Raw genomic sequence first — 72089 nt, forward strand, 5'->3', positions numbered from 1 at the left:
CGAAGACAAAATCCTACGCGATATTAGAAGCGACAAGGTTTATTGCGACTTGCCAGCCTTCAGATAAACGGGTAGTGTGCTCAGATTGACAGTCCGCACTTGACATGCTTTATAAAATTCAAACAAAAAGTGCGCACAGTGAAATGATCGGGAAAATTGCTAAGCTGACACAAGTTGCGGGAACTAGCCGTCACAATATAGCATTTCAGTGGGTTTCCAGTAACACCGGCTTACCTGGACATGAACGAGAGGACGAATTGGCGAAAACTGCACAGGAACTAGGAGAAGACAACATTCTACCCTGCAACAATGAAGACAGGAAAAGAAAAAAACTACGAAAATTCTCAGCAAGAAGATCATCTGCGGCATGGTTAGATGAAGAGTCCAATCGATCAGTTCAGTATATATGGGAAGATACTGCGAAGTGTGGCAGCGTTGTTTCCCCGTTTTCGCCTTGGTGTGGTATACACAAAACATTTTCTTTGTAAAATTCGTCGTGCAAGTTTCGCGTCATGTCTGTGGGGAGCGGTGGACGAGGACATAGCCTACGTGCTGTTAGAGTGCCCATTATGCTCTCAGCAAAGGCCAACGATGCGCTTTAAATTTTAGGGCTTTGGGAAATCACCCAGTGTAGCTTGGAGCAATACATGGACCTTGGCTGGTTAGGGCCTTGAAAAACAGCGTTCAGATGAGTAAAATAATTTTTATAAGTACAGAAAATTGCGCGAAATACTAGGGACGACTTAGTGCAGTTACTCGCCTTTGCCGTTAATTTTCGTTTTTTTAACTATTTAAGTGTTAGTGCCTGCACGCACTTAAGGTGTTCTATTTATATTTGATTATTGTTGTCTTTTTATTTTTATTAAAAACAGTTTATTTGCATATGAGTGATCTGGAGTAGCCGGAGGCGTACTGCTTCCAACCTCTCCGCACCCAATTTAACCCTATCTACCTACCTTGGGGTACGCCGTAAGAGCCCAGTGGTGAGCTTTGCTCAGCAGTGGACATAAATTGGTTGTTAACTATGATTATGGTAATAATGACGAATAAATTCTGTTTTTTTTTCTAGGAAAACGCAGGTTCTTCGGGCACCTGAACTCCGTCCTTCGTTCTTTCTAAAACCGCAGTGCTCACTGCTGCGCAGCTGCAGGCATAAGCTGCATAATAAGTTCGGTGTAGCAGTCGGCGGTTGTCGACAGAAGCCCAGAAAACAAATAAAATACAAACGAACAACAGTAGAACCAAAGAGACAAAAAAAAAAAAAGGCCCGCATCGAGTTTTACGCAGGATATCGCAAGGGACTACAGGGGAGACACGCCCGATAACACAGATAGGGCCTTTGGGTTCATGGATCACGATTAATTGATGTGCGTTTCCGGGACAACAAGCAGAGTTGGTGGGGCATATTCTTCTATTTCCTCGCATCTGTGCTCTTTTGTGATCCCCTCATCAGTGTCGAATAGAAGCTGCTTCCGCATAGAGGAAGCAAGCTCGAGACGTCTCGGCAAGGCCTCCTCTTTTACTGAAGGCAGATTTCCACCGACTGCACCCGTTCACACACACACACAATGAATGGCTGCATGCCTATGGATTGGTGAGTCGATTAATCAGCTCTAATCATGAAGACCGCGTCGAGCCCGGCTGCTACAAGGTTACTGTCGATGCTTGCAAGTGGTCTTGATTCCACGAAAGGAATATAGGGATTACCTATGCCAGATGACCCGCGGGAAGCTCCGTATAAGAGTTCACTGCATTCGTGTACTGTTGCTTTATAGCACACATGGATTCCAGCTTCGGTGGTATCTCTGCGTAATATCCGTCTGCTGCGACTAGGTCCTGCAAATTGCATGTCACTTCATGGGGAAAAATGGAAGCGAAAGAGTGTAAAGGAAAGAGCTAAAAGGAAAGGCAATGAAGTGAACCCGATGCGCATCCGGTTGGCTACGAGTGGAAGAGCCGTAAGGACATTAAATAAAGCAACGGTAGAATGGCTGGCACTACCTGTGCGCTCATGCGGTCGTGCGTATAGCGTTTACAAACAGTCAGTGAGGCCAGTCGATTTCATAATAAAATTCTAGCAATGCCCGCGTTGCTCTCTGAGCCTAAACTTGATAACGAAACGGCCTAAGAACCTTTTTATTTGAAGATTACCTTGAATCCAGCTGGCTTAACACAGTGCCGATCTGTAAATTTTCAACAATGAGATACCTATGCTCTATAAATTGTGTAGAGAATCGTGCAACCTTAGAAATTATTCAAGCACTTTTTTTTAGACCAGTGCACTTTAAGGTTACGCAAAGAGCGTCGCCAAGTTCTGCGGGCTCCTCTGTGCACACTTCACCAGACATCTATATCCGCTAAAAGCCAGCACATATAAAAGATGCTCCTTGAAAAGCATGAGATCGCATCTCTGAAATGTTGGCTCACTTCGGAAAAACAAAAAGAGCATAGTGGCAGGAGTGTGGCAACGACGGCTAACAGAGATGACTCATAAAGCTGTTCGGAGAATTTCCAGGAAGGCCCCAGAACGTTGCTCACGCTTCTCGCCATTCGTGTTGCGTAGCCAGAGGCTGAATACGACTGGTGTCCCTAAATTTTCGATGCACGCTTAGCAACGTACGCATCAGATCCACCTAGGGCGAGCATTTACATAATGTGATCCGTGTATGATCCTTGTATAGAGGCCAGATACGACGTCAGAGCACGCCTACCAGTAGGGAGAAGTTTTCCTCGCTTGGCTTTTGACATTCACTTATCTTTCCAGACGTCTTATATTTCCTTAGGCTTTATTTTTCTTGGTCCTTCTTTCATTATTCGTGCTCTCTATCTGCTTGCGAAAGGATTTAGTTCACATTTATTATGCAGTTGAGCCCCCTGTACAACACTGCGGTGTAGCCTGCTTGCAGCACCTTGCGCTAGCGGCTCAGATTCGTGCTTGGCATCGGGTAGTTCTCACGAAAAGGACGCTTGAGAGATGTCGCAGTGTAAAGAAACTGACTTAAGGGCCCTGTGCTCGGGAGAAAATAAACGTTGTGGCTATACTTTTAGACGGTACACGTACCTAGGAACCAAAGTTCAATTTTCTATTGAGGTACGAGATTGTAGAATGAACGAAAGTAAGCAAACGCTGTTGCCAGGTCCTAGGATCTCGCTTTAATGCCCATGGCCTAATCCAAACGAGAGTTGCATAACCTGCTTTTACCTTGCTTGTGATGCTTATCTTGTTATACTCCTTCCCCTTGGGAAAAAAGTTTTATTCCCAGTGTCAAAAGGAAAAGAGTGGGATAAGTTGTTGATGGCGCTTTAGCTGCTTCCTCTCTTTTGAAAAACGTGTAAAGGTGTAAGACCCGCTTGTCAGTAGACTAAGCAACTGTCCAGTATTTATGGTACACCTTGCATTTTGAAAGCATAACTCTTTCTTCGCTTCGTAGAAGCTGACAGAAATTCTAATTTCTCTGAAAGGCCTTAGTTAAAGAGGTTAAAGATGTTAAGAGATATGAGGGAACAGTATAAGCTAGATGTAAGTGCAATGCGAAAACTTTTATATTGTTTTCTTTCCTGTTATATTGCGGATGTCGCTTTGAAAATTGCCTTGGTTATTTTTTTCCCTCTATCTAGCGCTTGGAGGTTTATATGTCGGCGTATAACTTTCTGTTATAATTCTATTTTCTTTAACATATACTAGAATAATATCTGCTATTGTAGAATAAAATCGCGCGTCGTGTTATCTTATGTGACATTACTGCCTATGAGCTTGAAAGACCCCACCACATGAATATTGGCTGGAATTTAATAGACGAGGAGCAGGAACAGAGCGTACACAGAAAAATTTTCTTTGACTGAATAGTCTACTGAGTGAGTAATTCATTCAACAACCTATAAAGCAACCTTCTCGCTAAGAGAGACGCCATAATGAATGGGCAAGAAATTTCATTTGAGCACGGCAGCTCATTTAACTTGCACATTAATACAAGTGTTCGAATGCTTCAACATTTCCGTGAGAATGTCGCAGCTGCGGTGGAAAAATCAACATGGGACTTTGTACGGAGCAGCAGAACGTTACAAGGTTCTAGGAAACTCTACAGCCAGTGTGACATTTTATTTTGTTATCCTCTCGTAAAAACGTACGACAACTAGGTATAATCGCGAACTTATCGGGACACCAATGAGCTGAATCAAACAAATCTATTAACAGGTTTATTTTTCTGGAGGAGGGGAGAGGAAGGGAGTTTCTGCCATACTACTGGCGCTCGCATGGCTTCGAAAAAACAAAAAACAAAAGCAAGCAAACAAACAAACAAGCAAGTAAAGCTTTATATAAAAAAAAACTCATTATAGACTCGCATAGCATTGCAATAACAAGTCGAGAGGTAGAAGCAAAATAAGGAGGGGTGAGCAAAGAACAGATGAAACGCGGTGAGAAGCAAGCAAATGGAAAAGAGACGGTTTGGCTACAAAATGTTGTTTTGGCGCAAATGCTGCAACTATTTGTCAGATAACGGCTGCTGGGCGTTTTGTGAACGATTATTTGTAACGCGGAGGGTAAGCGGGATCATTCTGCGTGCGGAAGTAATTCTTCTGCGAAAGTAATTCTTAGAAATAAAGAAAATATCGTCTCCTCATTCCCTTTCTTATTTGTTCATTTTCCCATTACAAACCTTCATTTGAAACACACTGATGAGGGTTAAGGTGGTAAAATCGTACGGAATAGTCCAAGTGGCAGAGAAGCATGGAAGTCGTGGGAAGGCGTCAGCTATCCGGCGCCAATAGCTACACGCCAACGGTCGAACGCGTGACGTGATTCTAACTTATATCCGCCGGAAATGGACAAATAATGAAGGGCGCAGTAGTATCCCTCGTGGGAAATAATTGATTCATGCTTAACCAGCGTTTTCTGCATGTTATTATTATGAACAAAGACATTTCTACCTTATTCAACAGGTGAAGGATGAGAGGTGCAAAAAAGACAAGGGATGTTGGTGTTAACTTTTTCTAAGCTTCGCTTTTGATTGTCTCTTGCTTCTTTTGCTTAGTTAATAATAAATCACGGGAAATCTTTGCCCCTCCTCAAAAAAAAAAAAAAAAAAAACGAGATAAATTATGGCTCCCGGATGAAGAAGAAAAATGAAAAAGAAAAATAAAGCCAGCCAACCAGTTCCTTTTCGCACTGCTATGCAGATTAGAGGCAAATGTAGTACGCTGGAATGAGTTTAGTGAAATTAAATTGTGCTTCGCCGCTGATAACACGCAGAAGGAATTTTCTTACTAGTCAATGTAATGAGCCCCTAACATACCACTGTCGTCCCCATACCTTCCACCACTTTCATTATTCGGATTGTTAAAATTTTTTGATACTGGTTATGCTAAAAGTGTGGTGAACAGCTATTTACCGCTGATTGCAAATCTGGCTATGCGTCGGCTTTGCTGCTTCGTCTTTCTCAATTCTGCGCTTCCTATACTTCTAAATTTCATGCAGATCAGACAACGTCATTAAACACCAGATTAAAACAACATCGTTATTTCCAGGGCTCCATAAGCGGAGCTCACTTGCCAAAGCCACAATCTAAAATTTGGGCTTTGTTTCTACCATTTTAAAACCTTTATATCATTCTCTAAAAGCGGAAAAATGCCAGGGCCAACCACTGCGCCTATTTGCAGGTCAAGCCTAGCGAAAACTTCGACGATTTAGTCATACGGGCTGCCGTGTTGTAATTGATTTTTTTGTCGTTCCCAAACAAGCGCTACGCCAAGCTACTTGGAATGTAAAGTGCTTTCTTCTTTGTCTTGCCCTTAAATTAGAAATAACAATAAAGCGAAGGAAGCTATCAAAAGCATACCGTGCATTAAAAGCACGTAGTCAAGTCGAGACTGAATGACTACATTAGAAACCTATTAGAAACCTTTGCTAATGAATTTCGCTCGCACTCCCGCCATCTGAAAGAACTGCTGCAGCGTACAACCGCTCATTCCATTTTGCAAAAAAGATCGGTGTGGAATTTGGAAGCACGCTTTACTAGATTTTTTTTATTATTACTTGCTCTTCGCATCACAGCTTGCACTCCGACAAACTTTACCCCCCCCCCCCCCCTTTCTCCTTTACTCCTATTAGGCCGAAAAACCATCCAATAAATTAAAAAATTTAATCAATAAATGTTATTATGTATTTTGCTGTGCTGCGTATGAGCGGAGCCCGATTTTGAAGTCCCTGCTGCCTTTACTAGCGCGACTGGACTGCACTAGATTTATGAGCGCTTTCATGAAGCAACATGCGTGACACTCAGTGGGAGCCGATCGAGTGTGTAGCAACTGTGACACATAAAATATTCTCTCCTTGCGTTATGAAAGAGAAGATGGGGAACTGAGGGTTCTGATTACTTGTCTGTCACAACGCCTGCTATGATCTCGCAAAAGATTGGCAGTATTGTAAATAAATAAAATAAATAAAAATAATATTAAGCCAACACAGAGCGGAACCAAAGAAATCATAGGATAAATTATTTGTTTTAATTGAAATGTAAAATAAATAAATTAAGGGAAGCTGTAAGGCGATACCCGAACACATGCAACAGTTCATAGTACGCTGCGCAATATATACCGAGCTCTCACAGTACACCTAAACTGCAAAAGTAGGTACGGATACCACAGCTGGGAGTTACAGTGTAATGTCAATATTCTTTTCCTCCTCCCAAAGGATAGTCGGCGTTAAAGTGTTTCGAAAGTGTAATCACTAAAGTGATAATTTCGGAGCGAGCGACTTCGATTCGATTAAGTTTAAAAAAAAAAAAAAACTCCGGAAGGCTGGTAAATGAACCGAACTGATTGGAAAGTTACCTTGCCGTGTCGGAAAAGAAGATGGACCCGGCTGCTTGATACTTATTCCACGTGCTGCAGTCCCCCCCCCCCCCCCCCCCCGTCCCCCCACCCTCTTTCGTTTTGCCACGTAGGGAAAGGAAGAAATGTACATATTTGAGTAACAACGAAAGGGGGAGGGGGAGGCAGGAAGGAAACTTTATTTGTTGTAAGGAACTTATTGAGCACAGTGGTCACTGCTTCGGTGGTAAACAAGCTACAAACTTATCTTGCACAATCTGAAAGAAAGCTGCGCGAGCAGCTAAATAGTAAAAGCACGGTTTCACACAAGTACGGAAAGTTAAAAAAAAAAGACACACACAAAACTCAAATGGTGCAAGCCTCGCCGGAAGCAAAACTCCTGCAGTTCTTTCGTGGTGCTTTCGACTTTCGTTCACGGGAACGCAGGGCCGAAAAATTCGGCTAGCGGGGAAGGGTGCAGTCGAGAGAAGAAAATAATTTCGTGGCCACCCCGCTGCTTCACGAGATCGCATTGTGTGCAGTGAGTTGCTTAAAAAATAATTTCGAATAGCCTTCTCACTTATTATATCTTTTAGAAGCCGGGTGAAATGGAGTTCCCACGATATAAGGTGCCTCGAATGTCGACAGCATATTTCAGCACCACCCTTGAAATGCGCCGTTCCGGTCGCATCTTTTATAAGCAACCGCAACTCAGCTGGCCGCAGATTCTCATTCACTTTTTTTTCGCTGCTCGTACATTCCAGTTCTGATTGAGAGCGTGGGCTGCATCTTATGGTGCTGGCTCCTCCTCTCCGCTTGGGTTGATCGGCTCGCAACGTTTCCAACAATGCATGCACTTCTTGAAGTTCTATGCAACACACGTTTGTCATGAATGACGAAAGGGGATACTGGCGAAAGTAGATTGAGAAAAGTTGACGAACGCATGCACTACCTATTTAAACGGATGCTAGGTTTGTTTTTATTTTCATTATGAACAGAGTTGGCGTTAGGGAGTCGGAAAGTTAACTTTGATTAATCTTTTGTGACAAAGTGGTTTGTGTGTGTTCATGTATCATGTATCATCCGAAACCCGACGAAATTTCGTCATACAGTCCACTTCCATACACGTGAAGACTCGCTGCTGTGACAGTATTTCGAACATGGATTTGCGTTTTGTGGCTCTTCTGTTGGGGTTGTCCTCATCGACTACCTTCACAACACTTTAGTGGCACTTCCCCACCTCTTTGAGCAAATTAGCAGGTTAGGGGAGTTTTAAAGGAAGTACGCTAGTTGGAACATGCTCATAGGGACTTCTAGCGCTGCAAAGGTAGAAAGTTGAGGACTATACAAATTAAAAAGGACCCGGACCGACGACAGTGGATTCAGCTACCCACACCATTGCATTGACTTTACCTTTACGAGGATACAAAACCTGAGGAATTTTACTTCTGGCCTATCTGTTCGCCATCCATCATCTACTGTCTCCTCTCGGAGTTATGCAGTATAAGAGACAATGAAAAAGAAACAACTGGTGAGAGCTTTCTTTTTATATCGTTACGTGGTGCCCTGTGTTACACTTGGGACTCTACGATCTCTCCTCTTGAACATCACGAGGAAAGGAGACAGAGACCACCTAAGTTTGCGGAGACGAATATCGCAAGGCGGAGGTTACAGTGCGAAATCAAGCGCTGTCATGCATTCGCGTTAAGAACTCTTTATTAGGCGTACTTGTGCCTAGAAACACTAGGAAAAACCTAATTACAACGATAGCGACGAACACAAGATTATCGAAATCACAACGATAGCGGCTAGCGGCCGTGGATCATCGAAACTTATATCATGGGTCCGGTGCGTCGGTTATTTATACATGACTCACGGTGCATTTGCGAGTTATCACTGGCGCTCGTCTGGATTTGCCTTACTGGGCAGCTTAAGTCCGCTACAGTTTCATCATGCGTCCAGCTTGTTCCGAAGAATGGGGCGTTATGGAGGGACTCGTATGCTGAAGTGGTCCACTCTAGCACCAACTTCCCTTTGTGTTTCAAAATGTTCTGGATCCAGGCAGAAAGGGGAACTGATTTAAGTTTAGCGTCATAACAGCGGTCGAACGGCCGCCTAGATGCGATTGATTTACTCATAAAAATCACATTGGCAATTAAAAAAGAAAAGAAAACGAAAACTCCCATGGTCTGATATTCACAGCTCTTTCTTCAGTGATGGACTAACAGTCCACGATTCCGGGTCTAGATATTGATCTATAACAAAATTACAATGTCATTACAACTGTATACTTCTTTTTATGCATTTAAAGGTTTTATATTCGTATGTTGATACCTTCTACCTGCATATTTTATTTATAAGTGTCAAACGAATACAAATTTTATAGGATGCAGCATGCCATTAGTCTCAGATAAGCCGCATTTCTGCGCATTTTTGTTTGTACTTCTCACATAATGCAGCGTCATGTGAAATAACGTGAACTGAAGGGAATTAAACAAAGTTGTGTCAAAGCAACCCCGCAATGCCACGCCAGTGTCCAGCTGGAAACTATAAGACGTTCCTACAAAGGCTTCAAGAGACAACAGCTTCCTCCGGGGTCGATAGCAATGTTTGGTAGATTTCTTCACACATACCGCAGCTTCTAGCGCTTTTACTCACTTCTCGCATCAATTCTCTCTTTCATTCTACAGTCAGTCGCTGCCAATTACGCAGCGCTTTTGTCTGAATTTCAGAAGGTGGCAGTGAAAGAATGCTCGAAATTCCTTGAACCAATGAGTTTGAGTTGTTTTTCTTTTATATATTTCCAATCGACTCACTTCCGCGTTCTTCATGTTTGGAATGTCATTACCTCGTGCACCGAAGAGAAATAGATAAGTCCACTGCGCGCTGAGCTCTGGATGGTGCATAAATTCCGCTGCTTTTGGATCCGGAGGAAGATGTCTTTGTGCTCGCCAAGTATGCTTTGGCAAATGCGTCGTGTCTTTATCAAGCGTGTCTTAAAGGCACGTGCTTTTATACAGCACGTTGGGGGCCGTTTTATGTGCGAGACACTTGTTTTTGTTCAACGAGACGTCCCTTTGAATCGTGGCTTTTAAGAAAAGTTTGGCTGACATTGGCTCAGTGGTTATTTAGGCACAAGATATCTGAGCTTGAGATATTTTTAATATTGAGTTTAGGAGTCAGAGCCTTCCTTGAAGCTGTGAAGAAGACGATGAACGTTACTGCAGTGGAGCTAATTATATAGTGAAGGACATGCCGCTGTGGTGTTTCGAAGGGTATATTGTTGTACTCGTCTGTGCATTGTTTTGCTTTGGGTGGACACTCATGACAATGTAACAATCAACTCCGGGTAGGTGGGCTGACTGCATTTCATTCTAAGCATGCAAGGGTTGTTGCAACTTATCGGCTTTGTTTGGTCAGCGGACTTATCACTGCGTTATTTTGTGTTCAGTTTGTCTATATACTACGATAATAAAGTTCACAATTTTGCTGTTGCATAGTAAACCGAGGTGGTAAATTCATTGTTACGTATATTATAGGCTTTAAAAGTGCACTGACTAATGTGAAGTCACTGCTCATTGCAAGCAGTATATTGTTAGTCTCGTTATATGCACTGCGACTATGAAGAAAAATTAAACGTTAGCAGAGAGGAAGGCGTAAAAAAATTGACAAAGGAGAACGCAGGCTACAGCTTCTACATAAAAGCCTTCGGCAAGAACAAAAATGATATGTGCCACATTAGCGAAATATCCTAACATGTGTGGCCATTGTAGTCTCAGGCTTACTTCACACCTAGTTGAGCAAGCAATATGATTTAGATGTAAAATTTTGCAAGGCGATCATGAAAAAAATAATTGGTGATGAAGTTCCCAGAACGAGATTTGTCTGATTCAGCTTTGATCGGAGTTACTTTTGTGACTCATTTATCAAATTTTTTTTGTTCGACAAACTCGAAGAGAAAGAAAGTTTTCACTAGTGAATGATAACGTGCTATGGTTAGCGAGTCGTAGGCACTAAATAGATTCTATTCCGAACCAAATGACCGAGTCGTAAAACACCACTTACGAATGGAAGAGAATATAGGAAACGGTGGAGAATAAACAGCACAGAATACCGACTCTATGCAAGCATCACGGCGCAGTTGAGACCAGTTAAAAAAAAAAAGCAAATAAGAAAAAAATTATTTATACTTCACGTGGTAACCGATGGAGTCCGGAAATGAGTGGCCAAATAGGGCGGCAGCAATCACTGCCATCAAGGAATGAGTGAAAAGCGCGGCGGCACATTGAAGAGAGAGAGTCGTCTCAGCAGAAAATGGGAACAAGAGGAATACCACCGGAAGCCTACGTAGGCGTTGACGAAATGAAACCGAGAAGAAGAAACCGAGGCACACATTTGCACAGCGGACGATGGCGGAGCTCGAAAATTACTGACCGGACTCTCATTCCGAAAGCATCACATCAAAGTCTGGTGGGCGTGGAAGGAGAGAGGGCAGAGTTCTTGCTTCGGCCACGCGTTCGTGCTCTGTTTGCCGCGTAATGCGACGACTCCAGCTAAAGTAAATGACAACGAGATTCGGCAAGGACGTCTTATATGTGTATTCCTCGGCAAAACCGTGGAACCTACTACGTTCCCGCTGATAATGCTGGCCTATAGTTTCTACTGGTACTCCGACGAAGCTAGCCCAAATGATTACTTGTGCCTATACATTTCGTTGGCTGCCCAAATATTTCTGCGGTCGTCTGCCAGGAAACACAAATAACACTCATCCTATTTATACAATCTGCACAAAGGAGCACTGCTACCTCAACGGGGGAAACTTTATACCTACACGGCCTAATATTGCGGTAGCTTTCCCGATATTAATGACAATAATGACAACAATGAGCATACGAGGACGACGGTGGAACGTAGGCGACACCACTACGGGCTCACACGTTGTGGAGCCTTGAATGAATTCTGTGTTGGGGCAAATAGATTTTTTTCTAGCGGCTTCTCTCCACAATAAAATAAAATGATGATAACCATGATGATGATACCTGCTAAGCACACGTCCGAACCAGAATAAAGTAATATTTGACAGCTGTAGCGGTAAGGAACGCGAAAAAAAAAACGCGGTTGTAGAGCCGTACTTTGATTTTGCATAGATATGTACGGCACATGTTATTGCTCTCTGTTCCCGTTGAGCGCACCTTCACAGGTACAAGCGAATCTGCTTCGTCGTCTATCAGCTATTTCTTCTTTCTTCTGCGTTTGGTACGTCTGACAGAGAAATATGCTTTTCGCATCGTGCTCCGCCACGTATGTCCTGCTCATCTTCTTGCTTTCTTTGTAGGTGTTTAGGCTGCGTTTCGCAAGTGGATGAATTCACTTGCGCCGTGAAAGCAGCGGCATGCAAAAGTGGCAGCAGGGGAGCTTAGATATAGAGCATAGTTTTGCCGTTAGGCACCTAATAGTTATGCTAGAACACTGTGGAGCCGATTTAGTAATTGATTTTACCGCTTATCGAGCTTCGCCTTCAGTATGTTTGTTGGATCAGCATACATGTATCTTTTTTTTTACATTCGCTATCACGGGGGCACTTTAATCGATGTGGGACAAATGAGAAAGAGAGAGAGATTACGTTTTTCTCGGTGCAATATTCGGGGATAACGATGACCTTAGCATCTATGATTACTATGATTAAAAAATATGGCAGCGCTAAAGAGAGGCGGGAATGTGAGCTGAAATAGGTCACCGGTAGTCAAGCAGATTTCTGATGCCCTTTGTGCCGTTCGCCACCGTTACCTTATTCTTTTCACTACTCCTACTAGCTACGAAAGCCATGCCGTCTGACAAATAGCTCTGATATAGGTGGAATACAAAACACTCATATAATGACGACCAATGAGTTTGCTCGTCTTGAAGCACGTCTATTTCTTTCCGTCAATAAGGGCGTTTTTATTCAGTCTCAAGAATTAAGGCACGCAGGAAACATTAGCTGTCATGCGCAATGCTTCGTTCCGCAGATGAACGCACGTCGACTCAATCCGGTTTAGGAGTGTCTATTTAGGGATGTGGGGTACAGGGCAGGTATTTTGTAGCGATCCGTTAGGCTTTATTCTATGCTAGTCTTATCATCCACCGCTCACGGCTGGCTGATCCCGTTAATAACGTAAGCGGACCGTCGCTATGACCACTGACCAAGCGCGAAAAGCACGAAGAGGCATTAGCATCGAAAAGGCATCGCTACAAAAAACCGGCCCAGACAACCCAACCTCACGTGACGGTCTACTCTAAATGTGAAAAAGTCGCTTTGATATGATTGGACAAGAGGGTGGTATTTCCTGAGGCTAAAGCGCTGATAGGCTGCGGGCGCGGATCTGGGCCAGAATTCAAAAAGCTTTTCGTCCATAAGTGGTCTTTGCCATTGGACGGCAACCTCTTCTAATAATATGTCTAGCATCAGGATTGGCTAGGATTTGCTCTTACGAACAATTTTAGCGTAAGAACATTTTGTGAATACGAACCTTGTTCTTTCATGAAAGCTGTAAATCATTAACCATAAACCATAAATCATAAACATGAAAGCCATAAACGAACCTTTTTACTCTAGTGCTCGTTTTCTTTCTTGACTTTCTCAAGCTTTTGTCATTCTTCTTCACTCCTACATATCTTACTCATTGTTCTGTTTCATTTTAGGTGCAGCAATACTATTTTTTACTTTAGGAAAACCAATCTTTATGTATCAGCTGATAGGTGCGTCTGTTTCCGTCTCTTGCATTTTCTTTTGTCGTCAACAGTCATTCTTGTCTTCTTTTTCTCCTGAACTTCAAACTTCTCTATACTTGAGTACGCAGCCATCTTGTTGCACATGAGCTTGAAAAATTTCGAGTCAGGAAAGAAGCTGGGCATAAGACCTGGCGGGCACTATAAGTATGAACGTAGGTGAACATCCAGTATATACTCACCTCGCCGAGTATTCATAGGTCAACACAGTCACCACGCAGCTGTAGATACAAGGAACACTGCTTCACGCCGAAAGACGGTTCTGAGGCTCGGAGATTGAGACATGGTGTCAATCTCGGAGTTTGACGGTCAGTTTCGAGTTACGGGCTCAGAGGAGCCACCTGAGCAGCTCTCACTTATTTTACATCGCCCGCTATGCTTTGAGAGCGGTCACTTTGAGGTTACTGTGCTTTGGGAAGCCGATAACTGCTCTTTCTGGACGAGATAATGCCTGTCCAGAGCCACCATCATATTCCTGCTTTGCCCAGGAGCGCTACTGAGAATGACAACACATCTCAACACAATAATCGATAAAGGTCGTCGTAGCAAGCTCGAAGATATATGCTAACGACCAAACGCTGTCACTAGTTCCTTTCCGCGCAGGCCAGACGAAGGCCCATGCGATTTCTTTCACGTTTTTCACAGCCTGTCACAGGCGATTGCCAACAGAGCCGAAAACCCTCCATCGCGTCCAGCAGAATCTCGTGTTCTTCGGTTTCTACAGCGTGCGTCCACGTCTGATTACGTTCTGCAAGCCCAAGCAAAATAAACGGTGTTCCTAATCAAGGTGCTTACGAGCCTACATTGGACACTCTACTAGTCTAACTATCCTTTCAGTACTGGTGGATCTCAATCGGCTGTAATTATACCCGCATTTTATGCGAGGTTGATTCCAGTGCATAATCAGCCTGTGGTGCAATGTCAAATTACGCACAGTTGGCCACTTTCACGAGGAACGACCGGAATGGATGTATGCCGCCAGTGGCGCTGCTCCGTGGCTACAGTCGCAAGAACAAATGTGCTGTCGAAGCGGAGCAAAGGGACACCACTTAGTCAAGTCGATTAGGCCTCCTTTCTTGTTTGTTAGAACGACACGAATGCAATTACGTATTAATCAGCGCTTTTTCTGTGTATTGGGCAGGCTGTCGCAAGCCTGAAGAAAGATTGGCCCCACCATTAAGTGCCAAAGTAGAGGTGCTGTATAGCACATCCATTTATTTACACAGACGTAACTCCCCTACCCCTTCGTTTCGCTGGCTCGCGTACCCTCGATCATTAAGACGCTCGTTAGAGTAAGTTTTCTTTATTGTTGCCAACTACCATGCCCTCTCACCCTCCTGGTTTGCGTTTCCTAACACCAGGAGAAGGTTGTTTATGTGAACTTCATTCTTTGCCGCCACCCGCCATGAAAAGCTAATGTAATCCTTTCCAGATTAGCAGAAATTGTTGTTCGCAGAGTACTGATCAGGCACAAGTTTACCTGGCTCACCTCATTTATCAAACGAACGACGTTGTTATAAGTGCCAGAATGGCTCATAAAATGCTAAGTTGAGCCGAGTAATTACACGCAAGGGAAAAGCAGGACGTAGATATGCGACAACTGAATGAATGAATTCTGGGGTGTTACGCGCGACAACCACTATTTGATTATGAGGCACGCCGTAGTGGGGGACTCCGGATTAATTTTGACCACCAGGGAACCTTTAACGTGCCCGCAATGCACGGGACACTGGGCGTTCTTGCATGTCGCCCCAACGAAATGCGGCCGCCGCGGCCGCGATTTGATCACGCGACCTCGTGCTTATAGCCGTGCAACGGCATGACCGTGGCTGGTAGATGCAAGAACTGTACTGGTTTATTTCACTGGGCATAAAATGCGGGGACGTAACAAGACGTCACAGTTCTTAAAATAAAGGAACTTGCATTTCAGAACATTGTGCGAAATCGGCGTTGGCGTTCACTATGTTCCGTACTCTGTGTAATCTTTTCAATTTCGAGAGGTGTGTAGTGCCCCCAATGTTTTTTTTTTCATTTTTTTCTTTTTTCTTTCTTGAACAGCAAGCTCAACATGCACTGCCTGTCACCTAACGTTGGATCCGAGCTCCTACAGTTGCCAAACGACTGGTAGTGCAGTCTTTCCATCGGAGTCATACTTTTTCTCAGAGGGAATGTTTGGTACGCATGCAAAATAAGAAAAAAATTTCTGAGCCATTCTACTCTGTGAAGGTAGATGACCAGCGGAGCTGTATATATGGGGATAAATATGTTGATAATAAATATGTTGATTGAAAATAAAGACACAAACCACAATAAATTTTATTTCACGATTTTTGTTGTTGTTTATTAAATTGCATACTCAATGCTTTTTTTAATTTTAACCTTCTTTTCTTTGCTTATTTTAGATTTATTATTTGGTCACGAAGCTGACTTTCGCTTTATGATCGCTAAAATATGCAGTCAGTGGCTCTGTAGCGACACTGGAAAGGTTCTTGGCCAATGTGAAGTCTATACACCGCGCGCCGCCAACCCATTGCACGGGTGGAGGGTAACTTAGAAAAGGTAAGAATTTTCCTCTTTTATTGCGATAGCAATTATATGGACACTCCAAGCGCATTTCTACCGGCGTCAGCGTCGTCACCGCCGTCGCCGTCACCGTGAGGTTCCGTATAAAGTCCAACGGCGATGAAAGCGTCGCCGCGCGCCGTACGCTGTGTGTGCGAGTGACGGCCTACGAGGGTGAGCCGGCAATCGCGGCTCAATGTAGCGCACGCGAGGGAGGAAGGCAGGCCAGGAAGCGCGCGGTTTTCCTTCGCGCGCGAGGCACGGGGGCGAGGCGACGGAGAGGGAGAGTGAGAGAGGGGGACGTGCGTTCTGCTCCGTCAGCTGCTCCTCACAGCGTGGCCGCGCGGGCGCCGTATCTTGAAAGCGATCTGCGATGTGGGCGAAGTGCGCGTACACGCGGGCGTCATGTGCAAACTATCTGCGATGGGGACAAAGTGCATGCGCTGAGTGCTGGTAGCTTCGTATGCGCTGTGCTTTCGACGTTTAGTTTGCGTTCAAGCGAGATGAGAGACAGCGCGAAGGTCAATTTGCCCGCTGCTTCTGGGGCGCTTTCTCAATTCTGCGTTTTCACTGCGAGTTTCCACGGTGATCGAGCAAGATGTGTTCATGTTTACCTGTGCGTGCGTGACACCGCGCTTGTCTATTTAGTTAGTAAGCGAATGTTTACAACTTTATACGGTTCATTAGACTACCTATACTTGCTTCGTATGATAATCAGCTTATATTTTATGTGCACTGCAGGACGAAGGTTTCTCCCTGCGAACCTCTGTCTTGCGCTAGCTGATTCCAACTTGCGCCTGCAAATTTCCTAACTTCATCACTCCACCTAGTGTTCTGCCGTCCTCGACTGCGTTCCCCTCTCTTGGTATCCATTCTGTAACTCTAATGTTCCACCGGCTATCCATCCTACGCATTACACGGCCTGCGCTGCTCTATTTTTTTTTCTCTTAATGTCAATTGGAATATCGGCTATCCCCGTTTTCTCTCTGATCCACACCGCTCTCTTCCTGTCTCTTAACGTTACGCCTAACACATTTCGTTCCATCGCTCTTTGTGCGGTCCTTAACTTGTTCTTGAGCATCTTTGTTAACCTCCAAGTTTCTTCCCCATATGTTAGCACCGGTAGAATGCAATGATTGTACACTTTTCTTTTCAACGACAGTGGTAAGCTCCCAGTCAGAATTTGGCAATGCCTGCCGTATGCACTCCAACCCAATTTTATTCTTCTGTAAATTTCTTTCTCGTGATCATGGTCCCCTGTTAGTAATTACCCTAGATAAACGTACTCCTTTACAGCCTCTAGAGGCTGACTGCTGATCCTGAATTCTTGTTCTCTTGCCAGGCTATTGAAAACTATCTTTGTCTACTGCATAGTAATCTTCCACCCCACTCTTACACTTTCACGTATAGCTCTCTACTAATTTGCTATTGCAATCGATGCTTCGCCTTTCGGGCGGAACAGCGACTTTTTTATTTCTTGGAGTGGGAAAGTACAGGCGAGGTTGGATAAAGAAATATACAGCATTCTTTAAATGGCACGTCATACACGCGACTATCGATGTCAACGCAAACACCCTCTACTATGGTTTCAGTTTCGCTTTCGCCGCAGTCACACAAAGGCGAACCTCCAGCATTCCTTAACATTTGCAGCGAAGCTGTAGTGGCTCAGATCCTGGGTTTTGTGGCGTCTGTGTGCAGAAATTATCATCATCAGCAATGGCTCGAACATCGTCGTCTTCTTCCACAGCTGGCTCGTTGGCGCCCCTCGGCGCAACCGCGCGAACGCGCTCGTGCCACTGCTCGCGCGTTCGTCGTCATAGTCTTCTTCCACAGCTTAGCTGTGGTATTTCACTTCTCTTTTGTCGTCGCAGTGGGGAGGCCGCGTTTACGGGGGTATGAGCCATTAATTGTCTTACGTGACGGACACATTTATTAACATAGGTGATACGCGAATGTGTGTGCGTACTTATCGTCATGATGACTACCGATCAGGACAATAAATATGTTCGTACCTTTGTTCAAAATTCTGTGTCACCTCTGTGTCGTGCGCTAAAGAGCTTCGCTGGTCCTCCCCCTTCATAGAATGGAACGGCTCATGATTTTTGTTTACTCAGTTACTCAATTATTCAATAGTACTTATGAGACTCCTACTCATCGATAAGTTCGGGAACTACAAGAAACAGTCTTTAGAAGAACCTCCGGGATTAACGAAAACCCTTGAGAGAACTGCAGTGACACCTAAAGAATTTCTGGAAGCCTCTGGGGGAAATGGGTTCGGCATTCTGTAGAGCACAATGATCAAAGTCAAGGTTTATTTGAAATCACACGTACAAGATATACATGACGCCATGTCTGGGACGCAAACAAGAGGTCTGTGACTGAGAAAAGAGAAGTAGATTGCAACAGTATGACATACCTTGTTGAATTTAAGAGCACCGATAAATTTCGTAAGCTTCGCGTTGCACAGTTGAATGACGTAATCTGGAGCGTCTATTAAGGAGGTTGAATGGCTGTACGAATAGTTGGTAGGGAGTGAATCCGAGGGGGAGAAGAAGGCCCGAAACTGCGGTGGAGAACACATCGGAGTAGTTTCGTCATCCTATCCCATGCGCATGCTTATGCATGCAGCTGGCATATGTGTAATGCGTACCGTTAGCATAAACTGGTTTCGTAAAAATATTAACGAGCTTGGAATTGTGCGGCATATAGTTCAATCTCATTCTGGGAAAAGGGGCTCCATAGTTGTTCCTAGCTTTCATTGACATTAAGTATCTCTTGAAGTCGTCTTAATGTCGTTTTAGGTGTTAAGCTACTTGGCTGAACAATATGAAGTGACGCTTTAGAGATGATGTTAGATTCTCTGGCATTAACAAGAGCCAGGTATTCTCCACATCTCGCAACGTACTACCGCATTCATGGGGGCGGAACGGGATATAAATAAGGTTGACCCATTGCTACCAGTCGTTAGGTCTAAATTCATCATGACGTTAAACTGTGGTCTCAGCATGTCATATGCGAGTCATCAAATAACCACGTAGGGGTTCAGGTAGCGTCTACACAGTTCTGCCTATAAAGAATTACAAGCACCCAGCCAGCTAGCCAGGCTCCTCTTTATAAGAGAGCAAAAGGGCAGCTTTCGCGTTTAATTGATGGCTCTTTCAGCTACACTAAACACAGATGTGAGATAGTATCAACATGCAGAAATATGACCATTTTGTTGTCGGAAATATCGCGTAACGTCAGATAAGTTTCTTTACTACAAAAGACCTGTACAAAAGGCAAGCACAAGTGGGACTAACACTACTTTCTACAGCACAACGTTCCAAAGATGTCATGGCCTTCACTGCACCTTTGGTGTGCCCTCTCAAGTAGCGGATAAACGTGTGTTAAGTTAATTGGAGTTTCTGAAACCATATACACATACGCCCTTTAGACACTTTCCGAGACCAAACAAAATTGTAAAGGGTCGCGAACGACTCTAACAGAATGAAAATATTCAATTTCAAGTAGACATGTGACACACAGATATTTTTTAACAATCATTGATACAAATATGACTATTGACATGCATGGAATATGTAAAATTGCAAGACATCGGGCATTAAAAGCTAACAGTATGGTTCCTGGGTTACACATGGTCTTAAGAAAAAAAGAAATAAAAGAAAGCTAGCTACATGTAATTCTGGATTGCATTCTTTATATTTCTCATGAATGAATTAAGAGAAACACACAACTCTCTCAAATTTATTCGTAAAACCTCGCCAACTGGTCACGGAAGTGTTCATTCCTTTCACGATATGCAAAACCTGCAAGTGCGCTTTTTAACATATCTCGCTTTATCTGACAAAGACGGCGGTCTTCGTGCTAGAACCATGTTTAAGGTGCCAACATTCGGGCTGGTGACATCATTCCAACCACCTTCCGTGTCCCACACCGGCCATGCCTTCAAAACGCGTATCTCAGCTTTAACAGTAAGCTAGAGGGAACGGGGCCAACTTGGTTAGGGCAAGTTAGATGGGTAGGAACGCCTGCTTACGGAATGTGGCGTATATTCCACGACATTATTCTGTCCGCACTCTTTTGTATCTATCGTTATTGTCTATCTCCGTCAGCAAAATAAGTATTATACTGTAAACTTCGAAAATGTCATGCGAGAAAATATTTGAGAAGAAATTGGGGCACATAAAAGACCGGTACACCATGTCGGCCGCAAAGGAAAGGGCACAATGTGGCGTAACAGTGCTCTACCCTACTATCTTCATGATGGAAATGAGTGGAAACTATTGCCGGCTCTTGTCACAAATGTGTGCAATACATTACAGCGTTCAAAATAGAGCCCCTTCTTATTTTCTTGCAAGGTATGAGCTACAAAATGAGAAAATAAATAAACTAGAAAGCAAGAGTCGTGAACAGCAGATTGAGTCAAACACTTCTCACTGCACAGCTCCGCGATGAGAAGTCACGTTACATGAAATAGTTTGCTGGGGATGCGATCAAGGAGCAGGCATGGCAGGGAGAATGTTGAATATTTATTAATGTTTCTGTTTCGACAATATAATCAAGACTTCATCTTAGATTTAGTTTAGTTGGTCGGTTCTCTATAGCAATGCCCTCTCTGAATAGTTTCTAGCTAGTCTTTACAGCGTACATGAAGTCTTTTCTTATGCACGAAATGTTGCTTGTCGAAAAACAAAATAATAGCATATATCGAACTAAAATCCCTACGCTGGGTGAAAACCACAAGAGGATTAGCAACACTGACGAGAAAGTTATGCTTACCTGAAAAATATTTACCGAAGATGCGCATCAACTTCTTTCCATTTACTGAAGCACGCGTTCTTTTTCTATGGGCTAGAAGAGCAGGACTTCACCAAAGATCACTGAGACCGTGTAAGCACAAGTCGAAGAAGCGGTTTATTTCTTGAAGCCGCGGGCATCAAATAGAAGTTACGGTTACGGTGGCTTTATTTCCCTCGTTCAGACTGTGCACCTATTAACCTAGATTCCTTGGCAAGCCGCGGCCGAACCATATCCCTTGAGTTTACTGACACTAAAATGCGAAACGTCTAAATCAGCCCACTATGCAATAGCTAAACCGACGGGGCGCCTTTTGCCGGAACTCTCAGGCGTCAAATGTCACCGTGGCGCTTCCCACGACTTAACGAAAAGCTGGCTTTGCCCTGTGCAGGAGCAGCGGCGTGCTCACATAACGAAAGGAAAGTGAATTACACAGGCTGTCACTGTCGTAGAGAAAGCAAACAAGAAGCCGAAGACGAAGCGAATACAAGCGAAATGGAGCGACGGTCTTCCAAAATTTATGCGTGATGAGAAAGGCGTCTTAGTCAGCGTACTAGTGTCGGCGTATAGGGAACGTCGTGGCGGGGCTTTTCACATGGGTCACATTATGCAAATAGCCGTTCAGAGCAGAACCACCATCGCTGCCGTCGACAGAGTGAATGGCGTGGAAGCAACCTCCTTAGACTATACGCTGCACTAGAGACTGAAAAGAATGATGTTTCGGAGAACTGGCGAGCAACACTCAGAAAAAAAATTTTTCGAGATCACTTCATGAGCGTTAACGCTCTATAAGCCTCCATCCAGAGCTTAGTCACCTTGCACCCTTCGCTGATGGCATGTTGTCGCTTTCTTAAACATTTGAGTTTGTAAAGTTCTTTTTTTAGATTATTTTCGGACCTCTAGAGTTCTCTAATTCTACTTTCACGTATTCTGGGCGCGCCCATGTACATAATAATAATAATATTTAAAAAAATGAGGGTTTTCGGGGATTTATGGCCACGTTTTTGGAGGCAGGAACGAGTTAGGAGGGAGCATTACGTAACACGATTGAAGCCAGGAGAGTCGGCCCAACACGGTCAGCTTTAGTGTCTCCAACGACTACGCTAGCCGCGCTAAGCGCGCGCTTTTTCTCCCTAGCTCTTCCTAAAAGACAACGTGTGGCTGTCGCACTTTCACGTTGCAAAGAAGAAAAATGATGTATGTATTGCAAATATAAGCGACCGAAGTTGCACAAGCATGCCGAGAGAAAACATGCACAGAGGGGCTCCGGCAAGAGCCCGCACAAGTGCGCGTCGATTAAAACGTACCGGGAATCACGTACCCGGGGCCGAGTCCGCCGAGAGGGGTTACGTGATGGGCCGACTTTTTGAGTGAGAAAAGGCGAATGAGATGGCTTCACGTAGTGTTGAATTGCGAAGGCTGGCTACGTTGACGTAATTCCGCCCTCCTATTCATTTCTTTCTTCCACGGCCGCATCGAATGTATGTACAAACATGAGAACCGACTACTCAGTAATTGGCAAATACCTAATAAGTAAATCTGTCGATCAGAAAAGTCAGTAAAGGTGTCTAATCTTTTTAGAGCGCAGCTTTTAATGGCCCGTTCCTGGGGCGAACGTCGGCCGCGGCGTAACCGAGCGAACGAGCACAACAGCGAAGGATGAAAGAGCGAGCCGCGAGTCGCGAACTGCAGTGACCAATGAGAGCGGCTCGTTCAGTGACGTGCGCGCAGGAAACTGGTTTTACGAGGAGCCGCCCGACCGTTGGTTACGTAATCGTATCAGGTCTCACCGAACCGCTGCTTTCGTACTCTGCTCGTATCATTCTGCTCGAGTCAGCTCTCGCTCGCGCTTGTTTGGTTTGCTTGGTTTGGTTTCGTTCGCGCTTGCATCGATTGTCATGGTTTGCGATTGTTTTGTAATCTGATTGTATGCACGATGCGAATTGTGTCGTACTTTCTGGAAGCCAAGCGGCACCAGCGATTACAGTCAATCCTTTGACGAGTCATGTGTAAGAGCCAACGCGCTCGGACCGCAGATCAGATTTTCGACGATTGCCGACTCTGCTACATGTCTCTCTCAAATTCTTTGCCTCAATATATTGCGAAATGAAAACACATATATAGTTACGTTCAAAGCTGTCAGAGGAAAAGATCCTGGGACCATGGCCTATGCATTCTTGCATGCAAAAGGCCACAAAAGCCCCTATTCACTTCTTGAAGGCGACTGGATTGTATGAGCGCTCGTGACAGTGGACCTTCCTCTGCGACTGACTCTGTGATTGGCTGACTCTTTATTATTTTGATTCTCGCTTATCTATTCTTCCCCTTTATCTATCCCCAAGCGTAGGGTAGCCAACCGGGCAGATCCTTGGATAACCTCCCTACCTTTCCCTTCTCGTTTTTCTTTCTCGATCTTTCGCATTAGGGAGTATCGTATTCATCGGTGATTTTTTTTTCAGAAAAAAATTCGAGGCAGCTTCACGCTAAGTGGTGCGAAGAGTGGGCAAACAGCGCAGGTGGTGGCCCTTCCCTAGCTTCAACTTTAATTGCTTTCATTTGCTTAACTTGCTTTGGCTTGGCTAGTTCTTAGCTTTAACTTTGCTTAACTTGGTTTGGCTTGGCGGGTTCTTAGCCAAACTTAGTCGACCCCGGGAACATACTTTATAGTATCGTAAGTATACTATTATAGTATAGTATACTTACTTTACCACTTTATAGTACGACGTAGCGTTGACGCGCCAGTGCGCTCGGCATGGGGACGCCACGCCAGCGAAAGCGCAGGCGTGGCCGACGTATCCGGCGTTCGTCGGCGTGCCCCGGCTGCAGCCGGCGTCGAGATGCGACATGCGGCATTTCCCGCCGGCCTCGTCACCCAGAATGGACCGCATCCGCGTCTCGTCGAGCAAGATGGGCTGATGGATACTGGTGGTGGCATGTGCAGCGAGTTGGCAGTTTCGGTATCATCCTGAAACTCCTAGCTTTGTACAAAAGGCGCATGCGTCTAGGTGGCGCGTCGCACACGTTGGGATATAGAAGGGTCGGGTTTCGCGCCTTCCATAATCACGGCTATCCTCCAGCCCATCTTGCTCGACTAGACGCGGATGCGGGTCACGAGGCCGGCGCGAAATGCAGCATGTCGCATCTCGACGCCGGCTGCCGCCGGGGCACGCCGACGAACGCCGGATACGTCGTCCGCGCCTCGCGCTGTGGCGAGAGTAACCTGCGATAGGGTGGTAACCTCGCCGAGCGATGACGTCACGTGCGTCGCCTAGCAACACCTCGCACGAGCTGCGCAAGGCGTTGCTAGGCAACGCGTGGTGACATCATCGCCAGGCGCAGGTTTCTGTTAACACTCCACGGCTTAACCAAAAGCTTAAACAGCTTCGCTGTTAAAAGATCATAGGAATTGAAGCGCTTAATTCTGGAAGTTGGCTGCCTTGAGCAAAATTTTATAGGCACATATTATTAGTCTGCTTACCGACTACGTAAACATTGTTGTGTGCACCATACGAGTCTCCAGACGACGTCTTGTTTTCAGCAGTGCTTACCTCAAGCAACGAATTACTTTGAAAACGTTACCAAAATACGCAAAATGCTGGAACACTCCTATCCGCTAACCATGCAAAGAGCCTGGTAAGTTCAGGCATATCTTCCTCCAGAAACACGTTCGAGGTTTCAAAATGCCTAGAAAGGGGGGGGGGGGGGGGGGGCTTTGGAGGGACCACTACTTTAAGAAATAGGGGTATCACCGAAGTTACTGCGGATTCATGTCTCCCATTGTACTGAACATCCCGTTCAGGAGCAGGAATCAAAAGCCCATTCCAAAAGTCCAGCACCGCCGTGCTTACATTTACGACTCCTGGGATCAAGGCAATATATCTCTTCTGCCTTGCGCTCCATGCGCAAGTCCTTTTGACGGGATCCTCGGCACTTTCGCAAAGGCCCTTTACGCGGTTCTTAGCTTCACTCTAACAGCGTCGCTTTCGTAACAACCGCTACGTTGCACTCGCGAGAAGACTTCTTTTCTTGCCCGTGCGCCACCTCAATCAGTTAGCCGAAGCCATTAAGCTCGACACGCTGCCAGGACACTGACATTTTAAGAATGTGCGTTGAGCTGACCAGTTTCAGATTGCGAAATCCTGCACAAAGGTTGTTGCGAAAGTTTTTTCTTAAGTACCCCTATAATGCTGATAAGGAGCGCCGGAGAAGATGGTTTTGCGAGCAAACATTACAGGCTCTTATAATGTGGAGCAGTTGTTGGTCGACATCGCCAGTAAAGCGATTGCCGAAATTTCGCCGAAAAAAAAAAGATAATGCACAGCCATTGCAAAAAAGAAAATTTGGAGGACGCTTAAGCTTTGCCGTTAGGAGTGGAACGCGATAGCATTCAAAGATCCTTGGCTGCTTATCAGGCTTCTTTCTCGTACATTCACATTACAGTCCGACGCTACCACGTCTGTAGGTTGTGGTTAAGTTCTACTTTACGATTTTTCTGACGTATCTTACTTTGAGAAATTCAATTTTTGTTCACTAACGCCTTGTGCCACGCGAAGGGTGTGCCCGGTCGAGGTGGTTCGGCATGATTATTTCTGCCAACGACACCGGCGCTTGCATTTACGCCGACACCGACGCAGACGCCGGATTTTCTGCGACATGGGGCCCTTATGATTCACAAGTGCTGCTGCCTTAGCCGTCCGTTTGACTGCTTGTCGAACACGGAGGAATCCCACCGCTGAGTAAAATTGCTGCGAATGCTAAGTAAAGATGACGTCTCAGCAGAAACACTCACCGTGGGTAATTATTTGAGACAGTGTACAGAATTCTGTTCGCTTGTAATATACGTAAAAAAGTATTTAATAGTAGATATTACAGGCTACGCATTCTCGCCAAGCAAAATTTCCCTAAAATTTGCTTCGTGAAGGTCATTCGGTGCCAGCAGGACGAAACTTAGACAAACCACGTACTGCCTAAATTTTTTATGAGACTAAGATTAGGCGTCGCTTTCAAGCGCAAGTACTTGCACATCATTGGGCTGGCTGTTCAGCCCCGGACTGTTCAGCGTGTGGCGTTGTTGAGACTATAGACCATGTTCTCGTGGTGTGCCCTTTGTTAGCGCGCGAAAGACTGACACTGGCAGCTTCCTTGAGGCATTTAGACAATATACTACTGTCGGGGGACCTCCTGCTAGGCGCATGGCCAGAGAGTTGGCAGACGATAGAGGTAATGCGTGCTCTGTCACGTTTCTTAGGCGACTCGAGCCTCGACTCGTGCTTGTGATGGTGCCACTTATGCCGTTGTGTTATTTAACCTCGTTTCTCCCATCACCATCCCCAATTGTGACCCTCTTTCTTCCCTCTTCCCATTCCCTTGCGTAGAGTAGCAGGCCAGATACTCCATTTTCCGGCCGACCTGTCTGCATTTTCCAATCAATAAACTTCATCTTATGATGGCTGTAAAGCCATACTGACGATGCACCCAAGCACTATAGCGCTAGATTTTCTTATGATTCAAGTAACTTTATTATATAAAATTGTATATTAGTGAGTGTGAAATAAGTCGCGCGCAGAAACGCCCTGGAAGTTTACCTATTTGTTCGGCAGCCGCACACTGGGCGCATTCGAGAGAGCAGAGGGGAAAGCTGTTTTGGTGGGCATCGATGGCTGCTAGAAACACAGTGGGGAGCCATGACACCGCGGCTCCACCGGACATCGCTCAAGACAGGGCCTCCCCCGCACCAACGCTGGCCCGGTCCTGACGTTCATTAAGCTCAGCGGCCTCCACCGTTTACGCGCCACTGATTTCGGTGTGGTCAGCCGAAGCTCGCAAAGAGGAAGGGTCGGGGTGATCCTCGCGGAAATAGCCGAGGGGTCCGGGCGCAGACCTCCCAACGCGGACCTTCGGGGAGCAGAGGGAACGGCCTTCATGGTCCGGAAGAAGCACTGCAGAAGGGCAGGAGTTCGGGGCAGGGGAGCGGTAACAAATGAATTGTTCTGCCACCAGGTTCTCTTGAGCCGGCCGGCAGTTGCAGACAGTGAATTCCTCTTCCCTGTGAGGGTTCTTCGTTTGGATCTTAAGCGCCCCCGAGTGGTGCCATCCCTCGCAATTATCCGGCTTCAGTGACCTTGTTGCTCACGGGTAGCGTCACTATGGGCTATTCTTTTACATTTTCACTGTACGGAACTACGCAGTCGTGTAGTCGTTATAAGAATGCTAATAGCATTGACATGTACAATCTTAGTAGGAACGAAAATACGAAGAATCTGCATTCAATGTGCAGCGAATAAATAAGTGGGGACTGAAGCGAGAGATGATTAAATGAATATGCTAAATGATGATGACAGAAAATCGAAAGGCAGTCTGGTACTTAGACAAAACTGGTAAGTAAAAGTGCCGCGTATTCGGTGGTAGTGAAGCAATGGCTGGCAAACCGACAAAGGTCGCCGGACTAGGTTATTATTATTATTATTTGGTTTGTAAACATATACACAGGAAAGAGAAAGCGAGGAGCAAGGCTGGAAACTGCCACCAGAAGGGGCACAACGCCGCACTAGGTTAGAAAGATACAAGTAAATGCAAACTGGTCAACATTCATCAAAGAAAAAATGTTAATATGTGATATGAAATGTGGGAAAATGGCAGTGCAGATACCAAATTATGTGTAGTAAAAATGGCCATTTCTAACAAACTTGCAGTCACACAAACCGTTTTATGGTCTAAGTTAAAGGTGAGAGCAGCAGGATCGTGGGCTGCTTATTTGGCATTATTATGTTACTCATGATGACGCACATAATGACGTAGGCGATGATGCACGGTACACAAAACATTCAGTCGATACTTTTCAGATACAAGGTGTCTGGCAAGTATTGACCAAATTTTACAAGTGCCGCGCGTCCTAATCTTGCTCCTTATAGCTTAAAAAGATGGTTGTCATAAAAAAAAGACAAAACTCTACATTGATTGTCCAGATGGTACTTATATGTCAGTGCTTTTATTAGGTTGCGGGAATTTAATGCAAAGCTGGCGAATGATCTTTCTTTTTACCTGGTAGATGTCGATGCTACAGTCGAATGCTCACGCGACTGATGACAACTGAAAACACCCAACTTTATTCGTCTTCGTTGATGCGGCTCTCAAGTAAGATGCGTGAAAAAGAGAGAGAATACTGCTGATCGTCATTGCTTAGAATAAAAATGTAATTCATTTTTCACTGACGTATGAATAATCGATATATACTTGTTTCAATCATTCCTGTACTAGTAACCTCATCTAACGTGTTTATCTCCTTTAACATTCTGGAACACTACAATGCTTTGTTCATTAATTGTTACTTTATTTTTCTTCTATTTCAAAATAAGTACAGTGGCGCCACCTGAAGTCAGATTAAAAACGACAGGGCAGGTCCTGTTAGCCACACCACGTAGTATGTTTTACTGTTGTATACACGTATGAAATATTATAGAAATTAAAAGAAGCCTGCAATAAGACAAAACAGTATCGGCCGCCTCTCACTGAAAACTGAACGATCATCTGTTTCACATTATCTAATACTTAGTTCTACTTACATAGTTGCGGATAGGCGAAGCCTGCAAAACCTTGGAGTGCCAGCGCATGCGATCGTGACACCACAAGTCGGCCAAGGTACTATTGAAATTTTGTTACGAGCAAATGGCCAATTAGAGAGGCTACGATTCTCCGAAGTGTTACTCATCCCTTCAATTTTCTACAGCTTTTGCTTTATTTCTCCGCTCATTCTTCCGGTATTTCTATCCCCCTTCACTTTTCGCAGTGTAGGGTGGCAAACTAGAAGCTTCTCTTCCGGCTGACTTTCCTACATTTTCCATATCTTTTCTCTCTCTCTCTCTGGCCAACACGGCCTGCATGAAAAGCAATGCGCCATTAGGTAAGCGTTCAATGTATCTCTCCGAAAACGCAATTTGTGCAGACGCCATCCCCAGACAAAATCCAGATTGTGTGATATTTTTCAGAAAAATGAACGCAACTTGACGAAGTAAAATAAATAAAATAAAATAAAAGTACTCGAGCTGGTTGTAGCACAAAGGAAGAGGCAAAAATGCCTTTCTATTAGTTTCAATCCACCTCTGGAGTAGCTTCTCATATCCTCTCCCCGGCAGCGCTGTCGCGGATCCCCAAACATAAATTAGCACCTCGGCGTGAGGGATATATATATATATTGTGGGGCAGGTAGCTGAAGAGAAGCTGAGGAGGTTCTGGCGGATGGCCGGCTGTCTGTTTTCATTACAATGACGCAGTCGCAAAGCGTTCTTGAACGCCCAGAGATAATACTCCCGGGTTCTCATCATTCGGCGCAAGTACCTGACGCACAGATCGGGGATGGCGTCCAAGCCTCCCCCGTGGCTTCCGTCACCGGAAGCGCTCTTGAGAACGTCCAGCATCTCTCCGCAGTGGCACAACAGCTGCATGACATGTCCAGCTCCAACGCTTCAGTCGTCCAAAGCGCCGCGCTTAAAAAGCAAAGTGAGACCACTATACCGGAGTTTTACGGGTTTGAGGACGACCCCGATGCGTGGGTATGTACCGTGTACTCCGTTGCCACTTCTCATGCCTGGTCAGAACACGTGAAATGTTCCATCGCATAAGGATATCTCCGCGGCGCGGCTTGAGCATGTTTTTTTTTTTTTTTGACGGACACACCTATTTTTCTTGGGCGAGCTGGAGAGCGGCGCTGCTACCTGTATTCAGGAACCTTCCGAGTGTCTATGATATTCCCTTCATACAGGTGAGAGCATGGCGGCAAGGCCTGGATGACGACGTGCACACGGTGTATATTTAGGAGAAACTATGACTTTTGGATGCTTGTAGCTTGAGCTGGCTCTCACCTGTAGCCAAGCGACACGTCGTCGACATCTTTGACCCCGTTCTTTCCGCCATCTCGTCATCAGTGTTACCATCGGAAACTGGACGGCATACTTTCGTTCGCATGGTAGCGCACTTGGCAGATATCAGATCTCGCCTTCTGACCGCTGCTGTGCTGGAGCCTGATACTCACGATGCCTCCGGATGACGACGTGAAAATTTCTCGTCTTGGGCACTGTTCCAATGACTCTCCGAAAGGTTCACAACAAGGCATGCGGTACCAGACATGCCTGCTTCCCATGCTGCTCGTCCCCGCCAATAGCATCGGAGACTTAAGGGGGCTGGTGGACACTAGAGCTCAACGTACGTCGCTGTTTCAACAGGACGCACATCCCACTATGGATCCATGGACTGATCCTCCCCTGCGTAGCCTTGGGGGCAGTGTACTATTATTTGGCGCTGTGGACATACGAATCTATACTGCTGCTGGAAGCAAGCTTATGAACACAGTCCCCTACTCGAGGATCTGCCAGCCGACCTTATTTTAGGTGCTGAAGAGTTGTTACCAGGGGACGTGGAGCCACTATTGAAGATGGTCAAGTCAAGCTCTGCTCACCTACCATCTACCCTCCATCGACTGCGGAACCTACGGATGAGCCTCCTACCACGAGCCTCACTAAGGACAAGCTCCCCACGAACCTTGCGGAGGACAACCACCTCTCAACTAGACAAACAGTCTCAACGGCTCAGCGCTGTGAAGGTGAGCCTTCTATGCGGACACTCTCCTCCCTTCTAGAACGGCACAATGGTCTTTTGCTGACACTACTGATGAATTGCCCGGAACTCGCTTTGCTCCTCCTTCATATTCCGATGGACAGTCGCCCGCCAGTGTGCGTACCATTAGGGCGCTACGCTGAACTGGGAGCGTGTAATTATAAGTGAACAAGTGCAGGTAATGCTAGCAGCGGGCATTATCAGGCCATCTCGTAGCCCTTGGGCCGCGCCTGTTGTACTCGTTCGGAAAAAGAACGGTACTCTCCGGTTTTGTGTCGACTATCGAGAGCTGAACAAGCATAGAATACCCGACTCGTGCCCACTGCCCCACATCGATGACGGAATCGGCACAGTACGAAAGTCGAGATATTTTTCATCTCTGGATCTGCGTGCCGGATACTGGCAGATAAATGTCGCAGACGAGGACAGGTTCAAAACGGTCTTCCGTACGCCTTCGGTACTGTACGAATTTAATCGTATGGCTTTCGGGTTGCGCACGGCTCCAAGCCCCTTCCAACGCGCAATGCACACTGTGTTAGGTCCGCTGAAGGATCAAGCGTGCCTCATATAGCTTGATGATATCCAAGTCATGGGCGCAACAGACGAAGAACATCTGCGGAACCTAGACGCTGTTCTAGAAAGGCTGTATGATTCTGGATTCAGAGTAAACCGCGAGAAATGTCAATTTGGGGTGACTTCTATCTGTTACTTGGGTTACATTGCCGATTATGACGCCCAACCACTTCCCGAGAAAGTAGAAGACGTAGCAAACTACTCGACACCTACATGCGTGAAACAACTCCAGTCATTTCTTCGGATCGCTTCTTATTTGTGGAAGTTTGTTTCAAGTTTTAAATCAACGGCAGCTCCCCTAACAGACCTCCTTAAGAAAGGAGCAAGTTTTTGAATGGGATCAGGGCCAGGGAAACGCTTTTCAAACTTTGAAGCACCAGCTGCCTCACTGCCAGGTGTTGAGTCATTTCAATGAAAAATGGACAACAGCGGTCCATACCGACGCCAGCCACGATGGCCTTGGGGACGTGCTCATGCAGCGTGACTCGCGTGGAACGGTACACATCAGACACTAAGCGTCATTACCACTCTAACGAGCTCGAGCGTCCAGCGGTGGTGTCGACGACAAGTTTAGACATTATCTTTTCGGAGGCAAGTTCACAATTGTGACAGATAATTCCGCGATAGCATGGATGTTTTCGAAGCAGCGCCTAAAGCACAAATTCGCATGGTGGATCATTGGCCTTCAAGAGTGCACCTACGACGTGCGACATCGCACCGGTGCTCCAAACCACATCGCTGACGCTCTTTCCCGAAGCCCGATCATCGACGGCTCTCACGGGAATGAATATGGCTGGATATAATTTGCCCAGCAAGACATCTCCAAGGCCCAATGTGACGACCTGAATGAAATCCTCACTTTACTGGTGGTCCCGCCAAATAGCTCCAAGTTTGTGATGCGGGAGGGTACTCTATACCGTCGCTACTGGCAAAAGGATCGGCGAGACGCGCAACACCTACTGGTCCATCCCGCCCCTCTGCGCACCCAGATATTACGCGCTATCCATGACACACCGGCAGGAGGGCACGCTGGCGAAAGAGCCACGCTGAGGAAGGCTGAAGAATGCTTCTGATGGCCAAGAATGGAAAAGAGTGTTCGCTCGTACGTGACGAGCTGCGAGGTGTGCCAGCAGCACAAACGATTAAAAGGGTATGGTCTCCGATGATTAGCCTGGTCTCCTCACGCTAATTACAGTGCCAGAGACCGTTTTCGCCACCATTGGTTTCGACCACATTGGCCCCCTCCCTACACAGCAGCTGACAACCTCCTATTTGCCGTAGACTATACTTGTAGAAATTCGTGGAGGTCGACGCCAGCTTTCTCATCAGTTTCTTGCAGCATTGATTCAAAAGGAGACGCGGTCTACCAAGGAAGCTGATCTCGGATAGGGCAAGCACTCTCTGAAGCCCCGAGCTCCGGACCTATCTCTCTGCAGCAGGAGTCGAGCACCACTTTGCATCGCCTACCATCCGCAAGCCAATGATCTAACCGAACATTCAATTCAGAAAACCCAAGATCGGTTGCCACCATACTGTAAAAACAAAAATTCCGAGGGTACCTAAGCACTCCTTATGGGTTGTGAATGCAAAAGCATTAATGTCCAATTCAACGCCGCTGAGCGGTACTTGGAGTTTTGCACTGCGAGTAATGTTTTCGGGTTTTGTACCGCATACGAGAGAAACAAGCTGGACTGGCAAAGCTCGACAGCCTTTGCTCTTTCTCTAGTCACACTCTCATCTCCCTTTCTGCGAACACACATTCGGTCTCTTTTGCAGACGAGGTGCACTGTGGGTATTGCGCGTCTTTTTTACTAAGGAGGCCAGTGACCACGCTGTCCTGCTGACTCATGTGCCGCCTATAATCTTTCGTATTTCTAGGTTGACACTGTTTTTTTAAATTTAATGTGCGATACCAGTGCGCAGCTTTTCAACACACTTGTTTTACCTCCTCTTATTCCGCAACATTGCCTCGCAACCCGTTTTCACTGGAATATCCTTTAAAGGAAAGCAGCGTTTGCTTCGAATCGCTGGCGCTTTCCTTTCTAAAAATACAAGCTCGACCAGAAGTTGCCAACGCAAAGCCGCTCCTTCCAGAGTTTTTCTGATTCCTTTAGTTATGTACACTAAGCTTCCACTCGCTTATCACCCAAGTGGAAAGTGACTTTATTGCACGCTAGTGCGTTTAGCTTGGCTCTAAACCATTAGGAACATGGTGTAAAACTTACGGACCAGCCAGCAAAAACACTCGCCGATCATCGGTGATATTTTTTTCCCGACAGTAAATGCGAAAAGTAATATAAACTTCTTTCTCTTACGGGAGGCAGCAGCTGTATTAGAGTAGTCGGTTGGGAGAGTGGTCAATGGCATGCGCGAGGAGGGAGCATGCAGGTTAGGGGGCACTCAGTAAAGCGACACCTTGGCATGTTAGGCAAGCATAAAGCAAGCAGCGCATACGATTCGTGGTTACAAGAACGTTAGAAGACGAATCGCCGGCATAGTACCAACCTCTATGACCTCTCGATGCGTAGTTTTTGCGTTGGAAGGGGCCTACACTTCACAAGTTCTCGCCGCTGGGCGGTGGAGAATGGCGCCGCGCAGCTGGATTGATTTCAGAGATAATATACGGCTAGTATGCCATGCCTAACCAGCTTTCTTCTTCCTTTCTTTTTTTTTAGTTTTTCACTTTGGGCGTAGATTGAAAGCGTTCGCGAGGCAAGATGGCAGGCTGGGATTGTATGTTAGTCCAGACGTGCTTGAATAAAATAGATTGAAGAAGCAAGGGGCTTTGACGAGACTGCTGGGAATCGTCGGGAAACAAAACACAAAATAGTAAGTTTTAATTCGCTGCGTTGATGCCGTTGCTTCAGTCCATCCACGTGCTCGTCCGCCGCTGCTTCATGGGTTACCAATGATTTTCGCAACGTCACGCTCCTGAGAATACGAATGGAGGAGGTACGCCTGATGATTGTTTGACCAAGAGCGCGCCATCTTTTATTAGCCTAGAGGCAACGTTTGCGGAGTGCCCATTTTGTGGATAAAGTCAATAAATGAAATAGGGAAAGAAAATATCCCATTTTCCTGTGCCGCAATAGAGATAGTGAAGTAATAACTGAAGCTTACGTGAGCTGGCAGCTGAACCACCATTTATGCGCAACGCAACCCTGAGGGAGTCGAGAAGACGCATTTAGTTTTTTTTTCTTTTTGTAACAACGGACGCCCACGATACGATGTTGAACCACTACGGAATGGGTAACATTGGCGAATCGCCGGCATAGTACCAACCTCTATGACCTCTCGATGCGCAGTTTATGCTCAGATATGCATGCGGAATTCTACGCCGTATTGTTTCAGAATAGAACTATTACGACTAAGTCATCAGATTTGGAAGTTTCTCCAAGAAAGATTTGCCTCTGTCTACCTAATTTTCACGTTCGCAAAGAAGGACAAGCATAAAGTCTCCACTTCTGAAAGTTGCGAATAAGTTTCGAGGTACATACATAAGCGCTGTGGCAAGAAGCTCACTTCCATCGATTACAGTGGAAGACGCGATTGATTTGAATAACTGACTTGTCATAAAGCTCATAAATTTGTTGAAACTGCCAGGTGTTTGCATGGTGAGAAAACTTAACGTTTTTCCCAAGCTATACATTCATTCTCAAGATCAGCCGTATACATATAGGGAACTATGTCCTCCTATGAAAGCGCTGAAGATCTGCTGAAGCACCAGAGAATTAATAGCCTCGACGAAGGTGCACTTTGGAAATTCACATTGAATTCAGATCTCAGATAGTGGACATATCAGTTTTAATTTTAGTGCATTGATCGTTTTTTTAGGATAAGAGACCCGTAATGTGGCTACTAATTTCGGTGTATGGAATGTTGGCTAAAACATGAAGGATGAAAAAGAAAGACGCAAATTGAGGTAGTGTATGTGTTCGTGAAAATTGTGCAGTTTGTGTATTTCTCGAAGAAACAAAAAAGTGATGCGTAGATTTAGTATGAGAGAGAGAAACGGCAGACCCTTGCAGAACCCTCCTTCGGGATGTGCCAATGAGTGTAGGCGTGCTCGAACCACATACTGCGGCCTGCAGTGCTACAATACAGAAAAACTGTATCCTCCGGCTTATCATGTCTGGAAGAAAATCACGAAATCTGGTAAGACTATCTCATCTTATCGTTTCTTCCTTTTGTACTTGAAGGTAGCATGATAACTGGAGCTCTACGAATGCTTTTTGCAGGTAAATGCCTTTGTTATCATTGTCTTCCATATTTTGGGATGTACAGGTTTGAGTGGCCGTATGCCTTGTCGGGCGAAGACGAGTAACTGACCGGCAGCAATGCGAAACTCGGGAGATTTGCATACGCTCTATTCGCAGCGCGTAATAGTGCTAGAATGGTGTCCTCGCTTAAATCCCTGCATGTCACTTTGTTATTTCTATGGGTCACGCTCGGTTGGAACGAGGAGCTCATTTATTGTCTACTTGGGCATACACGTCTCTCTGAAGCTACTACTGAAGTGTGCCCCAAAATAAGCGGTCACAGTGAAGCAAACACTCAGGTGACACATTACGCTGCAATTTTTGTCGTTGCGTAATCACGGAATGCTCCGCTAGGCTCGCTTTGCAGTGCTCCTCAGGAACTGTCTGTGAAACTTTCTTAAAATATGTTACGGCTCTTGATTGAAAAAGTTTTGCAAAACCCGATAAATGTTTTTCTTGTTTGCCTCGTTATTCTGATCCCTTGTTATTCTGCGGGTTTTCCGAAACTCAGTCTTAGTGCAAAATGATTTGAAATGATAATGCATTTACCAATAGTGGCATGAGTGCCGACAGACGCTCATATTCAAATCGGGTTTCTTTATAGGCCGGAATATTCTCAGAAAACTCGGAAACTTGACGCCGTCGATGTAAAGCTGAGTTTCACAGCCTAAGCCTGCCAGCGGAGTTCTGACTCAGTGATTCACTCTTCTCCAAGTTCTTCAATGTTAATGGGTGGTACCTTACTGAAATGCATTGATTTTGTTGATATGCTCTTTGAAGTTCGCGCAGAACCAGCTGCGGCAAGTTCCTAGATAAGAAAACCTTGTGTATGCTTTTGCCGTAATGAAGCGTTCTCCTGTCGAGTCAGAGAAAATTTGCAAGCCACCTGTGCAGGACAGCCTCATATTAGTATGTAAACAAGTAGTTAACGGGTCTTCAGTACTTTACGGACTTTAACTCCACAACCTTCCTACTACCAAAGTTAGGAAACGAAGGTGGCGCTGTAGAAATTGCTTACGTCGCCTGCGTTTTTTTTATGAAGACTGAAAGATTAGACAAGCACGTGCGATGTCGCATCAGGAATCCCACAGCGGGACGCATGAGGAACCGTGCATAAGTGTGGATGCAATATGGAAAACCCGCAAGTGCGCTTTCTTCATACACCACGTCTAACCAAACCAAGAAGGCGACGTCGCGCTAGAGTCGAAATTAATGTGTCGACATGCGGAGTGATGACATAGGTGCCGCCCTCCGTTCCCGGCACCGTCCGAGCATTCAAAATGCGTGTCTCAGCTCCAGCTGTGCTACTAGCGTGAACACGGCCATGTTGGTTAGGGCAAGTAAGTGTGTGGAAAGCCTGCTAACGCAATTTAGTATATCGTCCAGGGACACTTATTCGTCCGGCCATTCGTTTATTATAACGGTGTTCCTTTCCATCGCAATGTTCTTGCAGTTGTCGCGACCAACGACGGTGAATCAATACCGTGCGCAAAGAAAGAAGAGAAAGCAAAGAGGAAATACCAATAGAAAAACCCATGACATTGTTTTATTCTAGCGGCTCAATACAGGATCCAATGCCACTGTCTGATGGATCACTGAGGATTAGTTAAACTGAGTATTAGTTAACTAACACTCCGCTACTTAACGCGGCGCACGTCAGATGCACGTATATGACAAATCAATTTAACGGTTAACGCACTGACGCATTTATATTTAGAAGCGGATTGCTTTTTCTCTTCCCTATTCTTTCCGCCTTTCATTTCCCCTTCACCTTCCCCCAGTGCAGGGTAGCAAACCAGAATCTTTTCGGGTTAACCTCCCTGCCTTTCCCACCACGTTTCTCTCTATATGTATATATATTTAGAAATATTTTCGTTGTGTGCGTGACAAACTACAACACCCTAAATGTGTAAACTTTCCCAAAACTAGTACCGCCGACTATGCCCAAGTGGTCGTTGCCTTGCGCAAGGAAGCTAGCCTCCTTTTAGGAGAGGGGAAACGCAGATTGTTAAAGAAACGGAGCATTTGCCGAAGCTCTATAACGTCACCTCGAGCGTGTGATGCCGTGGCGGACACTGCAGCCGACCTGAAAGCCCGGAATACTTTCTTCATATCTGCCCTCTTTCCGCCTGCATGAAAGTTACCGTATTTATTGGAACCTAAGCCATTACATCTTTTTTTAACATAACACTATAGTTACAATATTCTTAAATTGGCTTTAATTAGAATTACGTTAGTAGCCGGATTACGTTAGCAGCCGGATTAGGTTAACAGCCGCGGATTACGTTCACAGCCTTTGAAACTGGAAAAGTGGGATTCCGCTAACGCCAACGCCATAAAACAGTACTGTATAGCCATTACTACCCGTGGGCGGAACCACACAATATGATAGAGTGGTGTTATTCTGGACCTTATTAAAATCCGCCATATTTTCGAATTCGCCATCCTGTCAGGTCTGATTGACTGAGATAGCTGTTACGGCATCTCCGATTGGCTCAAAATGGCGCCATTACAGCATATAACAAAAGGGGTGAATTTAACAACGTCCAGAATAGAGCCTCTGCTCACTGTACACCGCAGTAAAGCTTCTTGGGCGAGTTGATTGATGCGTATTGAGGCCATCTTAGCTCAAAGAAACATGGAGAAAGAGGACAAGACACCACAGGCGCTAAGATGGCTTGGTGTCTGTGGTAGAGCACTGCACGGGCTCGGGCTTACCCGAAAGCCTGAGCCCGGCCCGGCCCGAAATAGGGCAGTTTTTTCACGGGCTCGGGCCGGGCTCGGGCACAGAATGTGGTGTTTGACCCGGGCCCGGGCCGGGCTCGGGTATTTTGACGCGGGCCCGGGCCGGGCTCGGCCTTTCTGGCGGCGTGCATGTAACGTGCAGCGAGTTATCCTCGCGCATCTAGACTCTGAAAATCCTGTTGCCTCGGCGCAGCTGGAAGCTAGCAGCTCTACTCCTGCGTACTTCCCTTTTCTTCTTCCGTCGTATTTTGCGCTGTTTGAACAGAATGTAAAATTCCAGAAAGACCGAAGTCGCCTCAAACTAAAGCACGCCCTTGTATTGCTTACCTAAACCAATGTAATTAATGCTTTCATCGTGGTGCAAGCGCGTCCGCCACTTCCAGATTCTTCAAAGGCGAATTGGTAAAACGATGACTGGTAAGAGAATTCGTCAGGCGGCTGATATATGGCACTGCGTCCATCCATGATTGAACGCATGTTCTCAACCGGCCGCCTTACAGCAGCACATTACGCTGCACCATGGAGGAGCGAGAAGCTTTTTTTCTCCGTTGACTCCATCCATGCGCTGCGCTCACGACCGGTCGTGGCTGCGCTTTGACTAGAGTGTACTAGAATACGGTTGAGTGGGACGAGCGGCTGCGGCGGCGCATGCTTTGCAGAGAGGCGCCCGACGTGTAAAATACTGTGGCGGCGCTGCGATAGAAGTGTATTGGGCCACATCAAGAACGCGCCGTTGGAAACTGCTGGCGATACTGCTCGGCCGGGTCATTCCTACTACTTTGCGCGCGGGTATTTGCGTTTAGACAGCTCAAATGGTGTTCATAATTGCATATGACATGCATTTATGCCTTAAGAATAAATTCCTTTCATTCTCTTCTTCATTTTAATTTTTTAATGCCGCTCGCTGGTTTTCTTCGGTCTCGGGTCGGGTTCCGGCCGGTTTCGAGTCGGGCCGGGCCGGGCTCGGGCCTAAGGTAAAAAGGGGTGACGGGCCAGGCCGGGCGGGTAACGCAAATTATTTCCGGGCCAGTGCCGGGCCCGGGTCTTGCCACAAAACTTTCGGGCGGGCTCGGGCGGGCAGCCCAACGTAAAAACGGGCCCGGGCCGGGCTGAAAAAAATTGGCCCGTGCAGTGCTGTAGTCTGTGGTGTCCTGTCTTCTTCTTTGTCCGTATTTCTTTGTACTAAGATGGCTTAAATCACTGTACACCATTTCGACTGCACTGAATGCGTGCAGTGTGGGCACTGTCATTGCTTTCTACAAGTTCACTTTTACAACGAGCAAGCGGTGTCGGTACAGTGGGGCGCGCATTGGGCCGGGTTAAGTGCGTGTCTGGCGCTGGACATTGGTAACAAATGTCGTTTGCTTTTTGTGTCTGTTGTAATTTACTATTATCTTGGTCGGCTTGCACTCGATGAAATGTTTTTCTTTTCATATTTTTTTTTTGCTTTCCGAATTTGGTGGTATGGCTTGGAAACGGCGCAGGTCTAGATTTGAGTAAATACGGTAACAACGATGAAAAGATCGTCTACGGGCAACTTGCGAAGCTTTTACGAGGGCTTCGCGGCATGCGTTAGAGGTCGCCCGGGCTTGAAAGTGGGAACCGCTCGCCGAGGTTGCTTTGGAAAACACCATGCGCCAGCGAAGTTAGAGTAGTCCATTTCCCGCCGAAACCCTGGACTTCGCAGGCAGCACGGCCGGAAAAAAAAGGAGAAAAAGATTTCGAGGTGTAATAAACATTGCTGTTTTTTAGACGTATGGAAAGTGGAAGGAGGAGGCATTCTTGCAGAAAAAAAAAAGAAAGCGAACTGCGCTAGCAATTGTTCAGTTCGCGTATTAGCTGCGACAGACTCCGCTTTCTCTTGCTGTCTACTACTTCAACTCTCAGGAATTTAGTTCATATTCTTATCTCCTTTTTGATTACATAGCTCATCTTTAAAATGTTTCGTTGGCGCGATAGCCTTTCTTGCAGACAGTAAAGAATCTCTTTCTCGTTTTCTTTCATTTCTAATAAAACATTCCTTAATTTAGTGTGTTACTTCCTTTACCTTCTCCGTCACTCTCTCTATGTATTTCGAGCTGCTTATCGGACGCAATGTTTTTTTTTTTCACTGCAGATTCAAGAGTTCTTGCCTGCAGATCAGGAGAATGGGGACATAAGAATAGAAAAAAAGAAGGATTAGTCCTATGTACTCATCGTAGACGGAGTTCACTTCTACGTTTATTTATTTTCCACCGAAATTATCATTGTTGCAGTATTGAACAAACACATTCATCTTATATAGCACAAAAAAGTTATCTCTGATATTGTTCGTTTTTCTGTAATTTCGCGAAACCTCTTTTCGATTCAAGAAGCATGACAGAACAAACGAAAATGAATTTAGACAAAATAAAAATCATGCTCTGCAATCTTCATAGTAGCAGCAGACATAAGAATTCGCGCCATAACCGCTAATTCGACTATGAATTAATGAGTTACTTTTTAGTAATCTTTACGAGGGGCTTGATATAATTGTGTAATTAGAATCAATTACGTAATGGCCAAATCATACATCTTTCCTACAAACGCCTTGCTTACAAATAGATCTAAAAAATAAGCACTGATAACCTGTCGCTTTCTCAGGCAATATCTTTCCACACTTCAGAAAAACGCAAGCTAATCTAATCGGCGCCCATAAAGTTTACGGGGGTGTGGGTATTCAGATAAACCTGCTAATCTTTGATGGCTGAGGACCTGTCGCACGCTAGCATACTCCAATACGTTGTTTGACAAAAACCTGCGCCCGCTAGTTACATCGTGAAAATGTCGGCCAATATGTAGGCAGGAGGCATTAACACATGGAGAACTCACTTGGAAGGAAAATTCTCAAACAAACGGTTTGCAGGCGGAAATGTGTTGCTGACTTTCGCATATAGATAATTCCCTTCAGCTCTAAAGCATGAAAAACAAAGCAAAAAAAAGTTATGAAACTTTCAACTGCACTTTTATTTCTTCGTAACGCACCAGTAATGTCAGTCTTATCATTCATTATCAACTTTCAGAATGACTTGAGAGAAAGCATGTCGCTGCTGATCATTAAAATGCGGCCTAGGGGTCGGATTAGTATTTGTTCAATTGAAAGTAGTGATGGTATCGATAAGCAAGTGTGTTTTTCGGGATTATTTCGCTAACACGAAAGCTCCCCAACTGATCCCATTGTGTATTTAGTCTGCGTGAATGATAACAAGCACCGATTATACATGAGCACTGCGCATGCATTCTCGCAACAGCTGTAATCTTACAGCCATTCTTTTTTAATTTCTGCTCATTGTTCTTTTTTTTTTCGTGAGCTCAATTTCTGGACATGAAAAACCACGACTGCCAGCACGAAACAAGCGCTGAAACACCCATTTCTGGCAAATTATTAATCGCACTGTCAGTTACATATAATTTCAACGAAGAAATAAAATCCAATATACTCGCACAGGGATGGTTTAGGCCGGTTGTAATGCACGTTTATGCTGTCAATTTCTTTTTGCCCAAACATTCGTAATATTTAAGCACAGGGAAACCATAGAAACCATCAAGCTTTACGGAGGGAGGAACGATCTGTGATGAAAGTGCGTGATGTGCAAACTTGATTTGGAACATGCTTTATAGACCCCAATTCCTTTTCCGCCAAAGAGCGTTTCTTGAAAGTGCACTCAAGAATCGCTGTTGGAGTTCTCGTTTATAGTAAAATAAAGAAAGAAGTCTTGGCACTACGAAGCAATGTATCCATTTATCTTTCAACACCCGTCTTTGTTCGCTAGTCATTGCCGGCACAACCCGCTTTGTTTTCTTTAGTGGGCTTTCTGAAGGCGAGACGTGAGTCTCGAAAATTAGTCTTTTGCTATACTTTGACCACGGTATTTTTGCGCGGTAGGTGTGGCGCGAGTTAAGCAAAGCGGCAATACGGTTGTACAGCTTGTCAATGGAAAAGTGAGCACTGCGATTCAATGGTGAGCGATAGTTCTGATGGGCGCGTAGTTTTATGGGGTCAGTGCGAAGGGTGCACGAAATCGAACTTATTGAACTTATTCGCCATGTCTGAGAAGACGGACATTGATAACAGCACCGCACGAGAGGGAAAGAAGTTAAAGGAACGCAAGATCTGACAGCAGCTGTTCTAAACTTTCACAATGCAACGACATGTACAAAGAACAGCTTAACAAAGAAACTAGGGCAAGGTTTGACGTTATAGTGGAGTAGCGCAGTTTGTAATTGATTTAAGGCAGTCTGTGGCCTGTTGGTGCAATCTTCAATACGTCACAGTGATGGGGCTGCTAAAGGGTGAACGAAGTGATCAGCGTAGACCAAAGCACATCATAAGTGCGCCGATGAGTCCCGAAGAGTGAATTAATAATCTTTCCATCATTCGCCACCCACTTTACTGAGCTGTTATAATCTTCATAGTATACGCGGGAAACAGAACACAGAAGCATCAAATTGGTCTCATGTGTTGGCTGCTGAGAGAATTTTAAGATGCAAAAGAAAGTAAGCCTAATTATAAATCACGTAACTTTTATTGCATACAAAATACGTTTTTCTTGCCCTGTCAGGTGGTAGGAAGGCAATCTAGTTTTTATAGACAAAACGCTGTTATCACAAGTTAGCTCTGCAGACACTGATGATCTGTCCAATTGCATGCAGGGTGACAGGTGGGTAAAAGGTAAAACGTCTCTTTCTTGGCCACTTCGGCAGTTGCCGCGCTTCAATCTAGCTTTAGGATTCGGGATCTTTCTCTCCAGCTCTTGGTCTTGATGGAGTATGTTGTTAAATATGATATTAGAAATGGATCATAAAAGCTCGAGTGTCTACTGTCCCTCCCATTCATGATAACTGTAACACAGGGACAAAAGCCATAGATTGAATCAAGCTTGTAAACAGAAACACTCGTGATGGCTGGCTATGGCGAGGTAATGTAACCGGATTTAAATAGTCCTTGATTTCTACGCCACTTGGTAGAATGACGAACAGGTAATTTTCACATGACGTCCCGTACGCAGCTTCTCATCATGCTGGTTCCCAAACATGGCTTCCACGATGACGTCAGTACCCCATATTATCACACGTACGTACATGGTTCATGGTTTTGCTTTTTGACGCTGACCATTGTTCACCATGTTATCATGGTTACCAGTTTATCGCTCGGCGCATGATGCGCCTGTCGTGCTATCGTGTTGTCCCGTTCGTTATTTACGCAGCTTCTCGGGTAGCCTACCGGGCTCAGCCTGGTTAACCTCCCTGCCTTTCCCCTATGACTTCTCTCTCTCTCTCTCTTCTCGACCTGCTAGTATACCCCAAGTTGGCGACCATGATGACGTCCACGCAAACCATTTACATCGTTTCAATTCGTGCGTCACGTGGCATGTTTTGGGAGCCGGTGGAAGAACCAGCCTGAGACGTACTAATGCATTGATTATTTAGTGCCGAACACTGAGAGGGTGTATGTGCTACTGTAACTGACGCATAACCTCCCCATGAAACAGTGGAGGCGCATGGCCATTCAAACCAGCCTTATTTCCATTTACCATTTGTCAACGCAGGTTACTGCCAGTCGGGCGCTTATCATTAGTGCACGGCTCCTCGCTTTGCATTATAACGAAGGCCTCCCATCATACTTAAATATATGCGTGGATAGAATAAATGAGGCCCACTTGTAACCGAGACTGTTCAGCGGAAACAGAAAATGGACTTGCAAGCGTTTTAACTGAATGGGTGCCTTACATTCTTCGTGTGCCCTAATATCAATTGTTGTTCTTGCTTCCCGTTTTTTAGTGTCTTATCGCCTAACCGAACCCATAATTCTTCCTGGAATCCAGTATTTATACAGAACCTATAGGCACAATTAATGCAGTCCTCTAATGTAGTTGTAGATTTCTTGATAACTTTATTAGGAGAAAGCCTGATAGGAGCTCATAATATGACGGCGAATACTATTTTTAGTCGAACGCATTTTAAGAGGAGTGCAACTAAGAACTCGCATGTCACGATGGCTATATCTGCTGGCGCGATAGCATTTGATTTCGCGCACGATGACACAACAATATAACTGTGTACTTGCTGATGTTGCACTTAATCTTGTGACGCATTGTTGCGAAGTCCAGCACTCCGTAGACGCTTTATTACTTGCCCTTCACGGCAAGCACTGTAACGAGCAATCCAGTTTATTTTGACAGCAACTAAGTTCATTTCAAACCGATGTGTTTTAATTGGGTATTCTATAAAGAAGAATGTTAAAAGTCCCATTTCATAGGCAACCAGTATCTTGGGCTCCAATGAACGCTGTGAAGGCGGTTGGACAGCGAAACTGTAAACGACGCCTAGAACGAATACCCCCTACGACGTGGCTTGAAATTATTGACACGGCGACATTCACATGCAATTTACCTAATTATTAGCTAAAGAAGTTTCAACGACCTGCGACTTGGCTTGCGCCGCCAGTACGTGCACCCCCAAAGCGTGAACCAAGGACAGCCGAAATGCACCTAATCTGGAACCACATTCTATCACACACGGAGCAAATAAATCCAAATTCTGCGTCGAGAAACTTGTTAAATTTAGAATTTACATCCTTGAAACGGTTGATTGCGTTGTACCTTCATCGCTTGGCCACGTTTTCGGCTTCAAGACATTCAACATCATCCCGGCGCGCTTAGAGCTTGCGCGAAGTCTTCGCCGCTTCTCGTATGAACGTTGCTCTTCAGGAGTGCTGACACGATATGCATACTTTTCGTTTCAATTTTAGCCTACCATTGCACAACCTCCGGGATCGGCCAACGAGAGACGTTATTTTTGCCCACGGACACTACAAGTGCACTGCGGGGTAAAAGCCTAACTGCTTCGCTGTAAAAATACAGCCATACAGTCCGCTGTTTTTCTTGCTTTTGAGAGAAAATCACTTAACGAAAATACCCTTCGTGGCTACAGTTCATAAGCATGACCTAAAGATTATAATACTACTATGTCACTAAATCACGCAAAGCTGATTGCTATCTTGGCGAGAAGTTCAGTCAGCTATTTTCATAATTTGGTGAACGGGGGGAGCCACAACATTATGCCGACAAATTAGCTTAAGTGGGTCATATTCTCAGGCCAACAATCTTTGGTTAATTTTGTTTTCCTTGATCCAATATTATGAGTATGGAGCGATACTTTTATTAAATTGCCACACCGGAAGAGCTTGCTTGAAAAAAAAAGGATGTAATGAGTGTGCATGTTGCTAAAATTGCGGAGGTTCACATTCACTACAATGCGGTTACAGCGCAGGAAAGGCCCTGCCGCGCATACGCACGTAAAACCCTATTTTAAGCGATTGGCATCGGAGCTATGATGAGGTCGCTTCATTGTCTTGCATGCTTTCTTTCAAATATCGCTATGAAACTTTGCCTTGTTTTTCTTTTTCTTTTTTAGTTCCTCCAGCTTCAGTATTTGTTTCTTCCTTTTTGAGTATGAAAGTTGTTCAACGATATAAAAAGTCGCAGGAAATTCAGAAATTGCCTTTCGGTAGGAAGCGCGCGCAGTACAAATAGCGCCTCAAATAATTGGATTACAAACCGGCGCTAATAAATTTCTCGTTCTCTCTCGTGGAACACTGTTGCCACGTCGATTTCACTTTGCTTTTCAGGCAGCCATAAATGAATGCTTCCGTATAATGTTTGTCGGCTTGTGTGCATTATGTTTCCCGCATTTAGCATGCAAACAACGCTATTACGTATTTTCACGTTCGCCGTTGAGGATTTCCGGCCTTCATTGAAAGCTTTACTATCTTGTTGGCGTATAAGAAGATAGGAACATTGTGAAGGGGACCAGTTGCTTTCCAGTCATAAGAAAGTCCTACCGGTCTACCTAGACGGGATGCAAAAAAGCGGCCGTTATATTTGGTAGCCTGCAGCATGACATCAACAGCGTTAGCTTTATTAACGAGCCAGCAATGTGTAGTCGTTGGGGCCTTGGTCAAATCCACAGCTTAAGCAGAAGGTCTGAACTGGGATAAGTTGGCGGGACCATACTTCTTTTTTTTGTGTGTCGTACACCTAGCTTCACTACGCATGCGAAGCGTAGCACTTTCCAATGGGGCTGGGCATCGAATAAAAGGTTTACACCACTATTCGCAACGTTTTAATCGAATACTTAATTCAATAATCAGCTTCATTGACTTACGTATACGTCAGCTAAAAAGGCAGCAGTGGTGAGCTATGTACATATATTGAGATCCAAAAATAAACCGTATTACAATATCTCTCGAGTAGCGACCTTCGAGGTAATACATATTTGCATAAATAATTGCAAGTTCCGTTGCGAAGGCGAATAAGCTTGTTAACATTCTCGGGAACTCCCATCAGACGCGCAAAACTTATTAACGCGTCGCCGGCACTTTGTTTATTGCTCACGCACTAGCTGTTGCCAAACAAAGCGGATTTTCCTTTCGCTGGCTTGTAGTGCTGCGCGAACGGGTGACTTTTGTGCTGAAAGACCCGGAAGTGCTGCCTAGTTGAAACACTGTAGCTCAATCTGTCTTTACCTTTCTTCTCCTTGATTTTGTGCCAGTGAAGCTAGAAAGATGGTGCAGGTGCTTGCCTGACTTTGCTTATGATACGGCCACCATTTAGTCACAATTAAAAAAAACTTATTCACGATTAAAGCACTCTTTAATTATAAGTTTAACTGATTAATTGCCCGGACATACGTTTCAAGTTTGTTGGACATGCATATCTTTTCTTGACCACTGCGTGCATTCCTCCCTCCCCCCAAACAACGCCCAGGTTTTCTTTTGTTTGCCGTGACCTCATTGCGAAAGGCCCTGGCAACGAAAACCCATCGGCCCTGAGAAAAACGCAGAACGGCGTTTGAAATGTTTCACCAGCACTCAGCGAGAGGACGCCTTGGAGCTAATGCACGGAATCCTGCGCTATTAACAACAAGAGATAAAAATTATGACTGTTGCGTTGTGGCCGCCTTCATCCAAGTGAATGTTTACTGCTGCATCCGCGGCGCCAATGCCGCTCGGCAGCGGCTAAGGCATGGCGACACTTCAGTTTTCTTGCATTTTATCCGTACAATGCTGCACAACACTCGACTTGACACATGAGATGTGTTGTGCTGCCCTTGCGTATTGCAGGAAGAAATCTCTACTATACTGTATTCCGTAAAATTTGGGAAGACTGTTAGGAAGGAAACTACCAAAAAAAGCACAGGATAGGAGCTAATGTTCGAATGTTGACGGCACCAGCAAATGTGAGTACTAGAAGGCTAGTGAATAGGCCTTTTGACGGCGAACAGAAACTTCGACCTAGAAAGAGGTTAACGCATTTTCCAATTTTCTGGAACTAGACTATTCCGTGAGTTTTCGTAGTAATTATCATAAGCCTTTCTTTGTTTGCAACATATGCAAATAAACACAGCTCACATCCGGCGACTTCACGTAACGTGCACGAGCAAAGAATATTTAAATAGATGGTTCGCTACTTTAAGCCGATGAACTACTTTTTAATAATTAAAAGTCTTAGTTCAGCAGACAAACCAAGAGTAATGCCGTGAAAGTTCTACGCGCGCATTATTAAAAAAAAAGAAAGCTTGACTCAAATGACTACGGGGCTCTATATATGACACCCATTCTTGTGAAAAAAAAAGAGCTTTCGCTTCTTACTGTGCCAACAAAATCAACCTTACACGCCGCAATGAGGAAGCCATCGCTTTAGCCTGAGGCATGAAATTACAATCCCGCCGAAGGTGGCTACTCTTTTTTCCCCAATTCTTGGCCCTCTACTTGCTCTTCCATAGTTGTCTATTTACACCGGTTGAACCATAACTCTGTGAACGATTTATATTAAAGCGCCTGGGCCACCAAAAGGGTCACCACTGACCAGAGGTGAATAACTTGTGCAATCCTGGAGGTAGAAACTGAGCGCCGCCGAATCACTGCGCGATGCTACAAGGACTTTCCTGCAATCCCTCTTCACCGCATTACAAGAAAAAGAGCGCCCATAAAATCCCGCCGACGACCAAAGACGTTAGCCTACAAGAAAGAAAAAAAAAACCCAGATGACGTAAAAGGGAAGAAGAAAGAAAAAGCTATGGGATAGAATGACAACAGCATACATAGATTATATGTGGAACAAGAAAGACATCGTCGTACAGCTCACCGAGCACTGGGCGCTGTAGCCGGGCTCTTTACATAGATCGCATTATGCAAATACACGTTCTTGGTAGAGCTTGTGTCACTGATATCCCAAACACTGGCGGCGAGCTGCGTAACGGAGCCGCAGCCTGCCTCCGGGTCGTACAAAACGTGGCAGGACGGAGTAAAGTGGCGTTTGGGGGCGTTTCCGGTGGCGGGTCTCAAATCAGCCAAGTGAAATATCTTCAAGACTAGAAGCACGAATAAACGTTCTTGCACCGTCACCCGAACTCTCCCGCACCAGCTTCGGTAATGCCCACCATGCCATAAATTTTGATACTGTCAATCCACCTATACGCTCATATAGCTGCAGCTTACAGTTCTTATAGTTGTTTCACGGTTAAGTTGTGTGGCTGAATTCAATTGGACGCTAAAATTCGTAAACAAAGAGAGAACAAGCAATGGATGACCTATTTTACAATGATATGGAGAGGGGGGGGGGGACAAGATTGTAAGTACAGTGTGGAAAATTATGAAAATTATGAGCAAGGAAAGACGCCCGTTATACCTTGTTTGTGGGAAACGTATAATGATAAAGATCGAGCTTTCCAGTCTGGCTCTTTCTCTTTTCTCACACCTGAAGCCTTTGTAGAGCCGTTTGGCCGGTTAGACAAGGCTATATATTGCAGTTCATACTTTGAATTACGGAAACTGATGTGACCAAGCATTGTGGAAGCTCTGTAATTTAAAACAGGAGAGCGAACAAATTAAAAAGAAACTTTAAGGTACGAAGTGTTTTCCCCTCTAATTCAAGAGAAAATGCGAACAATGACTTCACTTTTGTTCGCATTCCGAAAAGAGAGGACAGTGCAACTCTCCTTAGCCAAGCAAGTAAACGTAGACCGGCTGAGACAGGTAGAAACCAAAACAAGAAGATTCTTTCGGGACTCGAGCAGCGTGTCTGACCTGAATTTTGGGAGTGTTGCGTTCCAGGAAGCTTCTCACAGGACGCAAGATCCGACAAGAAGGGAGAAAAAAAAAATGCTCTCGGCGCAGTGGCCCCCAAAAGCGAGGTAAAGAAGTCCTTGGGTTTTCCGCCGGCGTTACCCTCATCTGAGCTTTCATCTTCGCCTACGCTGTTGTCGCCGTAGGTAACTCGATTCTTCATCTGAGCTCAGTTTACCTTGGCGTTCCTATTATTCGGCTGCACTTGGGGCTGACAACGTTGTAAGCCGGCTGTGTCGGTGGGCCTTCTTTCTTTCTAAGGCAGTGTGTTTAGCGCGATGCTAAGCTTCTGCTTTCGTTCTACTGTAGCTGCAGCTGGCAGTGACACTCACTGCAGGTACTCTCGTTGTGAGCCGTGACATCGACTACGTACGGGAGGGTTGGAGCGAGACACGCAGAAAACACGAGAGTGCGATTCGCGTTCTCTCCTTTAATATGAAGTTGTTTTCTGTTTGCTCGCCGAGTTCTCTGTGGAGGATAAAAGCTGAGCTCTCCACGTCAGCCCAACTAAACGTCAGCGCTAGGAAAAGAAACGTTAAAGCGTGGCCGAAACTGTCGCGAATTGGTCGAGCTGTTTGGCAGTTAGTTGCCCTGCAGCGCTCAAACGACGAGTAGCACCAAATAATCAGAAGCATAGCTACATGCCTAACTACTCAAGCGGCAACTTCGACAGGTAGTTAGGAATATTAGAGTATCGCGAAATACATGGACGAAAGGAAGGCGCAAGGCACAGACACAGGCAGTAACAACTTGCGGTTAGAAGTGGTTAGCGCGCGTTTGTGTCTTGCGTCTTACTTTTGTCCGCCTTTTGCCTTGTTTTGCCATTTCGGATGTCGAAACAACTATCGGAAACTTCCGTCCCATTCAACTGGTTGTTTCACGGCGCTCCGGCAGAATTATAAAGGTTGCCTAAGACAGAAACTGACGTACCTACAACGCGCTCAAATGGCGAACAACGATGGTCGTGATTAGAATCTTTTCGTGTTATACATGGTTTCAGTAGTTTCTTGCATCGTCCTTTTGGCGCTGCATCTCAGCGTTACTAACCTAGATTTAAAATTGGCTCGCTGTTCTTAATGCTGAAAGTCGTATTGGTAACACGGATAAACAGGCGGAATTGATTTCTCGAGAGAAAGGGAAACCTCAGGATAAAAGATTCGGGGAACCGAGGTTTGATCCTATACTATAGAAATGTAGTTTTTTTTTTATTGAAGAGTCCTGAGGCAAGACGAGACAGGAACATACCTACCACTCTACCACTAAGTGGCTGGTACGAGGTAAATAATGCTTTGCATTAAAAAAGAAAAGCTAGCATCAAAATGTTCGACAGATAAAAATCGAAGGATAATTCCCAAACGCCACTTACCGGTAGATCCACCACGCTTCATCAGACCTAGATGTTCAACCTCGCGGACATCGGCTTTCGTCCTTTCTGAAATTAAGCCAGAAACGCAAAGCTAAAATATTTTTCTGTAACATAAACCGAAATTTAGGCGGCATTATACATGTACAGGGCATAATACCTTGGCTACTGCCGGTTTTTGAGAAAATTGTTACATTGCGTGAGACGCGCCTCTGCATCATCATGGACTGACAAAACGTGAATCTGATTCTAAATTTCAAGTGCTATCACATGACGAGGAACTCTAGAACAAAAAGTGAAGGCCACTAACCTATATCAATGTTTTTAGGCAAAGAAAATAAGTTTTAATCTGAACAAAACTGAAGAAATGAATTGTTTGTTCACATCCATGAAGGTATACTGCTGTGTTAATGTGACCGGGCCATCTGAACAAACAATAATAAGGAAGTTTGACAGACTAGATTTCTTGTTTCTTACAACAATACGAAATAAATAGTTTTGCGGGTTTATAAGAGACCTGTTGACAATAAGAACAATTTGTAAAAGATATTGTTCGACTGTGATTTAGTTGTGTCCGAGCAGGTTGTTGTCTGTAAACATAGTCTTGTCTCTCCCCTACATAGAGCTTCACTTTATTTCAACACCCTTCGTGCATGCCGGCTACAGAAAAATATCTTGCGATTCACTTTGCTTAGAAGCTTAGGTGCATACTGCGTTGTGTGACCGCTATGTGTGCGTTTTGAGGTATCCTGACTTCTGTTTACGTGTTCCTATCGTACAATACAACCGTCTGTTTCCTTATACTAACAAAACTGACTACGCTCGCATAACCAGATTCTGCAACCTGACGCTGGTATATTATAAAGGAAAAAAAAAGAAGAGACCCAGAGGTACAGCACGCCTTGGCGATGTCTCAAAAGAGAAAACGGACGTTACTGTACAGCCCTCAATCTTGCGTGCTGGTAAAATGTTTGTGTGCTTGCAGCTTTCTCTCGCCATTTGCGCCATGTTCTCCGGGTCTGTATATCCCCGAGACGAAGATGGATACGCTTGTTTCCCACGCTGCACTTCCGGCATAAAGGCGAATGAGGACCGGCTCAAGGAAATGTGAACTGTGTTTTCGATGGAGACAGGAACGGAGAGCGTCCCAACGCCCCTTAGTGGACTTATAGAATACATTCAAGGCTATGTTATGTCGCGGCGCTTTCAGTTCAGAACACGACGCCACCAGTATTGGGCATCATTGCTTTTTGTTATAAGCAACTGTTTCTAACTTTGTTTTGACGCAGTAATTTATTTTACATACATGCATACTTTAGTTTGCGGAGAGGCCCATCTGACAGATGTTCATTAAAATGCCAATGAGTAAAAGTCGATGGAGGGCGGGAACAAGCATGCTATGCTGGAGCGTGTCGTGCACTTGGCATTGAATTTCATGCGAAATAAGAAAACGGATGTCCTGTCAGTGTATAATCAATTAAAAGAGTGATTCATTCCGTTTAATGTCCTATAGCAACACATGGGCTGTAGGGTGTGCCAATTGTGGAGGCCTCCTGATTAACGTTGTCTGCTCGAGGTTGCTTACAGTGCATCAAAGGCTCGCTACAAAAGCTGTTTTTTTCATTGCGCTCTGTCAAAGTTCGGCCACAGTGCTGGAAATTGAAGGGACTGACCTGGTGGTCCAGGTTATTTGAGAACCACAATGTGAGCACGAACCTTGTCTATTAAAATCCCTGGCACTAAAGCCAAGTACTTCGCTTTAGTGCGAGCTTGGTCACAGATAATGAATTCATATCGTAGCCTCTGGCAACTCGTGTGAATCTCGTTTACCAGGCCTCGACTTTGTGCATTTGCGGGAACGGTGAGTGTCAAACTGAGTGCCTGTCCGACACGGCGCAAGTAGGGGTAGTAACTTTGCTCATACTCATCGTAGAAAAGTCTCCAGGACGTTTTCATTAGCACTATGCAATCGGTTTGAATGCAGTGTAAAAAAAAAGAAACTAAAGAAAAAAAATGTGTCGCAGTTTCACCCGAAAGGCGAAGCACCAATTGCGATAGCAAATTAGTAGAGAGCTATACGGAGTAAGGATAGTAGTTTTATCAGCTGTATAAACTTGGACATGCAGCAGCACCAGCAACGCGCAGAAATGTTGTCGACACCGTCGGCGTTTTGCCCGCGTTTGCCCGCTTGTAGACGCCGACGCGTCCACGCTAGTCACGCGAAATGTCGCCAACGCGTTCGGCGTCGGCAAGCGACAGCGTTCTTGGCACTGTACCAAACTTGGTTAGCGTGCCAGCGTTTGTGGCATGCCAGGAGCGCTGTCGCTCGTATAGCGCCCACGCGTCCAGCGCTAGACACGCGAAATGTCACGAAAGGGAAGGTACCTCCGAAAATGATCACTCGAGAATACCTTCCTACATGCGTAGTTAAGTTAAACCAAGTTAAGAACTAGCAGGCAACCAAGTTCACACCTAGCAGTAGCAGCCAGTAAGCTTACGCTGTGCGTAAGCTTTGCGCGGCCGAGTGCAAACTTGCCTGATTTTTTTATTCTCTTCTTTGCAGTCCTGTTGGTTTCCTGTGATCCTGATTTTTCTGCTGCGGTGGTTGAGCAGTTCAGGGGGTCGCTTACAGTTTCGCAGAAGTCATATAAACACATAACGGACCAATACAATCTAAGGGTGACTGCACAAGTCAAGCGATAGCGTCGTGGTGCAAAGTCGCTGAAGCATCGAATTGTGTGTGATGGGAGCGTGTGAGTGATGACAACGACTTTACGATGGTGGTGACAATGGTACGATGACGACGGAGATGAATATAGTATAACGACGGGCGAGTGACGGGGAAAGATCCAAGATTATGGAATGACGACGATCGAATTATGACGACGGCACGACACCGTCGGAGAAGACGAAGACTGCGACAACAGCGGCATGACGGTGTTTCCTAACTTTTCTAATTTGTTATTTCCACTGTTTTCATGGTGCTTCAGCTGTGACGGTGCCAATGATAACGGCACGGCATCTGCTAGCATGTAATGCGAGAGCCGAGCGGGCACAGTCTACACTCACTATGACATTAGTCCTCGCACTCTCACTGACCTTGAGGCTCTTTTATTGCGACAGCAATTATATGGCCACTCCAGGCGCATTTGTGCCGCCACCGTCGGCGTCGCCATCGTCGGCGTCGCCATCGTCGTGATGTTCCTTATAAAGTCCAAGGACGATCGATAACATCGTTGCCGCGCGCCGTATGCTGTATATGCGAGTGAAAACGTGAGAGGTAGAGCCGGCGATGGTAGTTAATCTCGGGCGCGCAAGGGAGGAAAGCGGGAGGAAGCACGCCGTCTTCCGTCGCGCGCAAGGCATCGGGGGAGGGGAGGGAGCGCGGCGTTCTACTCCGGCTGCAGCTGCGTATGGCGCGACCGCCCGGACCCTATCTTGAAAGCGATCTGCGATGGGGACAGAGTGTGCCGAGTGCTGATAGCTTCGTGTACGCTGTGCTCTTGCCGCTTAATTCGCGTTGACGCGAGAGGCAGCACAAAGGTCAATCTGCTCACTGCTGCCGCTGCGCTTCCTCACTCCAGCGTTTTGACAGCGAGTGGGTGCGGTCATCGAGTGAGATGTGTTCATGCTTGCTTGCGCGCGCGTGACACCATGCTTGTTAATTTAGTTAGTAAGTGAGTGTTTACAAGCTTACAAGACCTATAAAACTACTATCCTTACATCGTATAGTGGCCTACTAATTTGCTATCGCAACCGATGCTTTGCCTTTGGGGCGATACTGCGACTTTTTCGACGAGGTACCTCAACCACGAAAATAGGGCGAAGCAGAAGAAAGGCAGCTATCACTTTAAACCGTTTCTGTCTCTCTCTTACAGTCCGTGATGGTCAGAACACAACTATTTCTTGAGCACTGTGAAATAAAACAATAGCTATCTATACTATAGAAAATACCCTGAATAAAGACAATTTAAGTGCAACAGGACAGGTATGCGTGGTGGCGGGTGCAATTGCGTTCGATTCCACTCTATACAGTGTCACTGATACTTTGATGGCCTCGGAGAGCGTACGGGGCCATTGACATTTCTACTGTTATCTGCAAATAGTAACCCGTGGCGCGTGCACGACGCTTAGACTCAGAATTCTGATTGACAAGGTTTATTATCACGTTGATGGTTCCTTAGTGATAAATGAGTCTTTAAATCGAAAGAAAGCCGTAGCGATTTCAGCAGCTAAAAACAACAAAACTTTGAAGGCGATTCAACCTCTAGTTGAAGCCATGTAGCACAATGTATTCCTGGGTGATATGAGGGTGAAAATGTGGAGTATGAATTAGGGTTTACTGTGACAGCCGCGCTGGAACGACAGCCTTTGATCGACGCTAACTAGAGGTTGAATAGGCTTCCAACTTATTGTCATCTGTTATCATCATCAACAACATAATCATCATTACTTATTCATCATCATCATCATCATCATCATCATCACTGCCATAACCATCGTCACATCGCCGTATCACTATCATCATCCTCACCGTAGTCCTCATCAGTGCGGCTCTCAGAATAAATTATATGGCTTATCATCATCAGTAATAATCATCAGCTTTGTCACATTTTTAGACTCCGCCGTCATCGGGATCAACCCACGAAAGAGTTTAGAAAAAGAGGTTAGAAACAGACATCTCCGATGCGTAAAAGTGGCGGTAACTCCCCAAGGAAGACATGGTCCCCAAAAAGTCATTACGCATTTTTTACATCTCAATTTTTTCTGGGCTATTTCACTTTATGGGTGTCAGCTCTCAGCGATAAATCATTTTTCTAGCAAATCTGCTCTTTCTGATCTCTTCAGTGATGATTCTTGAATACTGAAGCACTTACGTACATCAACTTTGATGGTCGTCTTCTTTATCGTGGCCTTTCTTGCTTTAAGCCAGCCTGGTTTAAAGCCAGCCAGCCTTGCGAATCAATCTAGATTGACCCTCCATATTCTACAGGGGAAAAAAGCTCTTGAGTCCGACGTCAGTTTAGTCACAAGATGTTAAGGTGGAGAAGAAAACCACGGCTGCAACATCTTCGTTTTTAATAGGGCTCCAATAATAACGAAGATCATACGCGGCTGAGGCAGGAATAATCTTAATAGCAGCACTTCTTTTGCTCTTGAGGCGCGAGCCGTAATATTTTTTTACTACTTTTGGCAACACACGTGTCCAGACATTTTAAAAGTTTGCACCGCTTTCATGGCGATCTAGAGGGCCGTTGTGCGTGATGAGTACGTCTTGAGCGCAATCGAGCCCAACGTCGTTACCGCTCTCAGAAACCCTCTTTCAGCGACTCCAACTTTCCGTATATAACGGGGGCTCTGGAGACACCCTTCATACACCAGTACGAGCAGTTGTGAAATTGAACAGGATGGTTCAGGGCATGCATGGCGGGCATGTAATAAAGGCGCGATCTCAGTCTGAAGCATGCATGTTTCGCTCGCGAGCACACATCAGTCGGTCTTTTGGCACGTGCATGTGCGTCTTGCATCAGCGATCTTATCCAGAGAGCGATGCTTGAGATACAGAGGCGCTATTTTCTGAAACCCTTTCGAGAACATGACTCAGCGCCTTGGGGAAGGACAAGGAGGAATCTGCAGCCATATTGAAAGACGTAACTGAGAACGTCGGCTTGTGAAAGAGAGAGAAAGAGAAACAAAACACAGGAAAAAAGAAATGCGCTTCTTAGAGAAAGACACGTAATCAGAAGAAAATTATAAAGACAAGAACAATTTAAAGTAAGAAGTGAAGAAGAGTGCTAAAGATACTGAACACTGATTTACTAGAGGCATTACATTGTTTACTACTCTATATTTATTATACTGCAGAACACCGGGAATGTTACATATACATTATAAGTATTCCAATTCCAGTTCAATTGGCTCAGCCGCACATGTTCCAAAGATTCCCAGATTATCTTCAAATGTTCACAGATGCATCTGTACACAGCGACGGTCAAGACGCCTCTGCAGCTTTTTCTGCCCTTCGACTGAAGTACGACGTATATTTCGTATACCCCATCTAGCCTCGTCAACAAGTGCGGAGCTAACAACAATTAATGTTGCACTGAAATACGTGCAAGAGGAGTTAACCACATCGAAGATTGTCATATTTACGGACTCCCGCGCTGCACTTAGCAGATTAGAACGCAGTTAGGTTGATTGCCCAGTTGTGCGCACCATTATTGACTGTGCCAACAAAATTTCATCACGTGGGGTATCTCTCGTTGCTCAATGGATACCTTCACACGTAGGGATCGCCGGAAATGAAGAGGTTGATCAGCTGGCTTCCATTTGCACTCATAACGACTGTGCTTGCCCTGAAATTTTGTGCAAGCTTGATGACGCTCGTCTGCTGATTAGTCGCCACCTATTAAAGCAGCATCCAGACCAGCGCGTCGCAAATGGAACGTTCCCGCCCAGTGTTCGCGGTCGAGGCTTGCCTCGTCGCGCTAGAGTCAACTAACTCAAGCTAAGGGTTGGCTTTGTGAGCGTGTGCGAACGTTTATATAGACAAGGACGTGTGGCCAGTCCATCGTGTACGTCTTGCGGTTGCTGCGAGACACTTCAACACCTGATATTGGAGTGTCCCGCTTTCAGTGCGCAGCGCATGTCACTTGTGAGGGACTATCATCTCCTTGGCCCGCGGTGTACCACACTAGACGAATGCTTGTACCCCAGTGGTTTTGCGTCTCGACGCGATCAGGCTCATCGCGCTCTCCTTACTTTTCTAGAAGTAACGAACTTAGGGGCACGATTGTAACCCAGAAACTATTTCTTCTTTTCTTCTATTTAACATTCTTTAGTAGCGTGACCTGCAGAGACAGACCATACTGTGTGTGGCCTATACTGTGTGTTCTACTTTAATTTTTTTCGATGTGTTTTCTCGCTCTTTCTTTCTTCCTCTCCTTCCTATCTTCCATTTCTATGTTTCTGTCCCCTCCTTTCTGAAGAGTAGGCAGGCGTTGTGCCCCTTCCAGTGGCAGTTGCCAGCCTTGCTCCTCGCTACCCCTTTCCTGTGTACGTGTTTTCAAATCAAATAATGGTAATAATATGCTTTTGCACTGCCGAACAGAATAAAAAAAATTAAAAGGAAGTGTTGTAAATATAGGAGGAAAAGAAAGAAGCATCCTAGACGAGACAAAAAAGAAATGTAATGAAATGAATGAACATGTTAAAAAACATGAAATCTCAATTACTACAGATATTATTGCATTTTTGGCATAGTATTGGACATTGTCCAATATAATAATGTATCTTACATATCCATCACATATATGTGCTGTAATTTATTCATACTGTACATGCACTCGTATTTTATAATTTACAATGCCCAAATGCTATTAGGGCATGAAAAACCTGCAGCACTTAAGAAGAAAACAATAAACATGAAGTAAACATCAGCGAACATCACCACACGAGTACGGAAGAAATCAAAACCAAGAGGAAGAGAAACTTAACGACGCCACCGACTTTTTTATAACACGCTGCAATTTGTTGATCGCAAAGTATCTTACTATATTCATTATTGCCGAGCATCAGCAATCTGTGCGTTGGAATGGACATCATGTAGCATGACATTCCTTCTTTTGTACATTTAGCATTTTTGATGGGTTGCGTTCGTTAAAGAACTTTGCATGAGACTATGCTTTTGGTGACAGTTTGCGGAATATGGTTGCCGAGGATTCTGCATGCTGGTTTATCATGTCTTTAGCATGATAGCTTGACTACTGTATTCCTTCTTTCAGCGTGACAAAGGAGTCAAAGTATTCCCGCTTAGCGTATGCACACTTTACTATACTGTGAGTAGCGTGCTCAACCTTGCGGAATACTTCTTTAATGCCATTCACACTGCCGCGACTGTGGACAGTTCAATTATACGCAACAAAGACAACATGACGACAACGCCGACGATGACGAGATGATGACTACACGACGATAACAATGGTTATCACTGGGAAATACACAAGCTGCGAAATAAACATTGGGGGGATGCATGGAAGCAAGAAACTCTTTTTTGAGCTCTTCAAAGCAAACTGAAACAGAATTGTACAGTGTCTAAAGTAATTATAAATGAACAGTATACTACCGAAAAAAATCTTCGCAAGGTTGCAGGGCTGTCAATCGTCTAATTTTCTTATTAGCAGCCTTTGGAGAGCCTTTAAGCAGATGACGGGTGCACATCCTAGCTATTGGATATGACGTAAATCTCAGCATGTGCCCTCTGAGACTCTGTAGCACGCCGAGGGCCAGCCGTAGGTGCCGACTAGTATCGATAAGCGATGCCCAGAAGCCGTGCTGGTATTTGACGTTCTAAGTCATGGGTAATTTCTGGCAAGTGATTATGACAGCATTTTTTTTCTTTTTCAATTTTATTACCCTAAACGTCTACGTTTACGAGATGTTCACGACGCATCCACTCGTATTTCTAAGATACAATTCTGCCCGGAGGCCACTTTGTATCCACACTATCCAGAACTAGGGTTTTCTACGTGGTCCAGAATTTCGTTCCAGTCGGCCTTTAACTGCTGTCGTAGTAAAGTGTTGCATGTGATACGCGTGTACTCTACTAATTAAGCGATACGTGCATGGCGACCTGCTGACACATACCGAGGCCGTAATGAAATGTACCGGACCAACGAACGGAGTAGATCCTTTTTAATAGCGAAGCTGTTTAAGCCGGAGGTTGGCCTATATAGCGTAGACCAGAAACTGCGCCTGGCGATGACGTCACCGCGCGTTGCCTAGCAACAACTTGGCACAGCTGCGCCTCGCTTCGCTGCCGCTTCGCACCGCCGCGCCGAGCTGCTACGACGGCGCACCTGCTCCGTCTAACCATGACGTCACTTCGCGTCGCCTTGCAACCACATGTGCCTCACTTCGTCTAGACATGTCAACGCTTCGCCTAGCCGCGTTTTCGCTTCGCCAAGCTTTGCTACCGCCTAGTAACACGCTTTGCGCAACCACGTTGACAGTTGGATGATCGTGTGGAGGCGGAGCTTAGCCGTGACATCACCGGGGACATAAACCTGGGAGCCGTCGCGACAGCGGCAGAACTCTCGTCGACTCTGTGCCGAGCTCATGTACCCTTGACAATGGGACTACCAAAGAAGATCCGGACACCCGAAGAAGAAGCCGCGCATCTTGAAGCGCGTCGTGCGGCCAATTGAGAATCTGCGCGTCTAACACCTGACTGCGCCTGACAAACGCCTGAATAAGCTATAGGTGAATCACAAGATCCGCTGTTTGCTCTAGCCTTGCACTGTTAGCTCAAGCTGCGCCCACTTTTTTTCTGGAAGAGCGCCTGTTTGGAGCGCTTAACTGGTGCTACAGTAACAGTCTACCGGAACGTATTGCTTCCGTAACCTGGAACACAACAAGAACTTCATAGCTTATCAGAACCTCCAGTCCTTTAAATTATTGCTTTATTACTCAAATCGAATAACGTTATGGTGTTGGGCTGCTGAGCATGAAGTCGCGGGATCGAATCCCGACCACGGCGGCCGCATTTCGACGGGGGCGAAATGCAGAAAACACCCGTGTATGTAGATTTAGGTGCACGTTAAAGAACCCTAGGTAGTCCATATTATTCCGGAGTCTCCTACTACGGCGTGCCTCATAATGAGATGGTGGTTTTGATACGTAAAACTCCGTAATTTGTTTCGTAATCGAATAAGTTCGGAATCAAATGGAATACACTTGTTAAAATACAGTTCATTCTGCATATAAACAAAAGCAAGAGATAACCTACAGCGATGCGTGGCTTATCTGGTCCTCTGCATTTCTGATGAGGATGTCGTACTCAATATAACGACATGCCTGATTAAAAAGGTACGGCGAGATCGTATCTTTGTATCAAGAAGCACCGAACAAACAAGTTCTCTATTGCTCTCTAGAGCGAATTGTTCTTTCGTTACAAAGTGCTCAATTTGACGCAGTCCGCGGAACTATTCAACACTGCGGCGCCAGAACGAGTACAGCGACGGACGGAATGAAGTTTACGCTTCGCAAATGCTCACCGTGTAATTAAGATCCACTTGGAACGCACGCTTCGTTCGAATGGAACACTCTCGCAGGCATCCCACAACGGAAGACTACGTCTGTGTCCGCCGCGGCCACTTGTAACTTCCATGCATTATTCTAGAAGGTGATGCCATGTCAATTTCAGTATAGAGTCAGAGAAACACCTAAATGAACCACGTCAGTTGGACCACAACGTGGGGCTTTTTATCAGTAACACTGCATTCTTTCCCATACAAAACTTTCCACGAGAATTTACATCTAACAGAGTTCATATCTAACTTTTAACTATATTAAATTGTTGTAAAGTAGTTGTTCTGTTATTCGGAAACTACGCAGTGCTGCACGTAAATATCCAGACTGGCAGTACTTTCGAGCAAATAGAAATGTCTTCTCATCGGCTTTCATTTTCAGGCGAGACGCTCCTCGATTTTCTTATTTTTATTATTTGCGCTTGGCTCTAGCTCTAGTTGGCACGGAGTGGGTGCTTGGGCAAACGAAAAGGGCCGCTAAAGCTGTGCTTTCGGTTTTAATTAAGTTTGAACCGTAGTTCACAGAACCGCTGCCAACTACTGGCAGCAAATATATTGGATCGAACTTCTGCATGTAGATTTTCATCTCCCATCAGCGTTTCAATGAGGCAAGAGAACAGCTGAAGCGAATAGGGTGGTCCTGTGCGCCTAAGCAATGAGCGAGCGACTGAATGACTGTATATAATGACAAAGTGAAAGAGAGAACGTTTTCGTTTCTGAAGATGTCAGAGCAGAATTATACGGACGAGTTGCCAAGGCTGCAGTGGTATATATCTTGGCTGCTTCCTCCCCCCGGACCAGCCCTCCCCACGCTTTTGTTATCTCTCTCTCTCTACAGTTAAATAACTTGCGCTGTTTTCTCCCTTCATATACAATTACGGGGCTGTCATTCTTCTGCGCTTGTTTTGCTGGCCGTAGTTCCCAACAACGGAGCGATACTATTTTTACAAACTCCACAACTGCCTTTATTTTTTTACATTGTCAGCTGTTTTTCTTCAAAGAAGAGAAATGCAATAATAAAATGTTCAATACTGTAAAGATTTCCTCAGCGAAAGCAGCATTTTAAATTGGATGTAAACTACGCGAATAAAACACTGGAGTTTTCGACAGAACTTCTTCAAATTGTTGAAGTGATTTGTTGAGATGAATATGAAAATGTGCCAATAAACATATTTTGACAATGGGAACGTGACTAACTTAAAAAGCTGACGGCATTCTCTAGTTGGGTACGTCGGTGTACTAAACGCAAACAATGGTTGTTTTCTACACATATAAAAAAATAAAGCTATAAATTAAACCAAACTTGTCTTCATGGTTGTTACCAGTGAAAGATTAGTAAACTGAAATCGACACAAATGGCGAGCTTATGTTGTTGAAAATTTTGGTCGTGGGGTGCACTAAATAAGACGAAGAAAAAAAGGGGCATGACCGGTGGACTGCTGAGGGCAGGCTTGGAATCTTGCGTTCATGGCGTTTGAATGGCTTTGCATTCTACGCCCATAAACCTGGCAGTCGGTTCTTTCGCCACATATGTGTTTGACGTAATAGAAAACAGAACAAAACAAGAAAGCAACCATTTTAATTTCACTACACAGTATACTTTTGCGAATGCCACAAATGTGGCATTCTCATCGTACTCGCCCGAAGATTGAAGCCACATCTGCAAAATTAGGTAGGACGTTTAGTTGAGGTACTATTTCTTAATACTTGTGCAACGTTATAAAGTTTCAAAAGTTACCAAAGAAAAAAAAAACACTTCTTCGAAAGCACAGCTACTCTATCTTGCAATAAATCACGATGACCATAATACTGCCGGTGTGTCTGATAGAAACTTATGTCTGCATAAATCCACATTACTCAAGTAGTTTGTCCATTAAAAGTTCGCACCTTTGGGGATCCTGTGTTCAGTTTGTCTAAATGCTCATTGTGACGGCAAGAAATGGTAAGTAACCTGGGAATACTCAAGCTGATTGCCATCTCGTATCCCTTGCGAAGAATTGTCAATAAGATTTAATCACACAATATAAAGCATCACTCATGTCCCTCTGAAGAAAAAAAAAAAGAAAACTACAACATCGTCACAATGCATGCTTAACTTTGTGAAGCCTGCGCTCCTCTGTCAATGTACTGTTCAATTGACATTGCTGACAGGGAAGGTCGGATGAACACCGTGAATCACAGTTGTTTACAGCAGTCGAGCGAGGTGTGTGGTGCGGACTGTGTCAGTGACACCTAGAGGTTGCAGAAAACCGCACCGTATGCATTATACACGCACGTGTGACACGACAGAATCAGTAATCAGACTCATCTGCGCACATATTTGCACGATCTCTCCCTCAATAAGGCTACAAGAGTGGTCTCGAGGGATTTCTTTGGCTGGCGCCGAGCGAGCGCCCGATAGCGGTCGAACCGAATTAAAGCTAGCTCTTGTTGGATGGGCCTTGGCCCACGTTTCGCTTACCATGAGTCCCCAATAGTTGTTACAAGGTACATCCGCTACAAGGTATCTGCTGATCTGGAGGTCTGTGCACATGCCGACACCTCGATCTGTCGATGCATCGCCTCATCGAAGTGTGGGCCGTGTAGTACTTTTTCACGTGAACGATAGCGACCAAATTCCGACTGTGCGGAGTACTTAAGATGACGATTGGGTCAATTCTGACATCTGTGATGCCGGGGTGAATTACTGGCATATACGTATATTTCCCAATTCTTTAACTACCCGCATTTACCTAGTCGTTTGCAGTGTTTCCGTGGAAAGGATCGCGCAGAAAAAAGAAGATGCCATGAAGAACAACCACAGCGTTTCCATTACGCTTTCCAGGACAGACGCTGCAAGGCAGCTTCGTCACCTGGCATGCAAGCTCTCTTTAACAGAGTGGAACACCCCAAACATAAAGCGCAACAGGTTACATTAACTCATGGAGGAAGGAAACAAAACAGGAGAGGCCCTGACGTCACTTTTTTGAAGCCGGAAGTGCAGCCATGTTGGTGTGCCACCTCTCTTTGCGCCTCAAATCAGGGGTTCTGCAGCTCGCCGGAGCAGATGGGCGCGAACTTTGAACTTGCATTGTTACGAGCGGCCGGAAGTGTGTGCTGCCGACGCGCGTCAAAACAAAGCTTACGACACTTATGTTGACACTTCACTTATGTTGACACTTCACTTATGGTTTAGTGAAGCAGACGCACTCCTGTGTTTTTCCGTGGCACGTTGAAGAAGACGACGAAGACCCGCGCCGTGATTGCTTGAGTGTATCTATTGCTGGCCGACACTCACACTCACAGACCCAAAACACAACTTTCAAGCTTACACACCAAACCCCAAAGTCAGCTTTTCTCGCGAACAAAAGGTGCTGCGGGAAAGACACCAGCGGAAAAATCTTATCTCACTTTTCAGAGACCGAGAGCAGCAGCGAAGCTTCAGGAGCGCGGTTGTCATGGCAACGTTGACATTTGGGGTACCCATCCCAGTGCTCCTGTGCGAAAAACAGCACGTGAATTCCGCCACACCTTCTCCAATACGCTCGTGCTGGCCAGGGCCTCTCCTGGGGTTTCCTTCCTCCATGCATGAACTGAGCATTTCGCTCCAACTCCGGCCTCCACCCGTGCTTCCCTGACGTGAGCCATCGCTTGTATACCGGCTGTGGTTGGGGGTGGCTTTCACGAAGGCGTACATTGCTTTGATTGGAATGACCGACAGTGCTGCGTGCGACGTCTGCGGTGGCGAAGAGAACATCGAACATTTATTGGGCCATTGTCAGCGATTTCAGTGGGAAAGACAAATATTATCTGTCGCACTGCAACGACTGGACGTTTTTCGGGCAGGCACTACTTGAAGACCGTCCGCATCGCTCATCGGCCCAGAAAGATGTGAGGCACTTTTGTCTTTCTTGAAGGCGAGTGGCCTGTGTGGACGCGTTTGACTTGTTCAGGCTCACCGCGTCTTTCATCCTCCCCCCTCTATCTATCTCATCTTTATATTCCCTCTTTCCCGTCCCCCCAGAGTAGGGTAGCCAACCAGACACATTTCTGGTTAACATCCCTGCCTTCTCTCTCCTTCTCGCCTCCTCCTCCTCCACGCTAAGTTGTTGCTGTCGTAAGCGTAGTTGACCGTTCGTGAAAGTTCACACTTTATCACTATAGGTGAATTTGCTGTTGTGTAAGGATTGTTTGGAAAAATAATCCGCGCAACCTTGCATGTTCATAAATTCCAACTAAACTGAAAAAACACAGGCAGGTACCACGCCCTGTGGGAATCAGTGTTATGCGAAGCACTGTGCAGGGAGCCTAACAAGTTAACAAAACGACTATGAGAGCACCAAGACATAGGTGGCTGTTTCATGACCTACATGACACACATGTCCTGACATTCAAGTCATGGGTCCTCAGGAGTCCCTTTGGCTAGGCCTAAAAGACCTTAAGGCAGAAGCCTTAGTTATGCTCATCACTATGACTTGGACCATCAACATTTTTCTTGACTTCGTACCACATCCGAACCCATTCCATGGATATTTAAGCGTTAATCGTTTTTAGATGAGTCATTGTCATTTTGCTGAGTCATTCTCAGGACTATGACTGCTACCATCATCCATTAGTGTTTCCTTCATTTAGTACCTATGTCCGAACCCATTTCTGCGGTTTGTGAGTGTTATTCTTTTTTCGCTGAGTCATTATTTTCGCTGCGTCATAGTCATGGCTAGGCTTTAAACATCATCCATCAGTGTTTCCTTCACTTAGTGCCCACGTCCGAACCCATTTCAGTGGTTTTTGTGCGTTAATCTTTCTTCGCTGAGTGTGTCATTTTGCTGAGTAATGCTGATGACTATGACTTCTTCCATCATCCTTTGGTGCTTTCTTCACTTAGTGCCAACGTCCGAACCCATTCCGTTGATTTTTGAGTGTCAATTGTTTTTTGCTGAGTCACTGTCATTTTTGCTGAGTCATGCTCATGACTATGACTTCAACCATCAGCCTTCAGGGTTTCCTTCATTTAGTATCCACGACCGATCCCATTCCATTGGTTTTTGAGTCCTAATATTTTTTCACTGAGTCAGTCATTTTTGCTCATGGCTATGACTTCTGTCATCATCCTTTAGTGTTTCCTTCACTTAGTGCCCACGTCCGAACCCTTTTGAGTGGTTTTTGAAATGTTAATCTCTTTTTTGGTGAGTCATGGTCATTTTCGCTGAGCCATGCTCATGACTATGACTTCTACCATCATCCTTTAGTGTTTCCTTCTCTAAGTAGCCACGTCCGAACCCATTTGAGTGGCCTTTGAGTGTTAATGTTCTTTCGCTGGGTCATTGTCATTTTAGGTGGCCGTTTCATGACCTACGTGATACGCATGTCATGACATTCATGATATGACCTTCATTTATGTTTGTCATACACTCTTGTCGAACTGTGACAATTTTGGTACATACCAAGTTAACGAAAGGACCATGAGAGAACCAACACCTAGGTGGCTGTTTCATGACATACATGACACGCATGTCATGACATTCACGATATGACCTATCATTTATGTTCGTCATACACTTTTGTCCTACTATGCCAATTTTGGTACATACCTAGTTAACGAAACTACCATGAGAGCACCAAGACGTAGGCAGCTAGATAGATAGATAGATCGATAGATACTCTCAAAGTGGCAAGTGTTCGCCAATAAATGCTACGCAATTAATATCTTCTAAGCCACCATGCGCATGGTAATCATGTGGGTTGCTGCGAGTGCATATCCTTTCGCGTAACAAGAAGGCTACTTGTGAAATCCGCTGCCGAAAACGCACTGGATGAGAAAAAAACTAGAAAAAAAACCACATATATACCTGCGCGCTCTACCGCGAGATTATGTGAGTTTGGATTGCTCTGTGTCTGTGTAATTATTATCATGACGATCAATATATATTACCCAAGAGCCTGGAGATGTTACGAGTCCTGTCTGCATACAATTTTGCTTCTACATCAGTGCTGAAAATAATGTTTTTTTTTTCCGTAGCCTTCGCAACGCCAAATCTAGCAGAACGAGAAACCCTAGTTCTAAACTAATTTTTTTGTACACTTACAGTAGTCCGAGTTTGCCGCCCCGGATGTCCCTCATCTTCAAAGGAGATTATACATTCGAGTTGTTTCCTAAAACTTCAATACCTCGGCAAACTAGTTCCTAACGAAGTGCGCACAATGTGGCCTGATCAAAACACTTTGCTCGTTCGCTAAGCTCCGCTATTTAGTCGGTAAAATATAAAAATAAAGAAAACACTGTTCACTAACTATCCTCTTCTAATCTCCACGTGGTTCCTGCTGGCAATAAATAAATGAATTTTAATGATTATAACGCAGAATAGCACTGGCTCCGCAGTGCATGGCAGCAATTTCGACATCACAAATGCGTGCTCAGTTGGTGAAACACATTCGGATAAAGTGAAAAAGGAAAGAAAAACCGTTCTGTGCATTTCGAAGCAGACACTGTTTCATCCCAAGTTGAGCGCTCAAATTGAGGAGGCATGCAGATATACGCCGCAACAACTTCTTTGAAGAGAGAGCCGCAGTGGCTCTGGAAATTCATTAGTGGCAGTATACGCAATGCAGTCGTTACTTTCTGTTGTCTTTAATTCAAGATTTCATTATCAGAAGCCCTACTTTTCTGGATTTGATGCTGATATGTATACTAGGGTACAGAAAAAAAAAGATTCAGAAAGTGCCAAGGTGTAATTTACAAAAAAAAAACAGAACTATAGAAAAATAAAAGTTGATATTATTAGAGCAGTCTCGATTCCAGGAGTAGGTAATTCAGAATGCTCTTCACAAATATACCTAGAGGCTCTAATCAGCATTGCTCCGCCGCATCACCGGCATGTTTGAGTAGCAAGAATATACGCGTGCCTTTTCAGAAAGTGCTTAATTTAGTGACGCCCACCGAACGAATAAATGAAGAACAAGAAGTAGTTTACTGATTGGAAAATGTAGAGAGGTTGGCTGGAAAATGGAGTATCTGGCCTGCTACTCTACGTAACGGAAGGGGAAGAGGGGAAGAAAGAGGGTCACAATGGGGGATAACGGGAGAAACGAGGTGAAAGAACACATCGTAGAAATGTTATCATCACAAGCATGACTCCAGGCCCCTTTCGCCTAAAAAGCGTGAAAGAGCACGTGTTGTCTCTATCGTCTTCGAACTCTGTGGCCATGCGCCTAGCAAGAGGTCCTCCGACAGTGGTCTATTGTCTAAATGCCTCAAGGTAGCTGCCAGTGTCACTCTTTCGCGCACGTACACAGGGCACACCACGAGCACATGGTCTATACTCTCTACAACGCCACACACTGAACAGTCCGGGGAGTCTGCCCATCCAATGATGTGCAAGTATTTGTGCGTGAAAGCGACGCCTAATCGTAGTCTGTGTATCAGGCAGGTATGAGGGCGTAGAATTACCCACAGAACAGAAAATTGAATATCGGGATCCAGCCTTTTAAAGTGGACGTGACGAGCATCTTGCTGGGCCCAGTATCTTCTCGTCGCACTCCTAATTAATTCCGACAGGAGGCACGTGATGTCCGGTCTAGAGAACGGCACTACAGTTCGCAGGCCATTGCTGACGGCGCCCTTTGCTTCAGCATCGGCCATCTCATTACCATTGAGCCCACAGTGTCCCGGGATCCATTGGAACACTGTTCGGTGGTGGTTTTCTTGAGCGCATGAAAGTAGCTCGGTGATCTGCAGTGACAGAGTCTGGTATGCGGTGTGGCGCAGGAAGCATCCTAAAAGTTTTAGCGCCGGTTCTGAGTCCGTGAAAATGCACCACTCTTGAGGTCGTTCCCCGCAGATGTAGCGAATCTCTTCCCGAATAGCCGCAAGCTCTGCAGCGGTTGATGTAGAATTATGATCGAGAATGAAACCTCGAGTCATCTGCTGGGCGGGTATCACCACAGTTGCTGTCGATGCCTTTGGTGACACGGATCCGTCAGTGTAAACATAAACACAGGTCTGGTATTCTGACCAGATGTCTGCCAGAGCAAGTTGTTGTAGTCCGCTAATGGGAACCAATGATTTCTTCAGTATGCCGGGGACATGCAGGCATATCGAAGGTTGAACCATCACCCACGGTGGTTTGACGGGGTGATATGGAAGGGCATAGCCTGATGTTATGTGGGGTATATGGCCGCGGAGTGCACTTGTGAAACTGCTGTACGGCTGCTCACGCAGAACCAACGTCAATGGATGGCAATGACGGCGATGACAGACAGAGAAGTACCACACGCATATATTTAAGGATTCTGTAATTTTTGCGCCCCAATGACACATACCGATTCTGGAATATTTGGCCCGAATGGGTGCACATTCATGACACATACAGGATGGTTAAATAAAAAAAATGATCAATCAAAATTTTCAATATAATGCACTATTCCATTAAGAGGTTGGTGTGCTTTAGAGATACCCGTGAGCGCACATTATACATGTATATACTCATGTAGGAATCTACTTATTTATGACGTAGCAACGGGGTGCACTTACTGGCACTTCTTTGTCGGCGAACATACCCGGGTTATACAATCCAGTCTGCTGGTACTTGCATTCGCCGCACATATAACCTCTGCTTATATATATCCACAAAAAGAATAATGATGACCATGCATCACCACCATACTCGTCGTCGTCTAATGGATACCAGCAGCAGCTACGTCGAAAATCGAGTGGGTAGAAAAAGAATGCTGTGCTCTAAAAGAGCACTAAAATAAAAGGAAACAAGAAAAAAGAAACAAAAATAAAAACCAGGCAGGTTCAACTCCAGTCGACATCTATTTTTGTTGCCGACTTCATCTGTGCACTTCTGTATAGCCGTCTTCTTCAACATTTTGTTGGCGACTTCACTTCGCTGAAGCTGAGCGCTTCTCGCTCAATGCATGACCTGGCCCCATTTCGCTCCCTTTACTACCTTCCACTTAGCTGCTTTTGACGCTGACTTCACTTCTCTGTAACTCGCTTTTACTTTCTGTGGCCGACTTCTGCGTGTCTCTTGGAGCGCCTACTACAGTGGCACGTACTAATTATGGGGGATTGGCCAAGAATGTTCACATACACAGGTGCGCAAGTTGTTCTCTACTCGGCGACACCACAGCAATCCACACCTATAGGAGGTGACGGCAAGGGGCGAAAAAGGCTTCGCTTTAAAATGAATTGATGTAGCAGTTCGTAGAGATCCACTGATATCCGTGACTGAGAGCATGCAGCTTTAAAGCAGGCTCCGTTGCAAGCCTAGAATAAAGGTAAAAATAAGGGGAAGTAAAATCATAAGCACTAAAGTAAGAAGTTGTTGGAAAAAGGCTGGAATGGGTATGTATCTCACCCATCACCACGTGAAACGCAAACAACAATTGAAACCGTAGCAAGTTCCTCACGGATTGACGGTGAAACGAAGACGTGCGTAGTGAGATATTTGTGAATACAGCGCACCGATAGCGTTTCAGTCTGAATGAACATCCCCTTCTAAGAGTCGCACTTCCTAAAATCATTGAGTAGATTCAACTTACCTTGTGACCCAGCCAGCATTTGAGCGTATTTTAGCCTATGCGATCGTCTTTGGAAAATTTAGTTGTATAAAAGTTATTTCGCGGCATTATATTGGGACCCGCTAATCCCCTTCGTGGTGATTGCCCTGGCTATTTTTATATAAGGTTTCTATGTCTTCTCTTATTTCTGCATTGCTATGAAGTTTATTATTTCATGTATCACTTGATTTGCCCCCACCCCCCCCCCTCTCTTTGCCGTTTTCTGTGAACTGCATGGTTCATCCTTGTGATCTTTGGTTTCTTCAAGTAGATAAGTTACAGAAAAGTCTTATTTGTGACGTCCACCAGTGTGTTAGAACCATAAACGTCGAAAACCGATCCTTGAGGCTTCACCGCCGTCTAAAAAACGTGTAGAAATTCCAAAGTGGAAAAGAGAAAAAGGCAAATAAGAGAAAAGTGACGTTATTTTAGGGAGACAGCTGGAGTGGGAGACGTCCAGGCCGGAGAAAAAGTAATAAATTCTTTGCAAGAACGCAAAATGTGCACTGGAATGTGAGGGAATCGTTAGGGCATGAAGCGGGGGATGGGTAAGCTTTAAGCCTATTTGAATCGTTTCGCGTTGGGGATGCGGCGAAGCCGAGTAGGTGAGCCTCAGGAGGGTGGGAAATGTTAGGCACACGGGAATCCTGTTAGAGCCACGGTGTTCTGTGCACTGATTTGGGATCAGTGATCTGCTACATCTGGCACTGCCGAAATCTTATTTTAAATGTCTCGCTTGCGGAGCGAGCACTGGACAGAAATAAGATTGGTTGCAATCTCTCACTGGCCTTGCCAATTTGCGCCAAATAACTTTAGCTTTTCCAAATGCGATGTCTTGCTTCCGGCTCTCAATTCATCGTTCCTGTATATAGCAATTCCGCATGTGCCAGGAGAGTTTTGAAGAGCTGCATAAGGGTCACTTTCGTAAGCTCTCACCACGTGCTTCGCTTTTTGCTTACGTCTCCTGGAGTCAATATAAATTTAAACCCCAAAAGGAGACTCACTCAAAGGACAAAAGCATGGCGCTGTCAGCAATCTTTCAACCGTTTTCGTTCTGAAAATATTGTGCATGGAATTTGCTTTCTTTAGGATTAACAAGCCTGTTGTCGAAGGTAGCAAGTTAATAACAATAAGGTTTACTTCCAGAGTGAATAAGCCTGTCGAAAGAAATTGTCGTGCGAAACAAACACATTCTTACCATCACATTGAAATTGACATTTTACAATGTCCACCAGCAAGAAAGTGGGTATCGAGCTTAACCTGTAATAGATAAAAGGTATTTTACGAGGTGAAGCCTAACCTGAGATACCAGGTGGGTGTAGATTTTTCAAGAGATGCCGAGACACTAATTCATCGAAGACATGACGACTATGGGATGACCCGCCATGGTTGCTCAGTGGCTATGGTGTTGGGCTGCTGAGCACGAGGTCGTGGGATCGAATCCCGGCCACGGCGGCTGCATTTCGATGGGGGCGAAATGCGAAAACACCCATGTACTTAGATTTAGGTGCACGTTAAAGAACCCCAGGTGGTCCAAATTGCCGGAGTCCCCCACTACGGCGTGCCTTGTAATCAGATCGTGGTTTTGGCACGTAAAACCGTATAATTTAATTTAAATAATTAATTAACGGCTATGGGATGACGACTATGAAATGATGACGATCATATAACGACAGCAGCATGACGACGACGCAGTGACGGCGATTTCATGATGAAGGCGTCATAGTCACGATTGAATGACGACAGCATTATTAGGATGAAATCAATAAGATAGAATGACGCCGATGGAACGCGGACGGATGCAATTGGTAGGCTTCGCAGCCCGT

Source organism: Dermacentor silvarum, chromosome 6 (genome assembly GCF_013339745.2).
Source record: "Dermacentor silvarum isolate Dsil-2018 chromosome 6, BIME_Dsil_1.4, whole genome shotgun sequence".
Classification (NCBI taxonomy): Eukaryota; Metazoa; Arthropoda; class Arachnida; order Ixodida; family Ixodidae; genus Dermacentor; species Dermacentor silvarum.